General features: G+C 46.8%; 4 protein-coding genes and 2 long non-coding RNA genes across 15 annotated transcripts; 1 reads left to right on the forward strand and 5 right to left on the reverse strand.

The window, feature by feature from the left end:
• Nucleotides 1–5,790: 5,790 nt before the first annotated feature.
• LOC112899378 lies at nucleotides 5,791–8,050 on the reverse strand. Its single transcript, XR_003230041.1, has 3 exons — nucleotides 7,140–8,050; nucleotides 6,732–6,804; nucleotides 5,791–5,995 (listed from the first exon to the last, which is right to left on the reverse strand). It is a non-coding gene; the product is annotated as an uncharacterized LOC112899378 (long non-coding RNA).
• Nucleotides 8,051–9,602: 1,552 nt separating this feature from the next.
• LOC112894076 lies at nucleotides 9,603–14,317 on the reverse strand. Of its 7 annotated transcripts, XM_025961701.1 has the most exons (4): nucleotides 13,981–14,317; nucleotides 13,214–13,381; nucleotides 12,987–13,017; nucleotides 9,603–10,600 (listed from the first exon to the last, which is right to left on the reverse strand). In XM_025961701.1, exon 4 carries the CDS (start codon nucleotides 10,553–10,555, stop codon nucleotides 9,776–9,778), a length of 780 nt encoding a protein of 259 aa, XP_025817486.1. In that variant the 5' UTR covers nucleotides 10,556–10,600; nucleotides 12,987–13,017; nucleotides 13,214–13,381; nucleotides 13,981–14,317; the 3' UTR covers nucleotides 9,603–9,775. The 7 variants fall into 7 exon arrangements, with proteins under 7 accessions (XP_025817486.1, XP_025817465.1, XP_025817496.1 ...); XM_025961680.1 differs by lacking the exon at nucleotides 12,987–13,017 and having other exon boundaries at nucleotides 13,981–14,316; XM_025961711.1 differs by lacking the exons at nucleotides 12,987–13,017; nucleotides 13,214–13,381.
• A 5,355-nt stretch (nucleotides 14,318–19,672) lies between these two features.
• Nucleotides 19,673–22,910, reverse strand: LOC112901307 (pentatricopeptide repeat-containing protein At3g03580-like). The gene is made up of 3 exons (XM_025970193.1): nucleotides 20,931–22,910; nucleotides 20,680–20,845; nucleotides 19,673–19,713 (listed from the first exon to the last, which is right to left on the reverse strand). The coding sequence occupies exon 1, from the start codon at nucleotides 22,852–22,854 to the stop codon at nucleotides 21,046–21,048; it is 1,809 nt and encodes a 602-aa protein (XP_025825978.1). The 5' UTR covers nucleotides 22,855–22,910; the 3' UTR covers nucleotides 19,673–19,713; nucleotides 20,680–20,845; nucleotides 20,931–21,045.
• A 941-nt stretch (nucleotides 22,911–23,851) lies between these two features.
• Nucleotides 23,852–27,757, reverse strand: LOC112886937. The gene is made up of 6 exons (XM_025952981.1): nucleotides 27,369–27,757; nucleotides 27,088–27,238; nucleotides 26,470–26,730; nucleotides 25,525–25,606; nucleotides 24,719–24,912; nucleotides 23,852–24,344 (listed from the first exon to the last, which is right to left on the reverse strand). Exons 1-6 carry the CDS (start codon nucleotides 27,587–27,589, stop codon nucleotides 24,036–24,038), a joined length of 1,218 nt encoding a protein of 405 aa, XP_025808766.1. The 5' UTR covers nucleotides 27,590–27,757; the 3' UTR covers nucleotides 23,852–24,035.
• A 1,529-nt stretch (nucleotides 27,758–29,286) lies between these two features.
• LOC112886946 (UDP-N-acetylglucosamine transferase subunit ALG13 homolog) lies at nucleotides 29,287–33,175 on the reverse strand. Of its 4 annotated transcripts, none has more exons than XM_025953001.1 (4): nucleotides 33,013–33,175; nucleotides 31,909–32,073; nucleotides 31,217–31,313; nucleotides 29,287–29,913 (listed from the first exon to the last, which is right to left on the reverse strand). In XM_025953001.1, the coding sequence occupies exons 2-4, from the start codon at nucleotides 32,071–32,073 to the stop codon at nucleotides 29,657–29,659; spliced, it is 519 nt and encodes a 172-aa protein (XP_025808786.1). In that variant the 5' UTR covers nucleotides 33,013–33,175; the 3' UTR covers nucleotides 29,287–29,656. The 4 variants fall into 4 exon arrangements, with proteins under 4 accessions (XP_025808786.1, XP_025808800.1, XP_025808778.1 ...); XM_025953015.1 differs by having other exon boundaries at nucleotides 31,909–32,066; nucleotides 33,013–33,169; XM_025952993.1 differs by lacking the exon at nucleotides 33,013–33,175 and adding an exon at nucleotides 32,417–32,996.
• A 208-nt stretch (nucleotides 33,176–33,383) lies between these two features.
• On the forward strand, nucleotides 33,384–34,184 carry LOC112886971. The gene is made up of 2 exons (XR_003227467.1): nucleotides 33,384–33,677; nucleotides 33,878–34,184. It is a non-coding gene; the product is annotated as an uncharacterized LOC112886971 (long non-coding RNA).
• Nucleotides 34,185–66,489: the final 32,305 nt, after the last annotated feature.

Here is a 66,489-nt window from a genome sequence, read left to right on the forward strand (position 1 = left end):
AAACACCCTCATGTATCTCCTGCAGTATGTCGTAGCCGTCTTCTTTCATGACGCACTTCATAAGAACGCCTGAACGTGCGCCACGCCGGTAAAGCTTGCTGTCGACTTGGACGAACCCCTTACTTCTGCGCATGACACGAGCAACCTCTGCGCTCCTTACATCTGTCCCCGCCGGTAGCCTTCGATCCCGGATAAAATCGATATAAGCCTCTCTCCACTCCTCACCAAACATCATAACCTCCCGATCAGGTTGTTGAGGGCCCCATCGGTGGTTACCTGAGGTGAAGACTTGATGGATGGCCGTTTTAACTCCTGGACAAAGACTCCCGCTGGCACCTGTGCACGAGTAGACCCTAGATTGGATAGTATATCCGCACCAACATTATGCTCCCGTACCACATGATGAACCTCCAAGCCAGAAAACTTGTTTTCCAGCTTGCGCACTTCTTGTACATAAGCGTCCATCGTCTCCTTGTTGCAGTTCCAATCTTTGTTGACTTGCTGAACGACTAGAAGTGAATCACCATATACAAGAAGTCGCTTAATGCCTAGTGATATCGCCAAACGGAACCCGTGAAAGAGTGCTTCATACTCGGCTTCATTATTGGATACCTCCCAAAGGATCTCGAAGACATACTTCAATTGTTCATCTCTTGGAGAAATAAATAGAACCCCAGCACTGCCGCCATCGAGCTTAAGAGACCCATCAAAGTACATGGTTCAGTGTTCTGGCTTGTCGACTGGAGTTGGAATTTGATTCTCCCTCCATTCAGCCATAAAATCAACTAGAGCTTGGAACTTGATTGCAGTGCGTGGCTTGAAGTCGATAGACAAAGCCCCCAGTTCCACTGCCCACTTTGATATACACCCCGTGGCATCTTGATTATGGAGAATATCCGCCAACAGAAAATCCATAATCACAGTGATCTTGTACTCGTCAAAGTAATGGCGCAATTTTCTTGATGTAATCAGAATTGCATATAAAAGTTTCTGAACTACCGGGTATCTACCTTGGATTCGGAGAGTACCTCGCTGATGAAATATACAGGCCTCTGCACTCCAAATGCATGGCCTTCCTCGCCTCACTCGACTACAATAGCACTGCTGACGACATGAGTTGTTGCCGCAATGTAGAGTAGTAGATCTTCTCCCGGCAAAGGTGGTGTAAGGACCGGAGGGGACTGAAGGTGATGCTTCAGGTCTTGTAAAGCTCGCTCGGCCTCCTCCGTCCATTGGAACTTGTCTTGGCGCTTCAGGAGCTTGAAGAAGGGCAGTCCTCTCTCCCGAGCCGGGAGATGAACCTGTTCAGAGCTGCCATACAGCCTGTTAGCTTCTGCACATCTTTGAATGTGGCTGGAGCCCTCATATAAGTGATGGCCGAAATCTTCACAGGGTTGGCTTCAATTCCCCGGTTGCTGACGATGAACCCGAGCAATTTCCCTGATGGTACTCCGAAAATGCATTTAGTTGGGTTGAGCTTCCACCGAAACCTGCGTAGGCTGCTGAACGTCTCTTCCAAGTCTGCAATCAAGCCATCGGGATTCCTGGTCTTGATGACCACGTCATCCACGTAGGCTTCAACGTTTCAATGCAGCTGATCGGCAAAGCACATCTAAATAGCACGCTGATAGGTTGCTCCTGCATTTCTCAAACCAAAAGACATAGTTTTGTAGGCGTAAGTCCCGAACAGGATGATGAACGCGGTCTTGATTTGATCCTCCTCCTTGAGCGCAATCTAGTGATATCCTGAATAACAATCAAGGAAGCAAAGGAGGACACAGCCCGCCATCGAGTCGACGACTTGATCGATGCGCGGTAGCCCGAAGTGATCTTTTGGGCAATCCTTGTTGAGATCGGTATAGTCAACACACATTCTCCATTCATTATTCTTTTTTCTTACAAGGACGGGATTAGCTACCCACTCTGGATGAATCATTTCTTTAATAAAGCCAGCCGCGAGGAGTTTAGCTATTTCCCGTTTAATCGCCTCACGCTTGTCGTGAGCAAATCTTCGAAGGCTTTGCTTTTTAGGCACATCCTGTGGGTGTACATTCAGACTATGCTCGATCAGTTCTCTGGGCACCCCTGGCATATCCGCTGGTTTCCACGCAAATATGTCTCGGTTAGCCCGAAGGAAACTGACGAGCGCGATCCTATTTCTCATCTAAGCCCACGCCGATAACGGCGGTCTTAGATAAGTCACGCTCCTGGAGCTCGATCGACTTGAGGGCCACGTCACCAGTCGACTGGATGCTCGATTTGCTGGTCTTTCTTGAAGGGATCTCCAGCCCGACTTGGGAGAGCTGCTGCGCGGCCGCGAGTACTTCCCCTAAAGCATCTGGCACACGTGTAGTCGAAGCATATTGGATCGCCTCCTGGTTGCAATCATATGACTTCTACAAGTCACCTCGGAGAGTGAGTACCCCACTTTGTCCTGGCATCTTAAGAAGCAGACAAACATAATGCGGCACTGCCATGAATTTGGCGAGTGCCGGACGACCCAGTATAGCATGATAAGAAGATTCAAAGTTAGCAACTTCGAATTTAATAAACTCGGTGCGGTAGTTCTCCCTCGTGCTGAAAGTGACTGGAAGAACCACCATGCCAAGTGGGTGCGCCGCATTACCTGGGACAATGCCGTAGAAAGGAGAGTTGCTTGGAACCAGCATGTCCGTGAAGTTCAGACCCAATTTCCTCAAAGTGCTGGCGAAGATGAGGTTGAGACCACTCCCACCGTCGATGAGCACCTTGGTGAGCCTGACTTCTGCCACCACCGGGTCCAGAACCAGGGGAACTTATCGGACTCCGACAAGCTTGTCCACTGATCATCGCGGGAGAACGAGATGGGTACCTCTGACCAGCGGAGTGGTCGTGGTGTCGCCGGCTCGACGGACATGATCTCCCGGAGAAGCAGTTTTTATTCCCGCCTGGAACCGAAGTCTCCATCCCCCCGGAAGATGACGTTGACGGTCTTCGAAGCATCCTGAAACTTCGGGTTGCGTCCTTGGTCCCCTTGATCATCATCTTCGGGTTCTTTATCCACTGGCTTCTTATTCTTCTTGCCATCACCGGAATTACTGAAAGTCCTCCGGAGGTGGTAACAATCAATTGCCGTATGATTAGCACCTGGATGCCATGGGCATTTCTTCTGCAGGAGCTTCTCGAACTCCTCCTGCGTTGTCGACTTCTTGCCTCGCGAGGGACGATCCACAGCCGCGATGAGATAATCTGGCTTGCACTTTCAGGATGGACTCGGATAGTCACACTGGCTCTTGTCGTTGTGGTTGTCATGACGATGCCTCAGATTGCCATCTTGGCGCCTCGGGAACTGCTCCCGCATCTTCTCCTCCTGCTCGGACTAGTCGTGCATCATGTCACGCAGCCCCGCAATAGTCTTTGGCCTGTTCCGCCCTAAGTCTCTGTAGATGCCTGGATTGGTGATGCCGTTGTAGAAGCAGTCGATGATGTCCTCCTCCGAGATATTCGCGATGGTGGCTCGGACATCAAAGAAACAGCGTGTGTAGGATCATAGGAGCTCGTTACGTTCCTCTTTACACTGAGCAAGATCGTGACGAGTACCTGCACGAGCGATCGCCCCCTGGAAGTTGTCGATGAAGACCTTCTTGAGCCGCTTTCAGGAGTCGATGGAGTTGTTGCTGAGGCTCTCCAACCACGTGAGGGGCGCAGGATCCAAGGCCATCGGGAAGTAGACGACCTTGGTAATGTTGGAGCCTCCTGCGACTTCAATGGCGGTGGAGTAGCAACGTAGCCATTGCTGAGGAGCTTGCTTACCATCATATTTGGTGATGCCGATCGGCTTGAAGCCCTCAGGGTACTTGTAACTGCTGAACCATGCGGAGAAAGCTGGGAAACGGCCGCTGCAGTCAGTACCTTCTGTCTCGACTTCTTCGCATACTTTGCGCCTGGAATCGATCACGGACCGCGCATTGCGGCCTTCATTGATGTGCTGGCGCAGGTCTTCTGGAGGAGGCCGGTGATTGGTCTGTCGCGGGTTACCCCCTGGAGGTGGCTGCTGCCTCCCGCCAAGGGCCTGACTCCCGCGAGCGTTGTCGTTGTTGCTGCGCTGAGGTCGACGACGGCCGCCTGCCGTTAGACTGTGAGCCTGGCTTCGACTCTCGCCCACTCGCTCCTCCCTGACGGTAGACGCCGGGTTTTGCTGATCAAGCTGAATCCAGGCCCTCTGCGCGTAACGAAGTGCTTGACGCACGTTCGGATCATTACTGCGCTCGAGTATGGCCGTAACCCTGGCGATTTTGGCCACCGGAGTCATGAAGCCCCGCTCGCTTACGGCAGCGGATTCAGCGTCAAGCTCGCGATGCATGGACCGCATGCGCTCATTGACCCTCCTTCGGCGAGCTGCGCGAGCTCTGTTTCAGGTCCTCCGTGCCTCACGATCGGTGTCATTTTCGTCGCCGGTGTTGGCTGTGGCTTCGTCCTCGGAGACCGCATCAAATTCAACGATAGGCAAGTCACCATCGTCCTCGCCTTCTTCCGCCATCAGCACCTGGCGTGAGATGAGCTCCTCAGAGCTCTCGTCGACTAGTTCAGTCGACCCCTCCACCATGGTGGCTAACGGCCTGCCCTCCTGAAAAGGCAAAGGCTCGAGGTGGGCCACAAGTCGATCCTCAGCCTCAAGTAGATCAGAGGGTTTCATGCCCTTCCAATGCACGAAACGCCCCTCCGGGGTGGAGGTGATCATCATATCGCTGGCACCAAAACAACCCAAAGCCCCCCGACGTGCGGTGGCTTCAGGCCCTCCAAGTTGGAGCAGACAGTCCAAGTCCTTCTCTAATGCGGAGAGGGACTCGGACATGTCGTCCTCCTGGAGATCAGTGGCCAAATTGCGTAGACCGAGTCGTGATCGGCTACGCGAGTCCTTAGATTGGAACGAGTCCAACCCAAGGAAAGTTGATGTAGCGCCGGATGAAGTCACACCGGAAGCAGACTCTACCTCGATCCTTGCAGCGGATGCATGAATTGACAAGTCGTCGAGATCATCAACGAACTTGTCAAGGTTGCTGCGAGGACCTGCCGCGGGAGTTTTTGGCTTCATGTCGACGAGGAATCGACGGAAACTGGTGAACTGGAAAGATGCCATCGAGTTCACCGGTGGATCTTCGATGCGCTCCCCTACCTGGCGCGCCAGCTGTCGGTGTTTTACCGGCTGCCCACCGAAAGGTATACCCAAGATGGTAAGTTTAGGTGAGGAGACGCCGAGATCAGGAACTTGAAGGTGCAAGGAACATAAGATTTAAATAGGTTTAGGCCGCGAGGTGCGTAATACCCTACGTCCTGTATGGTGGCTTGTATTCCCTTGGGTGTAGAATGAGATGTTTTGAGAGGATCCCTGCCCCCCCCCCTTATATATCCGGGAGGTCAGGGTTACATGGATCTAATCAATACGAGCTAAGGAATCATACCCGGGTATAACTCGGATAGTTTCCTTCTGTATCGACTAGTTTTATCTCCTACTCAAACGAGTAGAAAACAACTTAAATAAGAGATAAGACGGGTTTTATCTCTTAACCTTGTTTAAACTACGTTATGTACACAGCCTCGTACCCCCGAGTCTGACAGAGGTATGATCCTCAGTAGTAGCATGCTTGTAGCTTCAATCTTCTGCACCAACCCTTGGGCTCCTAAATGTGAAAATAAATAAGAAAAACTTTGAAAACTTACTATCTCTCATCTCAAACATGGCAAACTGATGTTAAAAAAAAACCCTCTAGTCAGCTAACAAACAAAACTTGTAAGGATGTAACTACTAAATAAATGGTAAAAACTCATACAATCAATCACTCATATTTGGACATGGAAATATAAGAATCTAGTTGAGACAGTTTTAGATACTATCATAGCAAGTTCTGAAATTATCAGTTAATGGTAGTCTAGGATAACATTGTTTAGACAAGTCAAAGTTGAGTGCTGAAAAATATCTGGTATCTGTCCAGCCAAATGGTTGCTATTGAATGACCTGCAAATAAAATAATCTAGTTGAGACCGTTTGAGATAGTACCATAGCAAATTCTCAACTCACATACTCTTAGAAAATACTCGGAACGTCCAGATGCAGTAATAATCAAAATATGCGATAGCTTTAGCTTGCATTATTTTGCCATATACGGTTACAACCAAAATGATAGAGATCCCAATATTCAAGGAAGGAGATTAGACAAGGAAATAGACTAACATGTCAGGCGTATCTCCTGTACAACTAAATATGCTACTGACTTTAACTAAGGCAATGTGGATATAGAAAATTATTGGCCCTGCCCATACATATAAGTACATCTGTTCTTCCGCACTCAAATAAAGAAGTCGACAGTTACCACTTATAATGGGGAAAGGTTCAAAAATTTCTTCACATATCATCATCATAAACTAATAGGGAAGCAGGGTGATTTAGCCAAGGAAGAAATGCATCTCCAAGCACTGAAATGGCATAATAAACTCAGCAATATTTTCAGACAGCACCTAGAACTCAAGTTTGATGTCCTCAGAAACACTGTAGATTTTCAGGCTTGATGATCTACTCAAACGACAAACAATCAAACTAAGGAAGGGATTATCCTAAAGTAATGCAGGATGGCAACGCAATTCAGACCCAGATTGCTTATCTAAACTAATGAAGCATGGACATTGATTACCAAAAGGGTTATTAGATGTTGAGGGAAGCTCTGGAACACAGAAACAAGTACAGAGGAGCATACCATATACAGTGCAATTCTGCTTTAGTTTATTCAGAAAAATTGATTTGCTCTGCGTTCTCTGCCCCCGACACCTCTGAAGAAAACAAATGACTGATTAGTACCCTTTGAGGGCTAATGCCAACATCAAAAAACAGATGTACGATGAATTGGGTGCAGTCCTTATATATAGTTTTAGATCTTTCAGTGCAAAATAAAAAAATATTTTTCCATTCAGAAAATCAAAGTGACACAATCAGTTAACACATGGAGATTTCTGCTAGTGACAGCCACATTGTCCTAGACATATACCAGCAATGCTTAATTAGGAAAGCTGAACAATATATGATTTAGTTAAATAGTGTACTGAGATGTCCATCAAAATGCTTCTTGAGGTACAGAAACAAAACATTGGTTCTGGAGTGTGTGTACCTTGCTGAATTGATCTTCCCTCGAACAATGGTCCTGTGAGGCATTCCATCGAACTTCTGGTGAGCAGTGTGCTTAGCAGGTGCATTTCGTACCAAGGAACTATCACTGCATCTATCCACGAGATTGAAGCCATCTGTCGAATAGCTAATGGGCTTGCGCCCTCTTGAATGGGGCAGCACGCCTGCAACCCCTGGACCCATCTACATGAGGCCCTGGTCACCAAGCGGACTAACGGCAGGGCGTCTGGATGGAGGCGGCACGACGGCGGCACCGTGGCGACGCTGGGGTCGACGCCGCAGAGGCGGTGTGGTGCCGCGGTGGGTGGTGGGGCTGCAGCGGCGACGTGGCTATGGATCAACGCCGCAGCGGCGGCGTGGTGGGATGGTTGGACGACGCGACGGCGGCAGTGCGGGGCGACGGGGATGACGCGATGGCAAGTACGGCGAGCAGCTCGAGCAATCGGCCCCGATCTCAAGCGTCCCAGCACAGCAGTTTATGTGTGAGGGAGGGAGAGGAGAGGGAGGGGAACTCAGAGGTGTGCTCACCAATGGCGGAGAGGGCTGGATTTGGCCGGAAAATCCGGCCGGCTTCGGAGCTGCTCCATGGTGGCGGCTCTGCACCGGCGGGGAGGCTGCGAGGACTTGCCAAATGAAGTAGAGGGGAAGGTAGGGGATGTCGGCGGGGAGGCCACAGGCGGGAGGCGCCGCAGGGATGTCGGAGCAGGGCGAGGTCGCGAGCGTGCGGGAGGAGCCGGCGTCGTGCGTGGGGTGGCGGGGGAGGAGCTGGATTGCGAGCTCGCAACTGATTTTTCTTTCGCCGGTTGGGGTGGGACGGTGGGAGCGTGGGAGAGGCGGTGGCGGAAGGCAACGATGGGGAGGGGGGAGATCCGCCCGTGGCTCTGCCGGCAGAGCCATCGGGTGACACGTGGACACTAAGTGCTTTTTAGTAGTAGAGATTGTGATATTGGGTTGATCTTTTATTTTCTTTTTGACACTTCCATACATTCCATCATACTTTCGTTAACACTCACTCATGGTTTATCCCCTCTTTTCTTGACTAAAATGACCAAATCACATTCGAAATTCATGAAATTGTTGTACTAGTATAACAGATGGAGATAAAACCCATTTTGCATAAAAACACATACATACCATTTAAAATCTTAAAATTAAGATCCACCAAAATATACTACTTTTGAAGACTATCTAAATTTTTTGGGTACAATGATAATTTCCAAAATTTAAGGAAAAATACATAAAATTTCTATCATGGAATGAAAATAATTTGAAAAATTATCTTCCATCATAAGTTAGTAAGAGAATATTGAAGGTACTTCAATTTTTTGTTTTAAGAGAAAGAACTTTAAAAACTATATTTGTTAAAGAACTTCGAAATCCTTTTGTAACTTATGATGTAAACTAAGTTTATAAATTATGTCATCAGACTATAGAAATTTTGGGTATTTTTCCATAATTTTTTGAAAGTATTTTGTACCCTAAAAATTCAGATAATCCTCAAAAGTAGCCTATTTTAGTGAATTTTAATTTTAAGATTTTAAATTCTACATATGTAATCATGTATTATTATTGATATAAGAATAGACATTATTCTAGCATAACCTAGTTGATTGTACATGTGTAATTGGGTAGGGATGCAAGTAGTGACACTAATTGAGTAGGAAGGATGTCGTAGTTCTTGTTGAGTAGTTCTTGTTGAGTTCGTGGATTCGATTCTATTCCTTTTTAATCCAGTTAGTTGCGGTTTGATGTCCAAACATTGACTTGAAAAGAAAACGAAACTTACCCTCCTAATTGTGGGCTTATTCTCATATGGCGCGTATATCCCCGTTCCCCGAGCCCGAGGCACATGTAGGGGTGGTAATGGATTATGGCTCTAGTGCTATCTTCACAATCCAACTTGGCCCATATATATTTTAGCTCAAAATTGTGTAAGATCAGAGCCCGGCCTATCGTATGTTGTGGCATGCATCCCAATTCAGGAACTCTAGTGCTCTATGTGCAAAAGCTGCTGGAGGACCTGCAATTTTTTTCTTTTCCTTCCACTGCTAACTTTCGCTCAAGTCGTTGCTGATGCCCACTCATGTTATGCAGAAACCTTTTTTTTTGATAGGATGTCACGCAAAAACTTGGCAAACCAAACCTATGTTCACATTCCCGCTGCCCTGAACACAATCTCTAGGAAAACCATAAGCGGTATGCCCGTATGTCCTCAGCATTGACAATTGGTAGGTACAAGCCTACAGATTAGATCGTCTTATCTTACAAGCAAATCGTTGAACTCAATCCATCACATGCCTAAATGCTAACTTTGTACCCCTACATTTTAAATATAAGACGTTTCATCCTAATTAGTTCATAATGTCATATATTTCAAACGAGGGAGTACTTTGGAAGTTTGTGGCTGCCTAAGGAAGAGCCCCCCCAGGGGGGGGGGGGGGGGGGATGAAAAGAACATTAATTCAATCTAAACATGGAGATTTCAAGTACAAGCAATCAAAAGTTAGCCTAAGCCTTGGGCTAAAACCCCCTGTGAAACAAGCAATTAGCGCTGCTGTAGAGAGCAAACCACAAGATCGCAGTTGAATGGATCAAGGTGCGCTATGGACCTGACTAATCTTACTTGTTGGTTTGTTCTATTGACAAGTCACTCAAGCCCGCCACAAGTTCATCGATGTTTATCTGATCCAAGGGCTTAGCTACGTCATCCGGAGGAGAAGTTGGATACACAGTCTCTGGAGGGCTGCCATTCTCCTTGAGGAGCTTCTTCAGATCCTTGATGAGTTCAAGCTCACCATCATCATCATCGGAAAAAGACAGCTCCAGATCCCAAACCTTGAAGATAGAATCTGTCGACTCCGTCTGCTCAAGACCTTCGGGTGAAGCCAACTCATTGTCATCCTCAGGTTTCACTGTGTAACCATCCATTTGCTTTCCATGTTCATCTACACCTCTGATTACATCAGCAACTTCACAAGCTTGACTACTATCCTTGTCATCATCGATATTGTTCATCTGCTCCATGTGCACATCATCATGCCGAGGAACCTTTTCAGCATTGAGAGAGTGAGGCCTTTCCTCTGAGATTGCATGGATGCTTTTGTCATGCACAGCTTCAGAAGCATCAAAGGGACTATCCATTGGCTTCTCAAGGGCATCAAGCAAGGCATTCCTCATTGCTCCCCAGTCATCCTCTGACAATTCAGAAGTCTGCACAAAACATGAATCTGCCCAGGCAGCCTCCTCGGGTGAAGGTTCAACTGCCTTTGCATTTGATTTAATGGCTCCTAGAATAGCAGGCAGTATATCATCAGATTCAGAAGCTTCAAGTTGCTCTTCCGTTAGACTTGGTTCTGAAAGAAGAGCCAAGATGTCTCCATCTTCAGAAGTCATGGCCATGCACAGAATTTAGTAGCACCCTAATGAGGAAGTGGCCTGGAGTACCTGCAAATATGATCAAAAAGAGCAGGTAACTGGACTGTAAGACTAGAGAAGATATCACTTTTCAAGCTGAAGTTCTGTAAGACTAGAGAAGATATCACTTTTCAAGCTGAAGTTAAGGGAAGATAAGTAACCAGATAACAGAATAATTACGTAAGAGTAAAGTGCATCTAGGGTCCTCAAACTTTTCCCAGATTCCCATATAGGTCCATGAACTCTTAAGTGAGCATCTGGGTCCTCAAACTAAGTGGTACATCCCAAGTGAGAATCATTGGACCTAAAGTGAAATTAGAGTGAACCGCTTGAAAAGTTGAAGGACCCGGATACTCACTTTGATAGTTGAAGGACCCTGGATATATTTTTACTCGTAATAAAATGACAGTAAAATTACAAAGAACAAAAAGTAGCGAGGGAAGATGATAACATATTTGATAGTGCAAGACCGCCCCCCACAGTATTGTTTGGAAGAAGAAACCTCAGTCTTCAACCGACCGAGAAACCCATGGAACGCTGACAGTGCGGACCCTATAGCACCTGCCACCTGGTTCAGTGCCCTATCACTACCTCCAGGTAGGACTGCACCGTTCACACAGGCTGGGTGCCACCGTTACCATAGGCCGGCATCCTGCCACTATTTTATGGGTTGCCAACAAGGGAGGTTTTTTAACCAGCCCTGAAATTTGCTCCCACGGAGAGTCGAACCGAGGTATTAGAGGTGCTACTCAGGAGCCACAACCACTAAACTATGAACCCTTTTGCAATTAGTGAACTAAGTAGCATCCCTACAATTTTTTTCAGCATCCAACAGTCACAACTGCACAGTAATTTGATTATTTGAACAAGAAGTAAGCTGATCTAAGGCCCAGCCTGGCTCCTGTTGGGTGTTGGCCTTACAAACTTAGCATGACCTGGGCTGCAGACTAAAAGCATTGTAAAAATAAACTCTTTGAATTATACTTTATGTCATATTTGATGTCATCACTTATCAAAAGTATGCAAAATCTTCATTTCTTCATTTTCTTTATGAACACACTTTCAAGGGGACAAGAAAAATGCCAGAATACCTATGCTGCTTTGGTCACTCATCTGAAAAAAAGGTTATGCAACTCATGCCTAAATAAACCCCAGGAGGACAGCCTGCCACAAGTTTTATCCTATGGACCTCAACCAAACTGCTAAGAATCGTTTCAGGGCTATTTTACTATCCATACCATAAAAAAGTTTCTGCACTATCAGATGGATAAACCTGAAACAATGACCATGCCCTTCATGCTATTTCTTTTCTATACTTATCTCTATGTTTCTAAACTTTCTACCATTTAATTTCTGCTAAAAAAATGTAATTATTAGCAAAGACTGTATTAAGATAAAGGAATGTACTGGACAACTTCTATTTAATTAAATGAACAATGGATTGCATTTAAATCAAATCAAGTAACAAATCTGTAGTGCAATGAGCACCTTGGCATCTAGGCAAGTGAACCGGAGTGTAATATTCAAATTTTCTTTGAAGGAAGATGTTATAAAAAACATGGTTATATTTCTTCTTTAACTATGAAACATGGTGGTACTTCAATATCTTCGCAAATTAATCATGATAGTAAGAGTTTCCTTACACCATGGTCCCTGATGTTACCAAAGGATTTCTTTTAATACTATGAACTAATTGATGTTCCTGTGAGTTCCTTTCTTTATTTTCAACAAATAACAGAAATAACATGGATGAATATAATTAACAGCAACAGATAGCGAAACATTTTTTAATAAGCTAATAGATACAAGGCAGCAAACCCAGGTTCTAGAGAAAACAACAAATTGCAAAAAACAAACATTACAAGTTCCCATGAGCATCCACCTGCCACTTATATGCTATGTGATTGGGCAAATGTTTCTTACTTTTAGCCAGTGGAGTGTTTTGTCAGTACCACGATTAGGTAGCTACTCTAGTAAATATGCTCACTTGGATTCCAAAAGTTAAAGAAAAACATATTTGGAATTGATCGAGCATGATTTCACATCTCCTAACATAGTTTCAGTACTAACAAAACTCCGTTGACCTAAATCAGAAATCATCAAAATGCAGTTGCGCTAGTTTAGCTGGAACCTTCGCTAATCATGAAGTAGGGATACTACTAAGTTCATAAGTCATAAGTCATAACCAATGAATGTGGCCAGCAATGTGGTCAATAAATTTGATAGCAATTTGGCATCGAGGAAAATTCGTTTCTTGGTTGAATCCAGGGGGATGAAACAGCCCTGACAAATGTGCACTTGTCTGCCACTGCAAATAAGCCATTACTATTTCTAAATCTTTCTTTAAAAGTCAAAGAATGTCATGTGGTTCATCTGAGGAAGTAGGCTATGCTAAATCCCCTAGAGAAAAACATACCTGCCACAAGTTGGCCTGATACACCAGTTTTCCGCTAAAAGATTTCCATGAGGGCAAAAGAATTAGCATTTTAGATGAACATGACACAACAAAAGTGTTCTTCACCATTGGAACAAAATGAACATAACTAGGAGAAAATTGGACATCTAGCTCCTAAAAGATTGTATATTTTGGTGTATAGCGCCAAAGAATTTTCACTGACTTAAACAGCACTAAGAGTTCCCAACCTTCTCTAAAACTGCAGCAGAGTTATGCTTCAGCTGAACCCCAAAAATTCGAGAGAGAGAAAACAAGTCACCAATGCTAGCTCATCCATCCTCTGCCACGTGGCAAACAAATCTGCAGTAACCTGGGGGTGGGGTGGGGTGGGGTGGGGGGGTGGGGGCGGATAGATTCTGCAGTAAAACAATGTTAGTAGTCCAAGCAAGCTAGGGTGGACTCCTACCCCAACCAAAAAAAGGAGCCAACTAATCTACGAACAGATTGGATGTCTGCCCCACGCCGATGCAGAAAGGAAGGAAAGAGGGTATGCGAAATGTGGGGCTGTTAATGAGTGGCGGACCCAGGATTTGAACCTAGGGCGTGCCAGCAAAAAACTTCTAATATGCATTACTGTACAATCCAATTTATAATTAGGAAGCAATACTACAAAATAATTATAAAGGTCTCATAATATCTTAAATTCAACAAATATAAGCTTGATATTTGCATAAATTACAATATAAAAAGTTCAAACATAGACAAGGTCTTGCATAAATACAAGATTACAATACTAGTATAGGGCTGTCGCTTCCTCGTGGGAGCTATGTGTCTATGTCACCCTCGCTTACATTGGAAGAAATATCATCAGGCTCTGATTTCAGGCTAAGCTAACTGGCTAAGGAAATCCTTTTTTTTTTGGGAACACAAGCTAAGCAAAATCCTTAACCATTGAAATACTGAATAACATACCAATTTCAGGCTAAGCTAAGCAATTAACCAAATCTGTACTCACCAGATGCAGACTTGTAGCAGCAGAGTAGGGCGTAAGGGGCGGCTGCCGGCTGGCGATAGGAGGGCGCAGCTGCCGAGCCGCAGGGTCGCAGGGAGCCAGGGACAGCACAGGGCAGGGTCGGGATCGGGAGGCCCGGCGCCTTGGGCGCTGGCGCTCTGCCGGCCTGCCGCGCAGCGGTGCTGGAGGAGTGGCGGCGAGGCTCGATGGCGTCGGGTGGCTGGCGGCGGCGTGGACTCGTGGCACCGTCGCGCAAGATGAGGAGCGGCCGGGGTTGGGGTCGTCCTGGGGAGGCGCGTCGCAACTCGCAACTCGCAACTCGCGAGCTAGGCCTAGGGCGCCGGTTGCGCCGTGGTTTTAAATCGTCCGTAAAGGCGGTGGTTAGCGGGGTCGTAGCCGGTATTTAGCTTATAGCTGGCTTTACGAATTAAATATTATAGCGTCTATTTTTTTATAATCGGTTATTTAAAATCTTGGTTTGCGTAAATACTTAAAGTCGCGCGCGACTGCGAGTTAGCGCATGAGCGTGAATCACTGCAATCACTGCAGATGGGCCTCTAGCATTGTTCATCATCTTCCTTCTACAGCGGCGGCTGGAATTTGGGGAGGAGGGCTGCTGGGGCTTCCCGTGGCCGGCGATCTTAGAAGAGAGGGCGGGAGCGGTAGGAAGGCCTAGCGGGCGGTGGCGGGATGAGGGGCGGTGCAACGCGGCGAGGTGGTGGGAGCCGCCGACCGCCGACAGTAAGAAAGATAACCGGTAGGTCAGGCACCAGATAGGAGAATGCGAGAAAGTATCGATTTAGCGTGGGGAAAATTGGTCGGCGGTGGATCCGGTGGCGGAAGCTGCCGGAGACAGAGGAGGTGGCGGCGTGGAGGGCGAGCTGCAGATGGACCGCGGTGGGCCTTTCTGCGACGCTTCCCTGTAGTCACATGCGAATAGCGCCCCCGGTTCGGGCTGGTGCTAGTGTTCGGTTAGCAGGCCGTTGTTGCCTGTTGGGCCTTTTCTTCATTTTCGGCCGTGAAAAATCTAAATAGTAAAAGAATTTTGGCCCAAAATCCAGCATAGTCTGCGGAGGTTGAACCCGCTGAACAGGTTGTTGGACAAGCCTCAGAGAACACTCACCATTCTTGTGTTTATCAATTATCATAGCACTGAGGAAAGAAGATCGGCATAAAGGACATACATACAAGAGTAGCTCTTTTAGATGGAGTTCAACTATAAATATCATCTTCTTTTGGATGGGCTATGCTAACTCCAATATCATCTTTCTTCTAATATCTCAAGTTTGAATCATAGTTTGAAACAACCGTTACTACACCATGAGTCTAATAACATGTTGAGTTGCATATGCAGAGACATCATGTGATCATAGCGAAATGATCGGTATTCATTTGTTACATTGTAAAAGGCAGTTTAATAGGCCATCCATTCATTATACACAATCAGAAGCACTAGTTACCACAAAAGATCATGCACTCAGCAGCAAGGACAGAACAGTTACGTTCAATTATCAATTCTACACTACAGCACAAGATTGCATGCATTGGGGACACGTAAAAGACAGGTTAAAAATATTTTGGCAACCTACATTCCAATTGATGCTATGTATTTACATAGGGATAATTTAACATAAAAAAGGAAACTACAAAAAGTAGTTATCAAGCCCCTGGCTCATTTGTTCAACCCATGCTTGAAGCAACCGTCGACCTGAAAAGATGGAAAGTCCTGAGACAACTGTCAGAATATTTACCTCTACAACAGTGACTTGCTCTGGCGCAGCAGGTTTGCAGCTGCCGTGAGGTCGTACCAAAGTTGGACAAAGTAGTCGCACCTATAGCATTTCCGAGGAACTATTTGCAGGATGTACGAAAGCTGAAGCTTGGCGTTCGAGATGCATATGCCATTAATTAATATTTTCTCCGCATGCAGTCCAAGAACCCAAACTTTTTCTATACCATGGATGTTGGAGCACACTGCATGCTAAGAAATGTGTTGTGGGTTGATGCTAGAAGCCTAGAAGTCGATCTACATATGAATCCTTCTCAGATATTGTGACATTTGATACTACATACTTGACAAATAAATACCACATGCCTTTTGCTCCTTTTGTAAGTGTAAATCATCATGGGGAATCTGTTTTGTTAGGCTGTGGTTTGCTGTCAAATGAAGATAAGATACTTTTATTTGGTTGTTCAAGGGATGGCTATCTTGCATGTCAAGTAAAGCACCGAATTCCATAATTACTGATCAGTGCAAAGCAATGTAGAATGCTATTGAAGTAGTATTCCCTGATGCTAGACATAGATGGTGTTTATGGCACATCATGAAGAAGGTTCCTGAAAAGCTTGGTGGGTACACACAATATGATGATATTAGCATTACATTGTCGAATTTAGTCTATGACTCGTTAAGTAAAGATGATTTTGATAAGGGATGGAAGAATATGATCGCTCAGTTTGGTCTTCATGTTAACGAATGGCTTGGTGGATTATACGATAATAGACATTTGTGGGCTCCTGCTTATGTGAAAGATACTTTTTGGGCTGGCATGTCGACAACACAGAGGAGTGAGAGTGTGAATGCTTTCTTTGATGGCTATGTAAATTCTACCACTACACTAAAGCAGTTTGTGGAGCAATATGACAATGCATTAAGAGACAAGGTGGAGAAACAAAATAGGTCTGATTGTAAATCATTTCAGGAGGTGATTCCATGTATTACACATTATGAATTTGAGAAGCAATTCCAGGCAGCATATACAAATGCAAAGTTTAAAGATTTTCAGGATGAGTTGAGAGGCAAAATATATTGCTACCCACATTGGGTCAGAAATGAAGGATCAAATTGTACTTTTAAAGTCAGAGAAGACAAGAAGGTTGGAGAAAAAATGATTGTTTTAGAATTTATTGTTTTAATCAATGAAGAGGAAGGTGACATGAGGTGTGAATGTCGACGTTTTGAATTTCGAGGAATTTTGTGCAGGCATATCCTTTCTACACTTCCTCTTGTAGGTATTATAGAAGTCCCTCCCAAATATATTCTACAGCGATGGAGAAAGGATATCAAGCGTAAGCACACATTCATTAAGTGTTCCTATGATGATCAGCTTGATACACCAGTCATGAAGCGTTACGATAATTTGTGCAAGCGCTTTAGTGAAGTGGCAGAGAATGGGTCAGGATCGGATACATTATACAATTTGGTGATAGATGGTCTTAATGAGTTGAAGATAAAGATTTCTGCACATCAGGATAACTAGGAAATCCAAGAACAAGAGCAGCAACCAAACTCAAAGAATGAAGTTGCCGTTTCAGAACAAGGAGGAATTTTGTTGAGCCCAATAGCAGTAAAAAGGAGAGGCCGCCCTCCTATGTTGAGAAAACAATCTAAATTTGATCTAAAAAGAACGAGAGTGAAGAAGCAACAAAAATTAGGTACTGGAGGGCAAAGTCGAAGAGGAAGAAAGGTACTGGAGGGTTTAGAAGATGGTGCGAGTCAGAATATGCAGAGCTCACTACAAATGGAGGTAACGTTTTTAACAAAGTTTTATTCAGTCATACCAAATATACTTTAGTTCATTTTGCTTATATTACATCTTTATGCAGGACCTTCCATCACATCAACTTGCACAACCATCCGACATGACCTCTTATATGGACCTTCTGCGGGTGCTACTGAATTCTTTCCATTGCTTTCGTACTTATTAACAATCCAATACTAATTCATATAGTTGAACCTAAAATTCCTTTTACTTTTGTAGGGGAAAGGTGATGTCATGGACTTGCTGTTCCAGAACTTAGAATGAATGAAAGGACAATCATAAATTTTTTGAATATATTTTGCTGGCTTGAAGAAAATATTTACTTGTTAGTTTCTTAGGTGATCAAACACTTTGCTTCTAGCTACGGACATAACTGTACCTTTTTTGTACGGTATTTGATTTGGTTTTTATCTGAACAAGTGAGATAACAAATTATTGCTGAAGATAGTACTTCATTCACTAGAAAATAATCAAGTTAGATAGTACTTCATTCACTAGAAAATAATCAAGTTATTTGATCCTTATCTGGTTGGTACACAACGTGAATGAATAAAACATACTAGCAGATGTGAATGATCCTTATACTGAGCCTTGCCTTGACTATGACGATAGACCTGGGCCTGTGCTGTTTTTTATTGGGCCAGCCTACCGGACTTAGGTTTTCATTAGGTTCTGTGCGCTGTTTAACACCGTCAAACAACTCCGTCAGGTCGGACAGGGGTCGGCCGAATGAGTTGGACGTATAGCACGATTGATAGTTCCTGCACTCCTTTTCACCAAACTCAAGATTTTCATAACCTCCAGCTTGCACAACAAGAGAACCAAAACTTTTGTTTATACGAATCCCTGCCTGGTCATTTAACTCTAGTCTTCTCTTAGCATGAACATCAAGTTTCTTGTGGCATCGGAGAAATCTTGCTTTGTTTGGACTTACAGCATGATTGTGCTCAAGTATAACACTACTAATGCAAAACTTCTCACCTTGAAGATAAAAATTTACTTTAGCTGGACATTGCATCCTTATCGATGGGTTGGGTTTGAATGTGTTCTTTGAAGTATACTGAGCTTTGCCTTGTATACTGCAAGCAAGTGTGAAATATCTCACCATTCCATCTTCATTCCTTTTACATCCTCTTTTTATCACACCAAATCCTGTCTTTTTTGCATAGCTTTTGTAGAAACTGACAGCATCATCTTCACTATCAAATTGCATTCCCTTCGTTGGCTCTACCTGGACTTGTTTCTCTATTAACTGATTAGCTAAATCACTCTCAACCTCTTCAATAATAAAATCATCTTCATCTGATATTGCTGTGTCCTGCTGCACGTCATTATCTGAAGACAAATTAGGTTCCATTACCTACAAAAGGTGAGAAAAATATTCAGTTTTACAGTTTTATAATCAATTCATGTCAGTTAAAATAAAAAATAGAACTAGCTACAACATTATTGGAACCAAGCAGAACAAAATCACACACTAATTTGGCAGTAGAAAGATCAACAAAGTAACATGTGTTGTGCTGGTAGAAAGGTAATCAACAACAAAGCGCCGGAACCTATTTGCGTCGGTATGCAGCAGCCATGAGAAAACTGCTCACGTCGGTGTGTGCAGCTAGCATGAAAATCTTCGTGTGCAGCTACCATGAAAATCTTCTGATCACAAATTGATTTCAGGATTAAAGTACTCCCTAACCATAGGACGTGGGTTATGATTAACGATGCCGTGACAATCTTCTGATCAAGAACATGGAACGTGACTTTGAAAGTAACGTCACCAAATAATATGCTTGCTACTGCGTACGTACCTTGAATTTGAGGAGGAACCACGCCGGACAGATAAATCGTGAGTTGCGAATCGATCGAACAAGCGTTGTGTGCTGCCACAAGTGCTGATTAAGATTGATCTTAGGGTTAGAATACAATGCATCATGTCGTGTGCTGCCGCAAGGCCTAAGTTAGAATAACAAGTGTCGTGTGCTGCCGCAAGGCCTACAAGTTGTTTTCACGTGTTGTTTAACTTGGGCCTGATCGGCCCAACAAAGGCCCCAAGAAAGGCCATGATGATAGACGTACAAACGTCGGTTTGCAGCTGCCGTGAGGTCATACCAAAGTCGGACAAAGTAGTCGCACGTATAGCATTTCCGCTAAATTATGGGACAGTATATACCTGCAGTTCAAAGCTTCCCTGGAAATGCTGCGTGGGAACAATGAAAACATGAGTTTCATAACTGGAGTGAGCCAATAAGAACAAAATACTAAATAAGACATCTCAATATTTATCTAACATTCACAGGGAGTATCTTTCTGATTTTCCACCAATACAATTAATTGTTTCATTTTTTTTTGTAGTTACAACCACAATATTTTTCTGGTTTTACAGACCTTCATTGTACAGTTCTTGACCCAGTTAAAATATTACCTTCAGTCAGGTGCGATCCTACAAGTTCTTTTACAAAAGAAAGGGGCACGCTAGGATGGTTTTCTCCCATTTAAATACCATAATAATTGAGAAATTGTGTGATGAATTGTTTCCTTTCACAGACATAACTTTTTTCAATCCATATGAGAGAAAATAAAGCAAGAGTTTGGCAGCTAATGTATTCTCAATAAGTAACACAGAAGTTGATAACTAATCCTGTTTTGCTATAAATGCTGCACTGCTTAGTCCTTAATGCAACACTGGTTCTTGCTACAAGTTAACTCAAAACTATATATATTACTTAAACTGAGTTAACAGTGAGTCTAAGGGATTGCAGAAATCCCTAAAATGCGAAAAGATGGTTCAGAATGAAGATAATGATTCCACAAGGTACATTGCTGATAATCATCAAATGGAAAAAAGAAATATAATACTTTCATGCAACTCATGTTAGAGCATCTCCAAGAGCCTTTCTAAAATCTACTCTCTAAATCATCATTTAGAGTCATTTGAGTAAAAATCATTTTCTATATCTTTGTACTCTCCAACAGCTTTTCTATATCTTGCGCGTAGTCTAGAGAGCAATTCTCGCTCTCCATCTTTGGCTAACGAGAAATCCGGAATAGAGCAGATCTATATTTAGATATCCAATTGAAGAGGCTATTGGAGGGTATTTTTTTTACTAGAATCTCTATTCTTAAAGATATAAAGAGTCTCTTGGAGATGCTCTTAGGACCTTACCATATGCTGCAACTCTTGGTAGATATGGAAATTTCCTTCAGGATTACCCTCATTAAGCCTCAATCCGGGCCATCGTCTCTGATTGGGTGTTCTGTATTGTCTTTGCATTTGGTCTAGTTGCACCAAATCAATGGGTTGGACGCAAATTCCAAATTCCAGCACCATACTAAATTTCATTAGTTGCAACTTGTAAGTGCGTAATATCAGAAATACAGATTCAAATTGAGTCCATGAACAATCAATTCTCCCACCTTAATTGAGCCTGTCCCAAAAGTGCTTTTGTTAAACTTGAAAGAACACATGCCATCTGTTAGGATTTACAGAATGTGTATATGGGTTTTGTACAAATATAAATCAATTAGACTGTTAGGCACCCAGCTCAATGTAACTCCAACCAGGTTTCTTGACTAACCCTTGCTTGCTTATTAGCCTCCTATAATTTCTGGCCTTCTTCCACTCACCTAAGCAACTAAGCATATTAGAAATTAGGACACAGTGGCTAGAATCTTGGGGGTCCAGGTTCAGAAGTTCCAATGATACAATGTCTATGGATGAATCAACACCATGAGCTTTGTGTGCACCGATAAGAGGAGCCAAAACCTGGTTTCGCAACTGAACTGGCATTTCCTTAAAGAATTTCATAGCACCACTTAGATGACCAGCTTTAGAAAGCAAATCCATCATGCACATATAATGTTCGATAGATGGTTTGATACCATATTCCACCGTCATCCTGTGAAAGCAATTCAGACCTTCATCTACTAAACCAGAATGGCTGCATGCTGTTAGAACATGAGTAAAGACAATGGCGTCTGGTTGAATACCCTTGTTTTGCATCTCACTGAAAAGGGTAAGGGCCTCACTGCCTTTGCCGTTGCAAGCATAGCCATTAATCATGGCGCTCCAGATAGCTAAGTCCCTATTAGAAACACTGTCAAATATTTTTCTAGCATGCTGAATGCTCCCACACTTGCAGTGCATATCTATTAGTCCAGTAGAAACTTGCAGATCTGACTGCAGTCCAATTGCTATTACATGCTCCTCAACCTTATGGCCAAGATTAGGGGATCCCAAATTAGCGCATGCTGAAAGAACTGCCAATAAAGTTGCTCTGTTTGGTTCTACCCTTGCACACAACATGGCATCAAATGATTCCAGGGCCTTGTCCGGACAACCACATTTGACATATCCATTTAGCATTGATGTCCACAACACAGCGTTCTTGCAGTGAACTGAATCAAATACCTCTTTAGCAGCCAAAGGATCCCCACACCTGGTGTACAAATTTACCAATGATGCCGCCAGATCATCCTGGAACTGAAAACCACCCTTGATCACAAGAGCATGCACACCCTTAGCCACCAACACGTTTCCAAACAGTGTCGCAGCTGCGGTCAGATTGATAAGCACCACTGAATCCATACTCTGCTCTGTCACCCGCATGGCTCTGAACAGATCAAACACTTTTACACAGTCCTTTGCTTGCAAATAACCCGATGCCATTGCAGTCCAAGTAACCACAGACTTGTTCTCCACACGATCAAACAGTGACTGTGCAGTGTCCAGCTGGTTGCCACGTATGAGCATGGTAAGCACCGAGTTTAAGACAAGCAAATCCGCATCAAGCCCTGATTTGACGCTATACCCGTAGAGGCACGCGCCTATGTTCCTTGCGGACACCGAGTCCGCGCAGCCTGACAGAAGGCCGACGAGCGTGCTCCCACTGGGTCTGACTTCCGCGCGCCGCATGGCGTTGAACACCGCGATGGCCTCATCCATCTGAGAGCTCCTGCCGTACGCCGAGACCATACAGTTCCAGGCGACCAGCGTCCGGCTCGAGCGCGGCGTTTCGTCGAACAGGCGGCGCGCGTCGGGTAGGCGGCCGCACTTGGCGTACATGTCTATCAACGCGGTACGGACGAAGGCATCGCGGGAGACGGCGGTGCCCGCGAGGAAGGCGCGGGCGTGGATGGCGCGGCCGAGGCCGGGCAGGCGCAGCGCGGCGCAGGACTTGGCGAGGGAAGGGAAGGTGGAGGCGTCGCCGCGGATGTCCGTGGCGAGGAGGGAGCCCGCGTAGAGGCGGAGGCAGTCGGCATAGGAGCCCGATGCTGCGGCGAGCTGGATCAGGCGGTTCCAGTGGTTCAGGGCGGCGGCCGCCGGGGCGGTGTCGCTCATGCCGGGAGGATGGTGGAGGGGCGCGCATGCGTGAGCCGTGAGCCGTCTTGCGTATACAAATCTAATTGCACTTTGGAGTTTGGAGGGCATTGTATGTAGCTTTAAATCTCCATTTGAAATCAGGAACGAAAAAATTCAAAATATAGATAATTTTGATTGTCCTTTTATCAAATGTTTCTAATACATTTAGCATGCAGTCAGTAAAAAAAATAGATGATTAATCGTTACATTGCAATAAACAAACAACACCTTTGACTCTCGAACCGGTTCCTTTTTGCAAAGTTAGCCTTTATTAAAAGCAAAAAATTTATTTTACTACCTTCACCAATTCACTTTATCCGCTTAATCCCTAAATAAAATTTATACTCAATTTACTTCCCGAAACTATTTCAATGGATCCAATCTACCCCCTATTAAGATTTTTCTTTTTTATTTCTTCGCGTACGGGTGGAATTTTAACTTCAAATATTGCACCCCGACCTATAATATGATACCCTATACTAGAAAAATACATTATAAATTTTTTAGATTAAGTTTCATACAGAATTGTATCTATATGATCAATTTCATATTAAATCTACCTAGCCTATGAAAATAACTATGAAAAATTTTAATTATCTTTTAACATAAGACATCATGTTCTCTGTCCATTCATAAAATTTAAACTTAAAACTAAATTTATAAATGAAGAAAGAAAAAAAAGAGAAATATCATTTGGAGGTAGATTGAACCGATTGAAGTTGTTCGAGGGAGTAAAATGAGCTTAAATTTTGCTCAGGAGTTAAGCGGACAAAGTAGATCGGTGGAGGAAGTGAAATGAACTTTTATTGCTTGATCTCTTAATGATTTTTCACTGTCTATATTTTGAATACTTTGCTCTCTGACAAATTGGTGAATTTAACTATGTACACATCATAGCACGGAATTCAGTGATTTGAAATTAAAGGGTAAAACGATACATAGTATGCTCCAGGAAAATATATTTATGTCAACTCGATGAAACAACAAAATTTACTGTGTGCATATATGTAGTTATTTCAAAACGATTATTTACATAATTCATGCTGGAAAAACTCTTTACAATCAGTATCCATTCAAACTGAGTGCATTCAATTTTTTTTTCTAATTCGAAAGGTTATACTAATAATAGGTCATCTCCACGACTTAAAACTATACTGCAGCTACCGCCTGGATCTAGTGACATCTCTTTTCCCCCTTGACGTCGATGAACCTGATTCTCTCTCTTGCTTGAAGGCCTTCTTCAGGAACAATGCCATCGCAAGCTGAGCCCCAAGGTTGGATCGGCCTCGAGATAGGCAAACAATGCTTCCAACCAGCAGAAGTCCACTTGCAATCATTTGCCGAGAAGACTTCTTGCCTGGTAGCTTGCGTGATGTCCTGGCAGTCTGGGTTGAAGGAACAGCCGTTCCTGCTGTAGTCTGGGAAGCTGGAAGACTTGCATCCATGGCAGTCTCTAAGTCTTGGGGAAACTGATAAGCAAAGAAGCTTAGCTTTGTCAGAGCATGAACAATTCCAGTCATGGAAAATAAGAGTAGTCTACTCAAATTATGTGGTTGCTTAATTCAAACATTTTTCAAAATAAAATATGCTTCATTGTTTTACCTAGGCTTTCAAGCATTAGGCAATACCAAAAAAATATTCAAATCTCAAAAAACATTAGCATTTCCTGCACTAATACTTATTGTTTGGTCGCAGACATGCTCCAGACACAAAAACTACATTCCCTAACAGGCTTCATTAGAAGGCTAACACGAGTGGCCTTCGTTGCATCATAAGAAAACATAGAAAACTACAAATTTTGATATACTGAAAAGCTAAACTGAAAACTAGTGTGAGGGCTCACCTTCTTAATAAGCTTTTGCATGGTCAGGATTGATACCGACGGACTGAGATGCTGAGGATACTGACGTAGAGCATTGTTCATTTTACATATGTAGCTCCAGATGCCCTTGGAAAAGGCTAGCTTTGCCATCTCTATGTTCATTCCATTATCCTCATGATGCAGCACTGTGATTTGACATGCATCCCTGCCAGGGACTGTAATATAAATAGAAAAGAATGTCAACATATATGTCCCAAAGATTTAATCCTTCATACTCTGTTATGATTACATTTCATCCAATAAATTAAAGCAAAACTGGAGTGCCCTTCCATTTGGTTCCAAGTTTCAATGTTCAACGAAGTGGCACAAGATATAGGCAATACATCACGGTCACATAAAAAAGTAACTGAAATGGATTGGGAACAGTGTACTCTAACAACAACAAAAAAAAAAGAATGTCTCATCAAGTTTGACTGCAATACCTAAGTCTTTCTTCAACACAATTTTCTTCTAAATTTCGGCTAGGATAGAACCTGCTCAGTACAAAACTTAATTTCAGTGAAGGCCACCGTGACTTGCACCTACTAAAGGCTTGTGCGAGAAAGCATATTAACTGCACTTAATCTCGAAGTTAATTAAAAAGAACTGGGGAACAGAAGAGACTAGTATTTTGATTCATAACACAAACCATGTGATGGCAAGCAACTAGTACATGATGAGTCTGCATGGAATTTTCAGTCTTTCCTTAAAAGGATTCATCTCCCAGGATGAAACAAAAACAGGATCAGTTAAATAAAGATGCTTACAGAAAGTCAAACATCACTTACTTTTCCTAATACACCATCCTGATCTTAGAAGACGCACTCTAACGAACTTTTTCTGTCGTGCCGCAAGAGGATGTTCACATTCCTGTCAGGATTAACAATTTACACATGGCAGATCAGGGAACATTTTCAAGAAAAGACGCCAAGTTAGTAGAGAGTGCAAAGAAATCCAGCTGTCAGCAATGCAGGGGTGGAGCCAGAGCCCGTGCCGGGCATGCTGCAGCTCGGGCCTAGCCCAGCTCGTTCCATGTACTCCCTCCATTCCCTTTTGACAGATTTATTTCACCTTGCCACAGTGATTAAGGACAAGGACCTTGCTATCATCTAATTAATCACGACTCCTCGGTCTTGATGTCATCATATGCATGCACCAATCTTTTTTTGGAGGAGTTACTCTCACAGGAACCAAAACGGCTGTCATGGCATTCCCAAGATGGCAACTCAAATAGGACTACTAAAAGAGAAAATTTTAATTTTTGAAATAGGTCTATCAAAAGAGAATGGAGGGAGTAGATTTGTAGTATTTAGGTCTAAAAACAATAGCTTTTAGCTCAATTTTAATTAGCCCAGTACTTTATCCACTGGTCAGCCCCAGGTGGAAGGCATTTCTGGCTCCGCCCCTGCAGCAATGCCATGTACAACACATATCGGGTCACTCAGACATGAACGAAGCACGCCAGACTGCCAGCTTAGCTCATTTCTAGTGATGTCATGTTCCTAATGAAGGAAAAAAGCTTGATCAAGAAAAAAGTGGACGTGCATTGGTTGAAACATTTTTAGCATAGGATGTAAATCAGCTGACACTGGAATTCCAGATAAGCTATGGACGTTCTAGATTGCATTACAATACAACAGTTATGGCTTCATCAATTTCATTCTATATCAGCTCAAACACTAATGCATCTGAAGTTAAATGTAGGAAGTACGGGTGGAGGCTAAGCGACTAACCTTGATAAAACAATAGAAAGATTTGTCATTTGCTTCCCAGACTCGCCATGCCAATATGTACTCTCTTGGTGTCAGAAGTGGAAACTTCTTAATCGTTCTCCCTACCTCCACCCCACTGTTCTCATCATACTGCAGCTGCTCATGCTTTGTGACAGTGTTATCCCACTCCATTCTGTATTCATTATCCATGTAGAAGTCCCTCAACTGCTCTGTTGAGCACCTCTCATATGTTGTAATACTTAGATATTTAGGAGGACCAGCCTGCAAGAACAAAAGTATCATCAGAAATGAAACACATTACGCATGGCTGCATGAACTATTTTGTCACTGAAATTTATAGTGGTAAAATGATAGAAACAAGGCGAATAGAAATATTGTAAGAGCACAACAACATCAATCATTTAATCATAGAATCCAGAAACAAACTGAGACTCCACGCAAATTGAAGCAGACTACATATGATTCGTGATTACATATGAAACATTTTGAACTCTCAGTAGTTACAAAGAATAAACATCCTAAGGGGCAATTTTCACGCCTCAATTCACAAGCGAAAACAATTCCATCCCAGTGTATGAGTTGCCACAGCAAGGCGAGAGGGAGATGCACTAGCAATACCGTGGGCTTGTCGCACCAGGCTCTGTAGGAGACGACGTCGTTCCCCTTGGAGATCACATGCTCCCAGCCCTCCGTCTCCGGCTCGCGCGCGCCCACGCCGAGGCTTCCCACCAGCTGCCTCAGATCGTCCTCCGTCACGAGCCCCTCCAGCCTACCATCACCCAGGGGTAAACAGGACACAATCAGCCCAGCCAGCCCCCACCACCGATGACCGATCAGAGCAGACTTCACACGCATCCTTCGATCAGAAAAAGGGACCGCGCAGAGTACGGGGGACCAACCCGGAGGCGGAGGCGGGCGCGGGCGCCGCGGCGGCGGCCTCGGTGCGGGCGATTCGATCGACTCCGCCGCGGCGGCGGAGGCGGCGGCGGATGAGGAGGACGGCAAGGTGGGACATGATGATGACGAGGAGCGCGGCGGCCGTGGCCCACCCGCCCCCGCGGGCGGCGGCGACGGGCCGCCAGAGGTCGGCGCCTCCGAGCAGCGGCGGCGGCGGCGCCATGTCGCCTCTCGCTGCCACCGTCGACCCGGTCCGCGTCTCGCTGCGCAGCGCTCGCTTCGCTGCTCCCTCCCCTCCCTCTACACGGGCCGCCACCCGGGTTCGTTGGGGCCTTGTTGCTTTGTGCCTTCCGTGATGGGGGAGGAGAAACCCAGAAAAAGGTGGGGGAGGAGCTGAGGGAGAGATCGGCGAAAATTAGGAAAAGAAATGGAGAGGTGGGGGTGGGGGCACCCGCGCGCGCCGTGCTGGCAGCCTGGCCTGTTGGGGGATAATGTTCCCAATTTTTCGAGGGGCAGTGATGGGTTTATTTTTCTAGGGTTCCGTGTGATGGGCCAGATTCAATTTGGCGCGAGTTCAAACTAGGAGTGGACGTCGCCAAATTCTGTTGTGATGGAGGAACGGTTGTCGATTCTGTTCATTTCCGAAACGTCTGTTTCACACAGGTTCAGACTTGCAATGGACGCATGGATGCTCAATCCTTCGCCCAAGAAACCTGTGATAGATGAATCTACAGAAAGGAACAAAAGGAAAGAAAACGACAGTGTGTCACTTGTTTGTGAGGCGACTGTTGTTTTGCTCACTTCGAAATGATTTTGTATAATTAAGAAGAATTAAAATAAACCGAAAAATACTTGTCATAACAAACGAGGGACGGAGGGAATAAAAAAATATTGAATTGACTTGTCATAACAAATTGAATTTACTTGCCATAACAAATGCTATGTGCAAACACCTGTGTGAAATTGCAGACAATAAAAAATAACTCTGAAAAAGAGAAGAATACAAAGGTTACTATTGGAAGCGAGCATGCCATTTTTTCCTCTTCCAACACTTTCAGCATTGTTTATCCACAGAAGGAATCCACATTTTGCATTCTAGTGTAATGGCCCATATTACTTTTGGTGAGTGAAAGTGAGTCAAACATGTAAGTGGACATGAAGAATTTTTGTTGTGGTGGAGAGGGGACTGAATGTTTACTTTCAGAGCGTTCCTTTTCACAAATGTCCACACCTCCAATGGACTTGTTTGATCTCAACATCCTTGTGGGGTAATAAACACTACACTGAGATTGCACATTTATCACTGAAACTTTTGCTCACTGAAATTGTAAAGAGTGAAAACAGATGATAAATGATAAGGAAAACAGAAAAAGTATAGTGACAAAAAAGGTTACTGTGTGATGCAACCTGTATTTTTGCTCTTCCAAAATATTTCTTCTTGAAATTACAATAGAACCAAAATTTTAACAACAATTGATATTTTTATGAATACGTGGAGATGAGGCAAAATACATGTGGTAATTTTTAGAAAAAGTAATTAGTCTGGTCTGAGTAATTCAATGATGTAGAATAGAGCTGAAAATTAGACGTCAACTACAGTTCAAAACGGTAAAATAGATTTTTCCCTTTAGGAAAGTCATAATGTTACCACTGAGACATGAGTAGTTGCTGACTTTAGTTCTTTATCCGTTTCTACCTTCCAAAACACTAGGTGTAACCATGGAGGTTCCTGATACTATACTGCCTAGTGTTAATAGTGCAAGTTCTCAGCCACTGTCTGATCTAAACACCAACAATAGTCTGGAGTCCACTTCAGGTTTCTGCACACAGTAGAGTTTTCTCACTCCACTCAAACGAGACGCACTTTATTTTAAATAGTCCGGCATTGGAAAACATAATGCTTTCGCTGGACATCAGAAATTCATAATGTTCTCGCTGAGAATCAATATCCCATCGCCAAACAGGTCAACTTTTACAAATTGTTCGCGTAAGAATATAATTATTTTCAATTCTTACTGGACTTCACAAGCAAGAAAGTTTTTGCTATCTAGCACCACAGGAATGCTTAATGCTGACATGGATTGAGAGAACTGAAAATCAGTGCAGTTAATCACTGGAGAAACAAAATTACGTGACAATAAACCTTGTGTCCCTAATTATGCCCAATGACAAGAAAGATCACCTTGCTATTATTGTACAACAATATGAAATCATCAGAGCGCCATGTGAGTCAATCAGTCAATCCATTTTGTTTGAACAGATAAGGGGGGTTACTGCCTATCTTCACTTGTCAGTCAACTGGAAATCCAAGAAATTTGTTGATCACGGTGACAACTGGTTCGGCATCCCCTGGCACATAAGGAACGAGTGTCCCTAGGTCCATTGCTTGGATGGTCTCTCCCAGTGTTTGTGGGTGTGCACAGAAGAGGTGCTTCCTTTCAGCCAATTCTTCTGCAAGCTCACTCTGGTGATTGTCCATCAAATCTTCATTTACAACAACGATTAGAGGTTTGCCAAGTCGTAGCGTCTCGAATATGCTTCCTGAACCTGCCAGAGTCAAATCTTGAGAGATCAAACAATAAATAACTTACAAACAAGATATTCCAACATGCAAAATCAGTCAGTAAATCATAAGATTTGGCTTGTGAGAACCTTCTTGCTCAAGAAATTCAATGATGCACAACCACTCACGTTGCAGGAGGGCAGCTATGCTGATCCCTTTTAGCATGGAACACTTAAAACTGATAATACCAGGAACTTATTGTACATTGCTGCAGAGTACTTGTGCAAATTATTCAACGACATGCAAATGAAAAAAAAATCTATAATAACAAAGATGAGTGCATTACGCGATGGTAAAAAGTGAAGACAAATTATAGTTGCACCTAACAAAGGTGCTTTCATGGTTTCTTGTATGGAATTAAGTTACTTTACAAAGCGACCTTTTTATATAAGAAAATTCTAGTAAGAAAGCACTCTCCTTATAAGCTTAATATGAGACCCTATCTTCCCCTGCTTGGATGGAAATTGGATGGGAATGACTTGACTCCCCTACCTCTCTACCTTTTCTCCAACCAGCTAGCTGCGCGAGCGGCAGTGGGCAGTGAGCAAGGTCGGAAGGGGCTCCATGCTGGAGAGATTCAGAAGGCCAGGGCGGCAATGGGTTTTTACAAGCGAGCTGACAAAGTGCTGCTGGTCGCAGGAGGTGGCCGGGGCTGTGTGGCAAGCAGTGCCAGTGCCAGGAGGATAAGAAGCCACGAGGGAGGTGGGGCTTTGGGTGGTGGTCGACGGGGATCAGAGGAATGAAAAATATGATGACCATGGCAGTAAGATGCTACTCTAGTTGTACCTGGACAGGCTCTCACAATTAGCTTAATAAGAGAGCGCAATCCATGTAGTCTCCTCCTTTTAGAAATGCTAACTTGCTAAGGCCTCTACGGTAACCCAGTAATCCTTCATGATCATAGGGTCATGATTCTTAACACTAGTGGTTGTAGTCCTTAATTGTTTACTGATTTTCTTCCATCTATAAAGGATAGAAGGTTCCCAAATCTCAATCACTTCATCAGACAATAGGAAATGGAACATGGTGAAAAGAGATCAGGTCCAAAAACGACTGGTACATAATATTGGAAGATTTATAGTAGTTCATTATTCTAAAATACAAATTGAGGAAGTGAAGAAACATGTTGTTTACTTTTATATATTTTTAGGTCTACAGCTGAAAAATATTGGAAAATTTAACATCTCAAGTTGGCAGTTTCAAGCTTAACCTAAAAATGGTATAACATGCCATGGAAAAATATTCCATTATCTTTGCATTTTTCACCATAAGGAAACACTATATTACCTGCATGGCTGATAACTAGGGAAGCTGTTCTCATATTGTCAGCAATGCTTGGTGAAAACATGAAATGATCAACTTGAAGGGTTGCATCTCCTGACACCTGTATTCCGGAACAGATAAATAGTTTAATTGTGTTTTATAGCTAGAAGCCAATTCATGAAATACCCCAATCAAAATGTTGACTACAATTTTCTTTTGGGGGAAACATAATTAAAAAAATGCATGCTGTGCTAAAATGAATCACAAAAGGAAAAGCAAAAATTAGGTCAAAGCAAGCAACCGCTGAATCAAGTTGGATGCATGACGAAGAAACAACATCATGAACAACACAGTGGAACAACTATAGGTTTGTTTTCTCAAACATAAAGTTAGAATTTCCGCTTAGATAACATCAGTTCACACAGCCACACTGTTTTCTTAAAAGACATTTGATTTAGAAACAATCTGTCATAAAACATCAGAATCATTATTTGCATCAAACACTTCGCATGAGATCAATTTGCACAAAATTAAGTTCATCCCGTAACTTGTGGGGTGTTTCCAGTTCGCTTTTTCACTTAGTGTAACTTAATAAATCATCAGTTATGTAATATTCATCACGAATGAAGATTCCTAAAAGAGTAGAATCGTCATGCATGCACACTAGAGAGGAACTATATTTTGAAAATTTACTACAGAAGTATAAGCCAACCAACCTTAGCTGGAACATATGTCCCTCGGCCCATTTGAATAAGAAGATCGGTATAGCCTTTTTGCAACAAAGCCTTTTTCACTTCTGGAGAATCTACCGCCATGACAAGAGAATCAAAACATGTGGTCCCCACAGTGACAAACACTGTTCGTCGCTCTCTATCTGCCATCTATCCCAAAACAAGCAGTAAGCTGTGTGTGAGTATTTTTTTTTTATGCGGGAAAACGCCTAAAGAAAATGGAAATTAGGTAATGGTGCAATGTTAGTTACACTATAGAAAGAAGATAAAAGTGATATAAGAACAAACCAAGCTGTTTGTTCCAACTACTAGTGTTTTCTGGTAGTTAGGGCCATGGTAGCAAATCTTAATGCAGCAAACCAGCCAAAGCCAGTTCCTCAGTGAGGTTCAAAACATATGTGAGCTGGCCTATTTCAATTTTGAATCAGAGATTTAAATAAGCCTCATAACCATAAGAACTACATAAACTCCCACATGAATAGTTGTTAGGCACCAGTTTGGGATACCGAGGGGTGGACTCCAACATCCTGCAAGTTTCCTTCTCCTCTTCATTTTTTTGAAGAAACAACAATGCTCCAGTTTTATCCAAGATTGTCCAAGTTTGGGGGATTTAAATGGATTGTTTTGCACCAGATTTGCTTCCATGGAAGACATCTATCAATGACTGCAAACATACCATAGCTAAGTACAAAATTCAAGCAAATATGCCCATTTGATAAAACTAGTTAGCAGGTACATCTGTCTTTGCTCGGGTATGTGAAAACTGCGTAGCAGATTTTGTAGATGGCAGTCCTGCTAACAGAACCTACTAATCCCTAATCATTTTGATATATAAACTAGTAATTCCTGTAAACTAGCGCAGCATGGATGCCATCAGGACTTGCAGTGACCTGAGATCTTGTGCGCGGCAGGGGCGGACCCAGCATAGGACATGGGTGTACACATGTACACCCGATAATTCTTGCAAACGAAATTGAAGTTAGTAGGTAGTATATTGTAACTGGATTCACATCCGAATACAAATAGTTTGGTTAGGGTTTGGGGTGCTCCGTCTCGCACAGCAGCAGGAAAGAGAAGGGGCGGGCATGCCTGGAGGATGCGCTCGTCGCTGGCAAAGGGCTGGGCGAAGACAGGACAAATGGCGCCGCCGCTCGCCGAGTCGTCGCCGCCAGGGAAGGAAGAGCAAGGGAGGAGAGAATCCGAGAGAAGGGAAAGGTTTAAGAAACGGAGGAGATGAACCTGAGGCCCTGAGCGGCTGAGCCCTTGAGCGGGAGGGCTATCAATGAGCCACCCTCGAGCGAGCTGGCCACGGGCCCTACTAAGGGAAAAAAATTTACTACAGCCCGGATGTAAAACACATCCGCCGCTGCAGTCCAGAGAAACACGACGTGCGGACCCACGTAATAGGCATCGGCTCCCAGCTCATAGGCTCACCCATGGCTTCCTATCGATAGGCTCGAGTGCTCCTGGCCCCGGCTCGATTTCATCTTTGTGCAGAGCGCCTCGCACCTTCTGTTAGGTAGCGCCGCATCTCCTGCCTTCAGCCCGCCGGCGGCGCCTATCCTTTCCCATGGCTGCCCGCATCATGTCTCCCCGATTAGCTTGCCGGAGCGGCCTCTTCCCCGAACCCGTTGACTTGGGGATCTTCTCAGGCCATCCCCTTGAAGCAACATTGCTGCTACTCTAGGATTTTATCAGGCCGTTCCCAGTTCGTCCAGGATGTGACTCTGAGATTGCTGCTCTGGAAGGAGAAGGTCAAGGTCTCTTGGACCATTGTTGTTTTGCAGGCATCATGAATCCATTTAGTTTTGTGATTTTTCTGATTATTTGACAGTGCCCTTACAATTAGTTTGAACACGATGTTTTGCTTGGGTTGTCTAGATAATTTTTTTAGTTGTCATTAGCAGATCGTGGAATTGTTGAAACTAATGTCATGATTCTCTCATTGTTTCAGACACAAGTACTGAAACCGCTGGAGATAGAACCACTTAGTGTTGTGTTTTTCTTGAACCTGATGCATTTTCAGTATTTATTCAGCGATTCTTGAAGACAAGGCGTGTGGAAAGCCCAATTGGTTGCACTAGCGGCAAATATCCTCTGTCATTGTAGTATAGATGCCTCTCCAATTATCCTTAGCAATCAGTTTATGATGTAAATGCAGAGAGATTTTGTGTATTGGGAGGATTGAAATATTGATAGGTGATATGTGATGTATTAAACAGTGATATCATTCTAAAATAAATATGAATTTTTGACATTTATCCAGGATGTTCCTCAATATCATTGCAACACAAGTACGTGTTATATTGTATTTTTCAAACTATCTGAACTACAACTCAATCAGAAATAATGCAAGAATGCAACAGCAGTCCAAATCTAGCAGCTTACAATGGTTGCTTTCTACTACAAATAACTAAACTGCACTATCCATCAAATCTAGTATCATTTGCTAGTTCGCTAAAATGTAATTGCCGTGCAGCTGAAGCCTCTTGATCAAGACCAAACAATAGACTTGTATATCCTCCGTCCATGAAATTAGGCACATTTGTGGAAATGCTTGGGTCCACTAAATTAACAACATAATTATCTCTTGTGTTCATCATTTCTTCTCCTACAATATAGCCAATATATTGCAACTATTAAAAAATAAGATAAGATGATAATAGTAAATGAACCAAACGTTGTGTAATGGATATAATGAGTACCTTTCTTCTGAGAACCTTTATTTTTTTTCTTGACTTCTTTTCAACTACATTCTTTGCTCGTTTACTTTTTGCGCCTTTCACTACTTGTGGAACTCTAAATGATATTGCGCTATTTACTCTATCCAAACAGCAGTCATTTGAATCAACAGGAGGATCATTTTCTGGCATCTTGCTTAAAGAATCATCTGCTTCCAGTTCCAACTTTTGTAATGCTTTCTCTAAATCATCAAGAAGTGGTTTTGACACTGAACACTTTAATGCAAGGGATGTTGCCATTCGAGATAGACGTGCGGCATGTGCTTTCATATTTTCTTTCTCAGTTGGTTCTTTATGAACATATAAATCTCTTTTTGCATATTTTGCCCATCTATTCAATATATATTGCGATGGTAAAATGAAAACATCATTCATATTGAATACTTTGAAGGCATGCTTGCACAATATACCTATAAGAAATGGAAGCCAAAGATCAACAATTTGTACTAAAACAAAAAAATGTAATTTCAAATGTGTATGCATACCTGTGGATTCAAACTTTCTACTTGAACATGTAAGGGTCTTATTAGCAGTGTTAAAACAAACTGTTGCACCATAATTTGAATGCATATGCATAACCACGAATGTTGATATTGGCCCCTCAGTATGTAACAACTTACAGGAAAATGAAAATTGACCCTTGAATTCTTCCTCAAACTCTGAATACATCCTCCTTGTATACGACTCAGCAGCGGTCTTCAACAAAGAAAAATTTGGGATGTAATTAACCGGATCTTTTGTACGTGATTTAAAATGTTCATACAACTCATTTTCACGAAGAGAAGCAGATACCTTCTCACATTCTACAATGAGTTTAGAGAGACCGAGTTTTCTATGAAATCTTTTTTTGAAGATATTGTTCATACCTTCACTCCTCTGAGTTGTTGTCATGTCAGCTATAAAAGAATCACGATAAACAACAGCCCACTTTTCCCTCAAATAATATAGATTTAGCATCCACGAGTTGTCCTCAAGCTTATAATCACTCAACAATTTATTCCACTTCTTTTGGAAACACTCCTCTATCTATCTTCATGGACACAACTTTTGAAAGCAGGTAGGAACTCTTTAGGGTGCTCATGAATCACATGACTGAGATGTTTTGCAGCATTAAGATAAATGTGCCACAAGCAAAGACGATGACTTGTATTTGGTAATACAAAAGCAATTGCTGCTGCCATAGCTGCATCTTGATCTGTGAAAATTGTGCTTGGATGTTTGCTTGACATTGCTATCAAAAAGGTTTGAAAGAGCCAAACAAATGAGAGAATTGTTTCATTCAGTAACAGTGCAACTCCAAAAATTATTGTCTTTTTGTGGTGGTTGGTTCCAAGAAGTGGAGCAAAAGGCATTTCAAACTTATTTGTCTGAAACGTGGTATCGAATGACACAGCATCACTAAAGCATTTGTAATGCATTATAGATTGACCATCAGCCCCAAAAAAATTAGTTATCCGACCATTTTCCTTATCTATTTCAATGGCATAAAAAAATCCTGGATCCTCTGCCTGCTTTTTCTTCAAGTATTCCAAAAGTGTTTACGCATCATTGTGTTCTAAATATTTCTTCCGCTCACGACCGATCTCATTATCACAATCCACCTTTAAGAATGGAACACCAGTGGGACCATAAAATTGCTTCATGAATTCAAACACCTGCGCTGGCTTCATCCTGGCTTCCCGTATTTGACTGATAAGTTGTCTATCTGCTTCTATAACTTGTCGTTGGGACCTTAGCATGCGCTTCTTGTTTGGACTAGCTAGAATATGGTTGTGTTCAAGTTCAACCTTTTGAACTGTCCACATCCCCTCTCTACTAACACTAAACTAAATGCGAGCATTGCAACCTATCCTTGTTGTGGCTTGTGATGAATCAGTTTCTCCGTGTCCTTGTTTGCTGCAAACAATCTGCTTGGAATATACAGTTTTATCGGCTCGATGCTTTGTATCATGCTTTCTTATACTAAACCCAACCTGACCGGCATATGTGTTATACATGTCATAGGCATTCTTTTCGGAGTCAAAACACATCCCAACTACAGGAACAATCACAGATGGTCCAACATCATCTACCACCTATTGTAAAATACGTTCAGAATAGAAGTCACAAGGTCACAATACAAAAAGAATTAATATGCATAATTCAATTACCTCCATAGCTTCAGGAATTGAATTGTCATTGCCTTGAGTGTTTGCACCAATTGTGTGTACTGTCTGCTCTTCCTGAACGACAAGCATTATTTTTTTTGCACACATCATGAATGATCAAACTACATGTGAGTATCAAATGCGATATCAAAGAAATAATTTATTCTACCTGCGTGATCTGCTGTTCCTCGCCTCCATGATCCCCAAAAATAGTAGAGTCCCCATCAAGAAAAGGGGGCACAAGCTTATTTGCCATGTCTTCATGTCCATCCATGTCTTTGTACCCTTTCCCTGGTGAGTAGCGAGTAGCGGCGTCAGAGGTATGATCTGATCATCATGAGAGGAGGATGGTAACAAAGGCTCACCAGAAAAGAGTACGATAGTCTACGGCGGCGGCGGCGGTTCGTACCTACAATCTGATCGCCGTGAGAGGAGGATGAGGAGGACGGTAACAAAGGCTCAGTACGGCCCCATCGTCCGCGGCGGCGGCGGCAGCAGTTCGTACCTTTTTTTCTCTTCCGTGACTTCCGATCAGTTTTGTGTCTTTCCTTCCTTTACATGTGCCCGCCTGCAGGAATAGATTCAGCCGAATGGCTCGGCTCTGATTGGTAATCAAACCGCTGAAAGGAATTGAGCCTATACCTGATTCATGGGTCCGCATGTCGTGTTTCTCTGGAGCTGCAGCGGATGTGTTTTACATCCGGGCTGTAGTAAATTTTTTTCCCTGCTAAGTGCTAATCGGCGAGCGCTCGCCAGGAGGGTCACGCGCGCTCGATTTCGGACAGCATAGATTATCCGAAAGTTTCTTTCTCCATAATTTACTATTTTTAGAAAGTTATAAGTATAATTTCTTCATTCAAGGTAATGACTGCTGTAACTATTACTATTACAACTTTTCAGCACATCTTTTACTATTACAATTTTATGCATAACTTTTCCAATCTACTTCTTATAGGATAATTTGTTTTAACACAACTTTCATGACACATACAAATTTTATGCATAACTTTTTTTCAATTTGCTTACTAATGGATAATTTTAAGCATAACGTCCATAAAAATATTGTTCGGAAAACTTTTCACACAACTTTAATGAATAAGTTTACTATAAAGCTTGTAAAAGGTATACAACTTCTCGAGATAACTTTTTTCATAATTTCTACGAAATATTTATGAACATAACATCTCGGTAAATAACATAAAGAAGGTAAAAGAGACTAAAAAAACAAAAGAAAAGAAAATACGGAAAAGGCTTATAGAAAGAAAATGATTGATGCGGGAGCACATCACATGGATATGCGTTGATAACCGTATATTAGTCGATGAGAGTTCGAATACACATAGGAGTACGTGGTTGAGATCCTTACGTGTGCAATTGATATATAGGTATACGGACTCTAATCAGCCAGTGTAGGCTCTTATCTCCACAACAAACATGCCTACGAAGCGAACTATAGCGCACAGGCGGAATTGGATTCGCGGCCTGGCACCTAAAGCTGGGGGATCCCGAGCTGATCCGAGCGCGAGATGTTTAACTTTTATGGATATCACGACACAATGACTTTAAGAAACAGTATTGATGATAGATAAGGAGACATAGGCTAGTCTCAGTAAAAATTTTATGAGCGTTAAATATTATGCCACATTAGCAAATTTGCTGGCATGGCAGGATCATTATAAGGAGATAGAAGAGAGAGTTTTCTTGGATATGAGAGATGTTTCATCCCTATAACACTCATCCGATTCAGTTATCAAGTTTATAGTCTTTGTAATACTCCCTCCATTTTTATTCACATGTCGTATTAAGTTTGTACTAAGTTAAATTTAGATAACTTTGACCAAGTCTATAAAAAAATATAGCAATAATTATACTACCCAACATATGCACTGTCAACATATATTTTATTATGGACTCAATAAAACAAATTTGGTGGTGTAAATGTTATTATTTTTTTCTATAAATTTGGTCAAAGTTAGTCAAGTTTGACTTAGAACATGTAAATAAAAACAAAGAGAGTAGTACAATAAAAATATGTATCGAGATCGGCCTAAAAGACGCATTTAATTTTGGTAAATAAATGGAAAGAGAAGTATATCTGGACATTTTGTTTTATTCTATTTTCTTTGGATAGTCCTATTTTGATTTATTCTCCTTTGATAGTCCTATTTGAGTTGATATCTTAGGAATTGTATGAATGGCTGTTCTTAGAAAGATTAGTATGCATATATGATAACATAAAAAATGAGAAGTCGTGACTAATGAGATGATAAGCAAGGTTTTTCTTCTTAATCATTGTACTAGATAAAATAGAACTATTAAAAGAGAGTAGAGTGAGTATTATTTTGTACCTATTTTGGCTTGTGCAGCACAATAGCTCGCTAGCTAACCTCCAGCTATGTTATTTTAACTTTAGATGGGAAAATTTAATTAATAGAGGTAGCAAGGTGCATGCACATGCCATGCTAGTCAAATATAAATGCTCAGCAAGTCAGTAGGTGTAAATTGTCAGGTCATCAGACCACAATATCGCGACGAGCAGGTATGCTGATATGGTAGGTGTCAGTGTTTTACCGCCACGTCCACCGAGAGATAGCCCGAGGTGGTGAGTTTGTAGGTAGGGTGTCGCCGAGATCAGGAACTCGAAGGTGCAAAGGAACGCAAGGTTTTAGACAGGTTCAGGCCGCTGAGAGCGTAATACCCTACATCCTGTGTGTTTGTATTGCCTTTGATGATGATTGCTCCCGAGGGGATCCCTGTCCGCCCTTATATAGTCTGGGGGGACAGGTTTATATGGAATTCCTAGTCGGGTACAAGCCCAGGAGTCCTACCCAAGTACTTCTCGGGTAGTCTTCCATCGTGTCCGACTAGTTTCACTACTGTACGAGTAATCCTACTGCATTACGAGTAGTTAAAACAGATGTAGGGCTGGGCCATGTCCCATCCCGTATCCCAGGAGAAATGTGCCACGTGAACAGTCCCGTGTGCTCGGATCTGACAAGCCCCCGAGCTCTCCGTAGCCGAGTACTGCAAGCGTCCGAGTACTTCTGAAGGCTTCTTCGAGTTCTCCTGAACTTCATCTTGAAGGTGTCCTCGAGTACTTCCTTGGCTGCATCGAGGCTGTGAGGTGTCTATACCCTGAGTAGTTGTCCAGTCTTCTTTATATGGGGTGCGATTAAATTCGCATTCCATATGGAGTAGCCCCCAAGTCTTAGGTTGACTCATAGAATCAGGCTGAGGGTCAATTTAATCTTGAGTCTTCTGTCCTTATCTTTCAGCAGATTTGAAAAAATAAGTCGCTGATGACAGGTGTCCTGCAGCCTCAAAGCCTTGAATCCAAATCCCCAAGGTTTGGAATAAAGGTTCAAAGAATCGTGGCATGCAATAAATGATGGCAAAAATTTGATGTGAACATGGGGAAATTGGTGTAGTAAATTTGAAAACCTCTTTTTTCGGGATGAGTTCCCTGAAAAAATGGTGAAACAAATAACATCTCCAACAAACACCAAAAATTAGCTCTCAAACCAATCTTTTGTGCTCTGAACCAATGACTAAATAAGACCTCTAGGTAACAAATTGAACAAACCTCTTATTTCAGGATAAAATCCCTGAAATAATGTTTAGCAAACATATACCCAAGACAAATCTTAAAAAGCCTCTTGGATCCGGCATTATCGAGGAATTGTCCAGCATCCAGCATGTAAGCATGAGAGCTGCCCCATGAGTCACGTTGAGTGCCTTGTCACATCAAGCCCCCGAGCCAGGAGCCAGATGATAGTCATAAAGTAGTCATTGCAGAATGTGGTGCTAGCCCCCGAGTTCAGACATTGAACAAGTAGCCACTAGTGCTTGAGCGGTCGATGAAGCCATCTAGTCGGAATCGATCCAGACTAGGGTTGTAGTCAAAACAAGTAGTCGAAGTAGTCGCACATATGTAGAGGTAGACGTAAACTAGTAAACTTCTTGTCATGGGAGCAAGGCCCCTTCAATAACATAATGTACCAGTCAAAAACAAATATGTTACTGGAAATAAGGGAGCAAGGCCCCTTCAGCAAACTTGCACGTGATACCACTCATAAACCAGTAAAACAGAGTTGTACTGGAAGTATTAGCACAAAAGCCCTTCAGTAACGCCAAAGACTAGTCGTACACTAGTAATTAGATACTGAAAGTATGGGAGCGAGGCTCCTTCAGTAAACTTGCGCGTAGTACCAGTCGTAAACCGATAAAACATACTGGTAGTATCAACATCTAGGCACCAATAGAAGATGTCCCCAGTTGATCAAGGATGAAATCGACGTAGGTGTTTAATATTCCATGAGTTTGGTACCTCTTGGCCATCCGGGTATTGTAAGCGATAAGTTCTAGGGCCTGTAACCTTGTGCATAATGAAAGGTCCTTCCCATCATGAGTTAAGCTTGTGTAGTCCAGTATCATCGTGGATTCGTCGAAAAACCATATCTCCAACGTTGAAAGAGCATCGTTGAACATTCTTGTCGTGGTAACGATGAACTCCAAATCTGTGATGATGGTGTTGGGGAAGACAAAATGGTGTAAGATGAAAGTAACCACTTGATGTGCAGAGAGCGTTGCGATTGGTTTGTACTCGATCCACTTTGTAAACTTGTTAATGGCAACCAACACGTGTGTGAAACCTCCTAGCGCAGTTGTGAAGGGCCCTATCATGTCCAGGCCCTAGCATGTAAATGGCCATAAAGGTGGTATGGTGATAAGATTATGAGCCGGAACATGAGGCTGTTTGCCAAAGAATTGGCAGTTGGTGCACCGGCGAACGAGTGCTTTGGCATCTGCCAAAGCAGTCGGCTAGTAGAAATCAGATTGAAACGCCTTGCCGACTAGTGTGCAAAAAGCAGCGTGGTTCCCGCACACGCCTTCGTGGATCTCCTAGAGTATCTCTTTACCATCCTCCTTGCTGACACACTTCATGAGTATGCCTGATGATGATCCACGCTTGTATAGGTTGCCCCCGACTAGAACATACCCTTTGCTACACCGTAGGATGTGAGTAGCTTCAGCACCTTTTGGGTCGATGCCGAGGGTTAGTTTGTGCACCTGGATGTAGTCGATGAAGGCCATCCTCCAGTCAACCTTGATCATCAAGACCTCTCGGTTGGGTTCGTTGGGACCCTGAGCGATGGAACTTGTGTTCGGTGCCCTGATGGAAGGGTGATGCAACTCGTGAACAAAAACTCCAGGTGGGACGTTAGCTCGATTAGAACCCAGTTTGGAGAGCACGTCCCCGCCCACATTGTTGTCATGAACCACATGAAGCGTCCCCCCATCAGGGAAGACTTAAAAGTGATGCTTTATCAGTCCCAGGAGGCTGATAACACTTTTATTACATCAGATGGTACATCACCGTACAACTCTACGCGGTAATGGGCAGTGAAGCGCCACTATCGCGAGGACTACAACTAAAACCCACACTACTACACTAGCTACGAAAAGAGGGTCATCAGAGTCTTGCGCCATGCGGAACTCCAGCGGTGGCCTTAACCACAGGCAAGACTGGGTGCAGGACAAAACCCTACTCGACATCTTCGGGGAGGTAGTCTGGACCCTCTGCTGTAAAAAGTAAGAGTAGGGTGAGTACAAACGTACTCAGCAAGTCCAATCACACCCACGGGGGGGGGGGGGGGAGTATAACAGAAATCAATGCACAGGACAGTCCAAGGATAAGGTTAGGGTTCATTTGCGGAAAACTCAGTTATATGCAAAGGTTCGTTTAAAAACATTTTTCAAAACAAGTTTTTAAGTACCAAGGAGCACATGGTGTTGATCCACACAGGATCCAAGTTTTAAGCTGCTACCGGACTCCCCGTCCGTCGTAGCACACGGCACAACTGCCGGACACTTTCCAAACAACCCACGCTAGTCCAACCATTCCCAGAGAGAAACACTAGTTATGTGACCACACCGTAACTTGACCAATACCGTGGGCACGGCTATTCGAATAGATTTCAACTCTGCAGAGGTGTGCAACTTTACCCACAGGTGGGGTACCACAGCACGATCACCTTAGTGTCGGTGCAGATCCCAACAAAGCCAATACCCACCTTAGCTAGACCTGACTAGCCACCACGGGATCCATCAAGGGGTCATTCGACCTATCTCCGAGGTTTAACCGGGGCATAAGTCACACAGGGCTTATCCCTTCTCCTTGATCACCCGTTGCTCTCAGCTCTCGTGATGGCTATCAGACTAACTAGTGGGGTTTATGCTAAGCCGTTGCCCATACAACGGTCAAGTGGTTTGCACGACAGGAAGCTAGGTGAGATGACACATCAACTCGGTCCTTAGGGGCGACAAGATAGATATCTCCCGTCCTTGCTCAACCACACAGGTACGAGCACACCAACGGCAATTCACACAGTAAAGCCATCCATCCTGTCTAACTTATTTTTCAAAACCACATTTCACCTCTTCCCACACACACACATTTTTATTTATAAAACAGGTGGTCAAGGAATAGTCATCACAAAACAAGGGGTGGTTATCACAAAGCAAGGGTGGCTATCCTACCATGTTTTCTCAAGCAAAACCATGCATTTTTATAAAACAGGCCAACGGGTTGCGTTTATAAAAAACTAGGACAGAAACATGCATCAAAGGGCGGGATTGAACTTGCCATCATCAAATCCTTGCGGGAGGTCCTGATCGAAGCACTGTCCCTCGGGTTCGGGGTCGCAGAACTGGTCCTCGTTCGCTTGATCACAGTCGGGACCTTCCTCGTTCACTTCGTGTCCTACGATGCAAATAAACAGGCACACAATCAAGCGAAAGAACTAAAGGCTTCTATCGTTGAGCTTGAATCGGAAATAATTTAGTTATGGAGATAGGGGGTAATATTTTTGGGTGGTTTCTTAATGGCATGGTTAGAACTATACTAGAAAGGGCGTGGTAAAGTTTCGGGTCGATCGGAGGTTGTTTGGCGCATAAAATGACGAGTTAGATAGGGTTCGGGGGTTAAACAGGGGTCCAGGGGCTTATTCGTAACTATCCAGGGGGAGTAAGGACCTATTTGCGAACCCTAGAAATACTCAGGGTATGCTAAAGGGTGTCGGGTATATTTAGGTTTATGTAATGGAGGGGTTCGGTTTGAAATAATAGAAAGAGCAGGGTTTCTTTTGCAAAAGGAAGTAAATAGGGGGGAAGGTCCTCATTTGGAAATGAGAACAAGGCAGGGGGGTTATCGGGCATATTTGCCCTGTTCTTCCTCCTCCCCCCCGTGACCGAAGCAGAGGAAGGGGGGAAGGGGCGGCGGCGGCGGCCACTTCGGCCGGCCAGGGCCCAAGGGCGGCCCGGGGCAGGGGGATGAGGGAGAGGGGGACAAAGGGATTCCATCCCCGGCCTCACCTTGGGCCGAGATGGAGCAAGGGGGCGTGCCCACGGCGGGCAGCGGGCGGCGATAGAGCTGCGGGCGGCGGCAGCGCTGCGAGCTTGGGGAGGGGGCGCGCGGTGGCGAGGGCGGTGGTGGCGGTCGGGGGCTGCGCGAAGGCCCTACTTATAGGCCGGGGAAGGCGGTGGAGGGGGTGACCGTGATGGTGGCCGGTGCGGAGCGCCATTAATGGCACTTCGGCCGTTTGTTTGCGTCGTGACGCGGCGTGTGGCGAGGGCGTAGGCGTCGAGGCGTCGTCGAGCACATGTGCGAGCACAGGGCGATGGCGCGAGCGGCGAGGGCGGGATGCGGCAGTGGCGGGCGGCACGGCCACGCACAGGGGAGGGCGCGCGCGTGCGCGCACGGCGCGGCGAGGCGCGGGCCAGGGGCGGGGTGCGAGCGACGGGCGGCACGGCGCGGCGCACGGCCACGTGGGGCGCGTGCGCGTGCATCGCGGCACGGCCGGGGCAGGGCTCGCGCGCGGCGGGGGCAGGGCCGGCGCGCGGCCAGGGGTGAGGGTGCGAGCGGCGCTCGGGCGCGCGCGCGTGCGCGACGCAGGTGGGGTCGGCCAGGAGCAGGCGCGCGCGCGTGCGCGAGGGAAGGGAGGCGGCGTGGCTCGGAAGCCGGAGGCCGGGTGGTGCTCGGGAGCAGGGGAAGGGGGAAGGAGAAGGGAGGGGAAGGGAGGAGGAGGGAAAAGGAAAAGGAAAAGGGAGGGAAAGAAATGGAAAAAGAAAAGGGGAGGAAAAGAAAAGAGAAGGAAAATGGGGAAAAAGAAAGGGAAAAGAAGAAACAAAGGGAAAAGAGAGGAAAGGAGAAAAAGGGGGTGACGCGCGCCGGCGACATTCGCGGCGGCGACCGCGGCTGGTCGGCCACGCGCGCGACATTCGCACGCTGCGCGAGGAGAAAAGGGGGAGGTGACAGCGGTCGGATTCAGGTGTCGGTTCGGGGTTCCGGGGAATTAGTGCTTCGACAAGAAGGTTTCTGAAAAAGATATTTTTAGCGTATGATTTCTTTGGTAAATTTTTTCGGGATGTCACACCACATGGTGAATTTCCAGCCCCGAGAACTTTTTCTCGAGCTTGCGTATTTCCATGACGTAGGCATCCATGGTGTCCTTGTTGATGTCCCACTCCTTGTTGACTTGTTGAACCACCAGTAAGGAGTCGCCATAGACGAGTAGTCACTTAATGCCCAGGAAGATTGCTAGGCGTAGGCCGTGCAACAATGCCTCATACTCGGTCTCATTGTTGGAGACCTCAAAAGTATTTGAAACACGTACTTGAGCTATTCTTGTCTCGGGCTGATGAAGAGTACTCCCGCAAAAGTAGTTGATTCTTGTCACCGAACTTGAGTGAACCGTCAAAGTACATGACCCAATGCTCCGGCTAGTTTGTTGGGGTTTCCACTTGGTTTTCTTGCCACTCCGCCATGAAATCGACTAGTGCCTACGATTTGATGGCTGTCCGAGGCTTGAAGTTGAGTGTAAGGGCTCCCAGCTCCACTGCCTACTTGGAGATGTGCCCGGTAGCATCCCGATTGTGGAGGATATCCGCCAATGGGAAGTTGGAGACCACTAGGATATTGTATGAATCGAAGTAGTGGCGAAGCTTCCTGGAAGTGATGAGTATACCGGAAAGTATTTTCTAAATCGTCGGGTAATGAACCTTAGATTCAGAGAGGACTTCACTGATGAAGTAAACTAGTCACTGCACCCTAAAGGCATGGCCTTCGTCCTGTCGTTCCACCACGATTGTTGTACTGACGACATGAGTAGTCGCGGCATTGTAGAGTAGCAGGTTCTCACCTGGTTGGGGAGCCGTCAGGATGGGTGGCAACTGCAAGTGGTGTTTGAGATCTTGTAATGCCTGGTTTGCCTCCTTGGCCCACTTGAACTTGTCGTGGTGCTTGAGCAACTTGAAGAAGTGTAGTCCCCTTTCTCCAAGTTGGGAGATGAATCGGTTCAGAGCTGCCATGCAACCAGTGAGCTTCTAGACGTCCTTGATCGTCTTTGGAGCATCCATGGCTGTAATGGCGTTAATCTTCTCTGGATTTGCTTCGATCCCGTGGTGACTGACAATTAACCCGAGTAGTTTGCCTTGAGGCACGCCAAAGACGCACTTTGTCAGGTTGAGCTTCCATCAAAACCGTCGCAAGCTGTTGAAAGTCTCCTCGAGGTCAATAATGAACTCGTCGTGGGATCTGGTCTTGATGACCACATCATCCATGTAAGCTTCAATGTTGCAGTGTAGTTGGTCCGCAAGGCACAGTTGGATGGCCCGTTGATAGGTGGCTCTTGCGTTCTTCAACTCGAAAGACATTGTAGTATAAGCATATGCTCCAAAGGAGGTGATGAACGCCATTTTGATCTGGTTTTCCTTGTTGAGAGCTATCTGATGATAGCCCGAGTAGCAGTCGAGGAAGGAAAGCAAGACGCAGCTAGTCGTGGAGTGGATGACTTGGTCGATGTGTGGGAGCGTGAAGGGGTCATTCGGGCAGTGTTTGTTGAGATTAGTATAATCAACACACATCCTCCATTCATTATTATTCTTTTTCAGTACAAGTACAGGGTTGGCTAACCACTCGGGGTGGTATACCTCTTTAATAAAACTAGCCGCGAGTAGTTTTGCTAACTCTTTCTTGATGGCCTCCCTCTTGTCGGGGGTGAAATGACATAGTCGTTACTTTTTTGGAGTGGCTTTAGGGTCAACTTTTAGGCAATGCTCAGTCAACTCTTGGGCACCCTTGGCATATCTGCTGGTTTCCACGCGAATATGTCTCGATTAGCCCTAAGGAAGTTGAGGAGCGCGCTTTCATATTTTTCGCCTAAGCCGCCCCCGATCAAAGCGGTCTTGGACAGGTCGCCTTCTTGCAGCTGGAGGGTCTTGAAGCCGATGTCGCTGGGGTTGGGCTTTACCCTCGACTGGCTTGGCCACTGGTTGGAGATCTCCATCTCTGTGTTAGTCAGCGTTAGCGCGGCCGTGAGTACTTCTGTAGACAGCTCTAGCACGCATGAAGTTATGGTGTACTCAATCACCTCCTGGTTGCAGTCATACAACTTCTTCAAGTCGCCACGGAGTGTGAGTACACCTGTCTTGCCTGGCATCTTGAGTAGCAGGTAGACGTAGTGGGGCATAGCCATGAATTTGGCTAGCACCGGCCTGCCAAGAATGGCATGGTATGACGAGTCAAAATCCTGACCCGAAGGTGACTGGCAGGACCACTGACCCAAGTGGTGTAGCCATGTTGCTTGGGACGATGCCGTAGAAGGGAGCTTTGATGGGAGTGAGCATCTTGGAGATGTCCAGTCCCATCTTCTTGAGAGTACTCATGAAGAGCAGGTTGAGGCCGCTTCCGCCGTTGATGAGTACTCGGTTGAGCTGTGAGCCTGCCACAACAGGGTCTAGGACGAGCGGGAATTTTCCCGACTCGGAGAAGCTGGTCCATTGATCGTCCCTGGAGAAGGAGATCAGGACCTCGCTGTATCTCAAAGTCCTTATCATGGCTGGCTCCACAGAGAGTATTTCACGCAGGGTTAGCTTCTGCGCGCGCTTGGAGGGGAATCCATCATCTCCGCCGAAGATGATGTTGATGACATTCTTCAGATCCTGGAAGTCTTGAGCCCCCGACTTGTCACCTCCTTCTTCATCATCCTCCTTGTCCTTTCGCTTTCCTGCTTGGGGGAGGGGTGGCGCATTAGTGATTTTTGGATGGTGACGCACTCGAAGAGTGTATCCAGAGACTTTGGGTGTATCAGGCATTGTTTATGCATGACTTGCTTGTAGTCTGAGTGGTTGTTCCTCGACTTCTTGCCACGCGGGTTATGCTCGACAGCCACGACTTCATGGTCTGGCTTGCACTTTCGGGTGTTCCCCGAGTGTTTCACTGGCTTTTGTTGAAGTGGCCGTTGCCATTGCCTTGCTTGTCATGATTGCGCTTAGGGAAGCGGTCATTTTCCTCATCCTCCTGGTCAGCCCACCGTGCCATCATGTCACGCAGCTCCACGGCAGTAGTCGGCGTGGTACGTGTTCTTCGAGAAGAGGTCGTGTTGGAAACAGCGGATGGCGTCCTCATCGGTGATGTTGGCGATGGTGGTGCGCATCTCGAAGAAAACACCGTGTGTAGGACCTTAGGGTCTCGTTCATCTCCTGCTTCACCTAGGACAAGTCGTGGTGAGTGCCCACCCTGATCATGGATCCCTGGAAGTTATCGATGAAGGCCCGCTTGAGGTCCTCCCATGAATCGATAGAGTTTGGTTGAGGCTCTCAAGCCACGTGAGGGGCGCAGACTCCAAAGCCACCGGGAAGTAGAGAGCTTTTGTAGAGTTGGATCTCCCTGAAACTTCAATGGCGACGGAGTAGCATCAAATCCACTAGCGCGGGTCCTGCTTACCCTCATACTTGGGGATTCCGACTGGTTTGAAGTCCTTGGGTAGGACTTGTCGGTGATGCTGGTGGTGAAGGCGGGTAAGCGGTTGCTGTCGTCATTGTCGTGGTACCTGCCGGTACGGTCCCTCCTCCTTGCTTCAATAACAAGCTGCGCGTCGCGGCCCTCATTGATTTTTTGCCTGAGGTCGACCGTGGGAGCATGATGGAGGTTGGCCTCAACTTGATCTTGGCCATGGTGCCTTGCCCCATGCTGGTTGCAAGGGGGTTGTTGTACTTCTTGTTCGTTGTTGCCACGCGTGGATGAGTGACCCTCATTGCGCTGGTGGTTGTCGTTCCTCCAACTCCCGTGGCCTCCACCAGGGGTGCAACTGACCAGTGCGGTATCACCATGGTGCTCAGACCTTGAGAGCTGATTCCGAGTGGAGGATGTCGGTGTTTTACCGCCTGCCCACCGAGGGGTATACCCGAGGTGGTAAGTTTTAGGTAGGGTGACGCCGAGATCAGGTTCTCGAAGGTGCAAGCAACACAAGGTTTAGATAGGTTCAGGCCGCAATGTGCGTAATACCCCACGTTCTGTATGGTGGTTTGTATTGCCTTGAGTGTTGATTGATGTTTTGAGGGGGTCCCTGCCCGCCCTTATATATCCGGGAGGACAGGGTTACATGAATCCTAGTCCGACACTAGCCTAGGAACCGTACTCGAGTACAACTCGAGTAGCTTCCTTCTGTATCGGCCAGTCCTACTTCGCATGCGAGTAGAGTACAACATATACAAGGTATAGGACATGTCCTATCCCCTAATCCTATATGAACTACGTTATGTATGCAGTCCCGCAGTGCCGGGTCTGACAAGCTCCCGATCTCTTCGTAGCTAAGTACTGCAGGCTCCTCGAGTACTTCTGAAGTAATCTTCAGCTTGTTTTTGAGCTCTATTTTGAAGTTCTTCTTCGAGTACTTCCTTGGCTGCATCGAAGCTATGAGGTGCTCATGCTCCGAATTACTTTTTTGGTATGGTGTGCGATGAAAAATCGCACTCCATATGGAGTAGCCACTGAGCCTTAGGTTGAATCAAAGAATCAGGCTGAGGGTCACAATAGTCTTGAATCTTCCTTACTTACTTTTTGAATATATTCAAAAACTAAGTAGTCGATGTGACGTATCCCGCAGCCCCTGAGCCTTGAATCCAAATCTCTTAGGTTTGGAAAAAAGGATCCAATGGTCGTGGCATGTAGTAGAAAAAAATATTCCCTTGGGAAATAATTGGCTGTCGAGTTGCTTGCATTATGCTTTGTCGAGTTGCTTGTCTTAGTCTCCCCCCTTATGTAGGATGTGGCCAAACGCTCCCAAAAAAAATTGGAGAAGCTAAAAGCAGTCGAGAGTGGCCTCCAGGAACTCCAAGCGAAGGATCAACGCATATTAGAAGAACATCGAAAGAACTTGTATCTTCAGAGAGAGCTCGATAAGCTGAAGCAGGAGCGGACACGAGAAACATGGCTTCTCAAGAACGATCTCTGCAATCTGGAGAAGTCCAACTCCGAGCTCCAAGAACAGCTTAAGGGGCAGAAAAAGGCGCACCAAGGCAGGTCCTTTCCTCGCTCGAGTACTTTCTCTTAGCAGTTTGTCTTGAGTTCTGAAAACTGTCTTCACTGCAACGCTTAGGAAACTCTTAACATATAAAGAAGAGTTGCTTGCTGACATGAAGAATATGCTGTATCACCGTACAGATGACGTCGAGAGGCTGCAGAAGGTGATCGCCGATACCGAACAACAGTTCCTCGACTGCCTTCAGCAGATCAAGACGCTTGGCGAAGAAAAGGAGCAGCGCCAGAAAGAGCTGGAGGACCTAAGGGGGCCGCCCAACAGCTTGTCGACATGGTGGATCCACAGAAAGGCAATGAAGCAGGCGAGCGATCCCTACTGGAGCGACTCCTCGGATCACCGCAGAAAGTCCTCAGCTTCATCGTCGAAGCCCCCACCACATGTCTCAGTCACACCTTAGGTCTTGTAAAATCCTTTTGTCCTAAGGCTCGACTAGAGGTACTCGCACAGGGTGCAGCTGCAGACTGCTCAGTAGAACAGTTCAGCGAGTACCTTCTAGAGGCCAGGCCTGTAACTGAAAAAATAGTAGAAAGTGTAATAAAGGATTGAGATATTGTAAAAATAAGTACTCTTCTCCTTGTAATATATCTGTCAGTGACATCTATACTCATCATTGCCTTATGATTTCTGGATTACCATCCATGTTCGTAGGCTAAGTAGTAGACACTACCCCGGGTGCAGCGACCCTCGGAGTAGTCGAAATAGCTCCTCAGGTGAGCCCGTCCAACAAGTTAGATAGAATCCGTTCGAGCGGATCTAACCTGTTAGGAAAAAAATGTGATCATCATCGCAACGACTGTCATGCTCATGGCAAGAAGTTGAAACCACCTCGAGTGCAGCGACTCTGGGAGTAGTCGATATAGCTCCTCATGTGAGCCCGTCCAACAAGTTAGATAGAATCCGATCGAGCGGATCTAACCTGTTAGGAAAAAAACGCGATCATCATCGCAACGACTGTCATGCTCATGGCAAGAAGTCGGTTCTTATAAAACATGAATGTGGCTACAGCCTCCATATTTTAACAAAAGTTTACATTCTGGATTCTGTGGCACATAGCCTCCAAATTGAATCAGAAGAAAACTGCCTAGGCGCTCGGAGAACAGCTATCCCTGCACGTCTTCTTATGCGTAAAACTTGCGCAGGTTCTGAACGTTCCAAGAATTTGTGACGTCTTGGCCCTCGGGGTCTTGTAATCTGCTTGATGACGAATGGTCCTTCCCACCTTGAATTGAGCTTGTGTAAGCTGGACTCATCTTGAATGCGGTGTAGGACCAAATCGCCTATACTGAACGACCGTTCTCTAACGTTGCGGTCGTGATATCGGCGGATCCCCTGTAGGTATCGTGCTGACGTTGTGTAAGCCAAGAGCAGTGCAGCGAGCCTCTTCGATAGAGTCAAGCTCTAGCTGCCTTGCTTCGTCTGCCTCACCTTCATTGTACATTTCAACCCTTGGGGATTCCCACATGATGTTAGCCGGCAAGATAGCTTCAGAGCCGTAGACAAGAAAGAACGGAGTTTGCCCTATGGCTTTGGACGGCTGAGTCCTAAGGCCCCAGACGACATGTGGCAACTCGTGTATCCAATTTCCTCCTTTCTTGCTGTTTTCATCATAGAGTCTTTTCTTGAGGCCCTCGATTATCATGCCGTTCGCCCTCTCGACTTGACCATTGGCCATTGGGTGTGCAACGGAGACATATTTGACTTTGATGCACGCATTTTCACAGAACTCCCAGAACTGGTTTGCTATGAAATTTGATCCCAGGTCTGTGGTGATGGTGTTCAGGAAACCGAAGCGATGCAGAATGTTGAAGATGAAATCAACGACTCTGTCTAGCGTGAGCTTGGTTATCGGCTTGTACTCGATCCACTTGGTAAACTTATCGATTGCTACCAATACGTGGGTGAAACCACCTGGCGCTGTTGTAAATGGCCCAATCATATCAAGGCTCCAACAAGCAAACGACCAGGATGGTGGCATGGTGATAAGATTGTGAGCTGGGACATGAGATTGCTTGCCGAAGAATCGGCAGTTTTGGCATCTCCGCACGAGGTCCTCAGCATCAGACACTGCGGTGGGCCACTAGAAACCAGCTCTCTATGCTTTCCCCACTAGCGTTCTTGAAGCTGCGTGGTTGCCGCATACGCCCTCATGTATCTCCAGCAGTATGACGTAGCAGTCTTCTCCCGTGACGCATTTCATGAGTAGACCTAATCATGCACCACGCTGGTAGAGTTTATTGTCGACTAGGACAAAACCTTTGCTTCTGCACATGACACGAGCTGCCGCTGCGCTTCTTGCATTCATCCCCACTGTAGTCTTTGGTCCCGGATGAAGTCAATATAAGTTTCTCTCCAGTCCTCTCCAAGCATCATAACCTCCCGATCGGGCTTTTGAGAGCCGGTATCAGTGGTTATCTGAGGTGAGGAATTGATGGATGGCTGCTTCAACTCCTGGATGAAAACTCCTGCTGGAACTTGTGCACGGGTGGATCCTAGCTTGGATAGTATGTCTGCGCCAACATTATGTTCCCGTATCACGTGATGAACCTCCAGGCCGGAAAATTTATTTTCCAGCTTGTGAACTTCTTGTACGTAGGCATCCATTTTCTTCTTGTTGCAGTCCCACTCTTTGTTGACTTGTTGAACAACCAGAAGTGAATTGCCATATACAAGTAGTCGCTTGATGCCGAGCGATATCGCCAAACGTAGCCCGTGAGGCAAGGTTTCATACTCGGCTTCATTATTGGATACCTCCCATAGGATCTGGAGGAACCTCAGTGTTCGCCTCTTGGAGAGATAAGTAGGACTCCAGCACCGTCGCCATCGAGCTTAAGAGACCCATCGAAGTACATGGTCCAGTGCTCTGGCTTGTCGACTGGAGTTGGAATTTGGTTCTCTCTCCACTTGGCCATAAAATCAACTAGAGCTTGAGACTTAATTGCAGTGCGTGGCTTGAAGTCGATTGACAGAGCCTCCAGTTCCACTGCCCACTTTGATATACGCCCCGTGGCATCCTGATTGTGTAGAATATCCGCCAACGGAAAATCTGTAATCACAGTGATCTTATACTCGTCGAAGTAATGGCGCAGCTTTCTTGATGTGATCAGTATTGCATATAAAAGTTTCTGAACTGCCGGGTATCGCACCTTAGATTCAGAGAGTACCTCGCTGACGAAGTACACGGGCCTCTGCACTCCAAACGCATGGCCTTCCTTGCTGCACTCGACTACAATGGCACTGCTGACAACATGAGTTGTCGCCGCAATATAGAGTAGTAGATCTTCTCCTAGCAGTGGTGCTATAAGGGCCGGAGGTAACTGTAAGTGTTGTTTCAGATCCTGCAGGGCCTGCTCGGCCTCCTCGGTCCACTGGAACTTGTCTTGGCATTTCAGGAGTTTGAAGAAGGGTAGTCCTCTCTCCCCGAGTCGGGAGATGAACCTGTTCAGGGCTGCCATACATCCTGTTAGCTTCTGCACATCCTTGATTGTGGCCGGAGCCTCCATGTCAGCGATGGCCGTGATCTTCACAGGATTGGCTTCAATTCCTCGGTTGCTGACGATGAACCCGAGCAATTATCCTGATGGTACTCCAAAAATGCAATTTGTTGGGTTGAGCTTCCATCAAAACTTGCGTAAGCTGCTGAACGTCTCTTCCAAGTCTGCAATCAGGTCATCGGGATTCTTGGTCTTGATGACCACATCATCCACGTAGGCCTCATCATTCCGATGCAGCTGCTCAGCGAAGCACATCTAAATTGCGCGTTGATAGGTTGCTCCTGCATTTTTCAACCCGAAAGACATAGTTTTGTAGGCATATGTCCCGAACGGGGTGATAAACACGGTTTTTATTTGATCTTCCTCCTTGAGCGTGATCTGGTGGTACCCTGAATAGCAGTCAAGGAAGCAGAGGAGTACACAACCCGCCGTCGAGTCGACAACTTGATCAATGTGCGGTAACCCGAAGTGATCCTTCGGGCAATGCTTGTTGAGATCGGTGTAGTCAACGCACATTCTCCATTCATTGTTCTTTTTCTTTACAAGGACGGGATTAGCTACCCACGCTAGATGGATTACTTCTTTAATGAAGCCAGCCGCGAGGAGTTTAGCTAGTTCCCTTTTGATTGCCTCACATTTGTCTTGAGCAAACCTTCGAAGGCCTTGCTTTTTGGGCACAGCCTGTGTGTGTACATTTAGACTATGCTCGATCAGTTCCCTAGGCACTCTTGGCATATCCGCTGGTTTCTATGCGAATATATCTCGGTTAGCCTGAAGGAAACTGACGAGTGCAAGTTCCTATTTCACATCTAAGCCTGCACCGATTACAGCGATCTTAGATGGGTCGCCCTCCTGGAGCTAGATCATCTTGAGGGCCATGTCGTCGGTCGACTGGATGCTCGACTTGCTGGCCTTTCTCGTAGGGATTTCTAGCCCGGCCTGGGAGAGTTTTTGGTCTATTCTGTCGGTGTTTAACCGGCTGCCCACCGAGGGATATACCCAAGGTGGTAAGTTTTGGGTGAGGGAACGCCGAGATCAGGAACTCGAAGGTGCAAAGAACACAAGACTTTAGACAGGTTCGGGCCGCACGGAGCGTAACACCCTACGTCCTGTATGGTGGTTTGTATTCTCTTTGGTGTAGAATGACCTAATGATCTTCTGTTTTTAGGGGGGTCTCTGACCTCCCTTATATATCTGAGAGGCCAGAGTTACAAAGATGCTAACCAACCCCCACCGAGGGATCACACCAGAACTGATCTCGTGTAGATCCTCTCCGTGTTGGTTATCCCTATCTCCTATTTAAACGGGACAAACAAGAGATAAACAGAATGAATAAGAGATAAGACGAGCTTAATCTCTTAGACTACATAACATGCCCAGCCCGGTGGCCCCGGGTCTGACAAGCCCCCGAGCTCTTCGTAGCTAAGTACTGCAGGCTTATCGAGTACTTTCGAAGCAGTCTTCGACTTCTTTCTGACGATTCGTCTTGAAGTCCTTCTTCGAGTACTTGTTTGGCTGCATCGAAGCTAGGAGGTGCTCATGCCCCGAATTTTATTTCTGATATGGCGTGCAATTGCAAAATCACACTCCATATGGAGTAGCCCCCGAGCCTTAGGTTGAATCGGAGGATCAGGCTGAGGGTCCCACTTGTCTGTAGTCTTCCTTACCCTTCAAAGAAATTTGAAAAATAAGTAGTCGATGCCACGTACCCCGCAGCCCCCGAGCCTTGAATCCAAATCCCACAAAGTTGGAGATAAGGGTCCAAAAATCGTGGCATACAGGCTAAACAATGACACGTTACGGGGAGATCGAAGCGATGGTACAAATGATGTAATTAGACCAAAGATTCGAAAAACCCCTTTTTTCGGGCTAATTAGCCCTGAAAAAATGATTAATCAAAGGTGCAATCTAATCAGATCACCAAATGACCCCTCATCTTCGGAATATTCCACGAAACGACTCTTGAACTTCAGAACAGTATCTTTCCCCCACTCCGCTGGTTATTTAACCCCGCGATAACTGTAGGAAAAAACCACGCTTTCAATCTGCATTCCATCAAGAGCCACCAAATTCCCCAGTCCAAACCAAGCGCCGCCGCCTTCCCCCAAGAAAAACTCCCACCCCGACCTCCCCGCCCCTCTCCCCGCAGCCCCCGAGCATCTCGTGGCCGGCGCATCGGAGATGACGTCCAAGAAGTCAGAGATCGAGGGAATGAAGAAGGATGCGGAACCACAACCGCGGAGTGGACACACAGTAAGTGCTCCCTCAACAATCTGAAAAAACTTGTTTCTGAGGGGTTGCTGCAAGAGAAAAATCTCGTCAACTGGCGCCCCTCTTTCCGTGAACCTTTCCCCATGGAGAATGTCGACGAAATCGTCACATTCTACCATTTTGCCGAACGGGGATTGGCCCTCCCCACTTGTTCTTTCTTCCGCGGCCTTCTTTACTACTACGGGCTTGAGCTCCATCACCTCAACCCGAATTCCATCTGCCACATCTCCATTTTCATCCACTTTTGTGAAGCATTTCTCGGAATTGAACCCCACTGGGATCTATTCCGCTTCCTCTTCCGCGTGAAACCCCAGCCAACCACGAAAAAACTCGCCGTGGTAGGGGGCGCCGGCATCCAACTGCGGCAGCAGGCCGGCGAAAAATACCTTGCATATAGATTCCCCTCCAACCTTCCTGGGTGGAAAAACCTCTGGTTTTACATCGAGAACCATGCTCCCCCCCTGCCGACGAAGTCGAGCAAACCGCCCGTGGTGAGGGGGGAATGGAACCTTGAACCCTCCGGCATGGAAATGATTCAAGTCAAGGAGCTGCTGGAGGCCATCGATGCACTGAAGAAGGGGGGGGGGTGACCGGCGCCTCCGTCATGTTCTCCTTTTACAAGCGCCGCGTCCAGCCCATCCAACAGAGGTGTTGCCTGGGCTTCGAGTACCCCGGCCCTGCTGATCCTTCTCGCATGTGCACAGAGGAGGTGCCAGATGAAGTCGCGCTCCAGCGGGTTCAGCGGGTGCTGCTGGACGTGAACACCATGCCGTACGTACCCACCTTGTACTCCGCGCAACATCCGCCCCCGCCGGTAAGTGCTCGACTTCTTTTGCTGAAGAAATCGACTACTGCGCCGGTGCTGAACTGAAGGACTTTCCGCAGGGACATTCGAAACTATACTGCAGCTACCCGCCGCAGCCGGACCTCCCCCGAGCGTATCACCTCCTTCCTTCTGCAGTCACGGCGGCCAAGAAGGCTCGCCTTGCTGCGACCCAAAGCCGCAATGAGGCCGCCAAACGCGTGGACTTGCCAGCGGGGGAAGAAGCCGAGGGAGGTCCGCGTCCTGTTGCCGCCGTTGCCACCAAGGCGGCACGCCATACTGCGGTTCAAGGCAGCAGCGAGTCCACGGAGTGCGTGGGTTCGCAGGCGAGCGGAGGGACCGTGGGGGAGCCGCGCGGGAACAACTCCTCCGATCAGAGCGTGGAGTTGGCCAGCGCTCTGCCACCGGTGCCGAAGGGCCAGCGCCAGGTGCGCAAGCGCAAGGCTCAAGAAGTCGAGTCCTCCAGGTACGGAATTGCTGTTTTGGTCGGTTCCAAAGTTTCCATGGTGCTGAGTACTGACAGCACCCCCTTGCAGTCTTCCTGCTCTGCCATCCAGATCTGAACCCGAAAGGGTGGAGACAGGCTCCTCTGACGCCGCGGCAGTGACAATTGCCGTGGCGGGAACCCCTCCGTCGGCCGGCCAGGCCTCGCCATCAGCGACGAGCGTTCCTCGGCGGGCCTGGCGGGTGAAGAAGGCTGCCAAGAAGAAGTCGACACTGTAAGTTTTACTTCAATCACTTGAAGATCTTGACCGTGCCCGCGTGGATAACCATGTTGTCGATGTCACCAGGGCTGCAAGTGCGGTGCAACTCCAACTGGAGCCGAGCAGGGCTGCGGCGCCTGCCTCAGCTGCAGCAGCCCCCAAGCCCTTGGCGCCTGGGGGGCCTGTACCCGCAAAGGTGGCCCCTGAAGCAGATGTGGGGCTCCCCGACTTGCCGCCTCCCGAGTCCCGACGAGAGGGAGCCGGACCCGGTGGCGATGAACAAGTCGTGGCCCCAGAAGCAGATGCGGGGCTCCCCGACTTGCCGCCTCCCGAGTCCCGACAAGAGGGAGCCGGGCCCAGTGGCGAGGAACAAGTCGTGGCCCCTGGTGCCGCTCCCACCGGTGGCGCAGGTACGTGCTTACCCGCCCGCAGCTTGATGCCAGGGTCCGGGCATAATGTGGTGACCACTTCGCATGCTCGCAGGTGTCCGGCCGCCGCCGTCCGGAGAAGCCGCCGGGCCCTCGGGGAGTCCTCGTGAGGTGCTGAGGGCCGGGCTAGGGCACCAGGACATCATCACCACCGACCTGGTGGATGATCTTCTGCTGATGGCCGAAAATGTGAAGACTTTCAAGAGCACCTTCAAGGAGTTATACGACTTCTCCATGGTAATACTCGGGTAATGGTCTGGGTGCGCGCGTTGATGAGTTGTTTAGGACTCATTCTCCTCCTTTGGCACAGCATGTGATCACCAAATCCCAGAAGAAGTTGGATAAACTCCGCGCGGTTGTGAGTGATGCGCGGGAGTTAGGTGCCCTGCACAAGCGCATCTCCGAGGAGAAGACGAAGAATTGCTATATGCAGCGTGAGCTTGATATACTGAAGAAAGAAAGGACTGAGAGACCTGGCTGCTCAAGAATGACCTAAAAAACATGGAGAAGGCCAACTCCGAGCTCCAGCAACAGCTCAAGGAGCAACAAGCAGAGTACCAGGAGCAGCTCAAGGCAGAGAAAAAGGCGCACCAAGGTAAGCTATCGCTTTCCTCGAGTACTTTTTCCTTAGTGAGTCTCCTTAGATGCTGAAGTACCCTTGCCGCAGAGCTTAGGAAAATAACGAAATACAAAGAGGAGCTGCTTACTGACGTGAAGAATATGCTGTATCGTCGTACAGATGAAGTCGAAAAGCTGCAGAAGGTGATCGGCGACACTGAGCGTCAGTTCGTCGACTGCCTTCAGCAAGTCAAGGCGCTGGGCGAGAAGGACGAGCAGATGCGCAAGGAGCTGGAGGACCTCCGGGGGGCCGCCCAGGAGCTGGTGGACATGGTGGATCCCCCAGAAGAAGGCGAGGCAGGCCCGCGGCCCCTGCTGGAGCGACTCCGTGAAGCCCCGAAGAAAATGCTCAAGTTCCTATCCGAAGCTCCAGTCGCGTGCGTGAGCAACGCCCTCGCATATGTAAAGTCCTTCGTGCCGAATGCGCAGCTAGGCATTTTTGCGTAGGGGATGGCGGCGGACTGCTCGGACGAGCGTTTTGAAGAGTACCTGCGAGAAGCCCAACCTGTAGCAGAACAAATTGTACACAGTGTGCTGCAGGATTAGGGTATGAGAAACAAGTAATCATTCTCTTGTATATATGGTTATTTTGATGTCTCTACTTGTGTGTGTGTGTGCCTATGCTGGGCGGGTATCCAGGCTTACAAGGCGCAAGTAGTAGACACTACCCCGGGGCGCAACGACCCTGAAGGTAGCCATAGCTCCGTGTAGGAACTCGTCTAACAAGGTATCCACAACCCGATCTTGTAGGTCTAGACTCGTTAGGAAAGAACGCGAGCATCGTCGCGGGGCTGCCGTGCGTAGGGCAAAAGGTTAGGACTAGCTCGAGTGCGGCAACTCTGAGTGTAGTCGAAAATCGCTCCTGCTTGTGAGCGTGCTCCGTAAGCTGAGTGAGACCCGGGCGGACGGATCGAGCCTGTTAGGAGCAGGTGCGGTCGTTGCCGCGTTTTGGCCATTCTTCTGGCAAAAACATGACTGTTCTGAGTGCAGCCACTCAGGATGTAGTCGAGGTGGCTCTTTATGCGAGCCTTTCCAACGCGCTGTTTTTTAGCCAGTCGAGCGGATCAACTGAGTTGGACAAAGTGCGACATCGGTCGCGTGCGACCACCTAAGGTCGCGGCGGAACTCGATATATCGAGGAGTTTTAGCCAAAGCGGATGGTTCGACAAAAAATAAAGTCGATAAGTTGTGAATGTAGTCATAACTTTATTCACGACGAGTAGCCAGCTTACGCGAGAGTTTCGCCCGTGGCCGTGGCTGTCGTGCGCCGGAGAGGGAATGTGCGACCCGAATATTGTGGCTCGTAGCCTCCAATATGAATTGGGGAAAGGAGATCTTCCAAGCCCCCGGGGAATTCGGATATCACCGGGCATTTGCTTATGGGTAGAACTTGCGCAGGTGTTGGACGTTCCAGGAATTTGGGACGTCCTGGCCTTCGGGGCACTGTAGTCGATACGACCCTAGCCGTGTGACCTGCTTGACGACGAACGGGCCCTCCCACCTTGAGTTGAGCTTGTGTAGGCCAGATTCGTCCTGGATACGACGCAAGACCAATTCGCCAACACTGAATGACCGCTCCTTGACGTTGCGATCATGGTATCGGCGGATCCCCTGCAGGTACCGGGCTGACTGGACAAGAGCAGTGCAACGAGCTTCTTCCACAGAATCGAGCTCTAACTGCCGCGCCTCGTCCGCCTCGCCTTCATTGTACATTTCGACCCTTGGGGACTTCCATATGATATCGGCTGGTAAAATGGCTTCGGATCCATATACAAGGAAGAAGGGTGTTTGGCCTGTGGCTTTGGACGGCTGAGTCCGAAGCCCCCAGACTACATGCGGCAGCTCGTGTACCCATTTGCCTCCCTTCTTGCTGTTTTCATCATATAGTCGCTTTTTGAGACCGTCGATTATCAAGCCGTTCGCCCGCTCGACTTGTCCATTGGCTCGCGGGTGTGCGACTGAGACATATTTAACTTCGATGCAAGCATTCTCGCAGAACTCCCAGAACTGGCTCGCCGTGAAGTTTGATCCCAAGTCCATGATAATGGAGTTGGGGAAGCCGAAACGATGCAGAATATCTGAGATGAAGTCAACGACCCGATCTGGTGTGAGCTTGGCTATCGGCTTGTACTCGATCCACTTGGTAAACTTGTCGATAGCCACCAGAACATGGGTGAAACCGCCTGGTGCTGTCGTGAAAGGCCCAATCATGTCAAGACTCCAACAGGCGAAAGGCCAGGACGGCGGTATGGTGATGAGGCTGTGAGCTGGAACATGCGTCTGTTTGCCGAAGAATTGACAGTTTTGGCACCTGCGCACGAGATCCTCCGCGTCGGTCACCGCGGTGGGCCACCAGAAGCCGGCTCGGTAGGCTTTCCCCACCAGCGTTCTTGAAGCCGCATGATTACCGCAGACGCCGTCGTGGATCTCCCGCAGTATGGCGTAACCATCTTCCTTGGTGACGCACTTCATGTGAACCCCTGACCGGGCGCCTCGCCGATAGAGCTTGTCGTTGACCAGGACGAAACCCTTGCTTCGTCGCAAGATGCGAGCTGCGTGAGCGCTCCTGGCGTCGACTCCCGCTGGCAACCGTTGATCTCGTATGAAGTCGATAAAAGCCCCTCGCCAGTCTTCCTCCAGCACCATAACCTCTCGATCGGGTTGTTGGGGACCCGCGTCGATGGCTACTTGCGGAGAAGGCTTGATCGATGGCTGGTTGAGCTCCTGGACGAAGACTCCCGGCGGGACCTGGGCGCGCGTGGACCCCAGTTTAGACAGGATGTCCGCGCCGACGTTGTGCTCCCGCAATACATGATGAACTTCCAGGCCGGAGAACTTGCTTTCCAACTTGCGCACTTCCTGCACGTAAGCGTCCATTGTTTCCTTGTTGCAATCCCATTCCTTGTTGACCTGCTGAACAACAAGAAGAGAGTCGCCATATACAAGTAGTCGCTTGATCCCTAGTGATATCGCCAAACGAAGCCCGTGAAGCAAAGCTTCGTACTCGGCTTCATTGTTGGATACCGCCCACAGGATCTGAAGGACGTACTTCAACTGCTCACCTCGTGGGGAAATAAGCAGAACCCCAGCGCCACCGCCGTCGAGCTTGAGGGACCCGTCGAAATACATGGTCCAATGCTCTGGCTTGTCCACTGGAGTTGGGACCTGATTCTCTCTCCACTCAGCCATGAAGTCGACTAGAGCCTGTGATTTGATTGCAGTGCGTGGCTTAAAGTCTATTGACAAAGCCCCCAGTTCCACTGCCCACTTGGATATACGTCCCGTGGCATCTTGATTATGCAGGATATCCGCCAGCGGAAAGTCCGTGATCACAGTGATATTGTACTCGTCGAAGTAATGGCGCAGCTTTCTGGATGTGATCAAGATAGCGTACAAAAGCTTTTGAACAGCGGGATATCGTACCTTGGATTCGGAGAGGACCTCGCTGACGAAGTAGACAGGCCTCTGCACTCCAAACGCATGGCCTTCTTCGCCTCGCTCGACTACAATAGCACTGCTGACGACATGAGTTGTTGCCGCAATGTAAAGTAGTAGATCCTCCCCTGGCAACGGTGCTGTGAGGATTGGAGGTGACTGCAGATGATGTTTCAGATCTTGTAAAGCTCGCTCGGCCTCCTCCGTCCATTGAAACTTATCCTGTCGTTTCAGGAGCTTGAAGAAGGGTAGTCCTCTCTCCCCGAGCCGGGAGATGAACCTGTTCAGAGCCGCCATGCAACCTGTTAACTTTTGCACATCCTTGACTGTGGCCGGAGCCTCCATATCAGTGATGGCCGTGATCTTCACAGGGTTGGCTTCAATGCCTCGGTTGCTGACGATGAACCCGAGCAATTTCCCTGAAGGTACGCCGAAGACGCATTTGGTGGGATTGAGTTTCCACCGGAATCTGCGCAGACTGCTGAATGTCTCCTCCAAATCCGCGATCAAGTTATCGGACTCCCTGGTCTTGATGACCACGTCATCCACATAAGCCTCGACATTTCGATGCAGCTGATCCGCGAAACACATCTGGATTGCCCGCTGATATGTCGCACCTGCATTTTTCAACCCGAAGGACATTGTTTTGTAGGCGTAGGTTCCGTACGGGGTGATGAATGCAGTCTTGATTTGGTCCTCCTCTTTGAGCGCAATCTGATGATACCCTGAGTAACAATCAAGAAAACAAAGAAGGACACACCCGGCCGTCGAATCGACGACTTGGTCAATGCGCGGCAGCCCAAAATGATCTTTTGGGCAATGCTTGTTGAGATCGGTGTAGTCGACACACATTCTCCATTCATTATTCTTTTTCTTTACAAGGACGGGATTCGCTACCCACTCTGGATGGATTACTTCTTTAATGAATCCAGCCGCGAGAAGTTTAGCGATCTCCCGTTTAATGGCCTCACGCTTGTCGTGGGCAAACCTCCGCAGGTGTTGCTTCTTAGGCGTAGCCTTCGGGTGTACATTCAAGGCGTGCTCGATCAACTCCCTGGGCACCCCTGGCATATCCACTGGTTTCCACGCGAATATGTCTCGGTTAGCCCGAAGAAAGCTGACGAGCGCGAGTTCCTATTTGTCACCCAAGCCCGCACCAATGATGGCGGTCTTGGATGAATCTCCCTCCTGGAGCTGGATCGTCTTGAGGGCCACATCGTCAGTCGACTGGATGCTCGACTTGTTAGCCTTCTTGGATGGAATCTCCAGCCCGGTCTGGGAGAGCTGCTGCGCGGCCGCGAGTACTTCTCCCGAAGCATCTGGCACGCGAGTAGTCGAGACGTACTGGATCGCCTCCTGATTGCAATCGTACGACTTCTTCAGGTCACCACGGAGGGTGAGTACTCCACCGAGTCCTGGCATCTTAAGAAGCAGATAGACATAATGCGGCACTGCCATGAACTTGGCAAGTGCCGGACGACCCAGTATTGCATGGTAAGAGGAGTCGAAGGTAGCCACCTCGAACTTGATAAACTCGGTACGATAGTTCTCCCTCGTGCCAAAGGTAACTGGGAGGACCACCGTACCGAGCGGATGCGCCGCGTTACCTAGGACAATGCCGTAGAAGGGGGATTTGCTGGGAACCAGCATGTCCTTAAAATCCAGGCCCATTTTCTTCAGAGTGCTGACGAAGATGAGATTGAGCCCGCTCCCTCCATCGATCAAGACCTTGGTAAGCTTGACCTCCGCCACACAGGATCCAGAACCAGGGGAAACTTGCCGGGCCCGGAAAAACTCGTCCACTGGTCATCACGAGAGAACGAGATGGGGACCTCCGACCAACGGAGTGGTCGTGGTACCGCCGGCTCGATGGACATGATCTCCCGGAGGAGCAGCTTCTGATCCCGCCTGGAACAGAAATCCTCGTCCCCCCCGAAGATGACGTTGACCACCTTCGATGCATCCTAAAACTTCGGATTGCGCCCGTGATCCTCCTGATCATCGTCCTCGGGTTCTTTGTCAACAGGCTTCTTGTTTTCCTGCCGCCACCGGAATTGCTGAACGTCCTCCGAAGGTGATAGTAGTCGATGGCAGCGTGGTTGGCGCCTGGATGCCACGGGCACTTCTTTTGTAGGAGCTTCTCGAACTCCTCCTGAGTTGTCGACTTCTTGCCCCGCGAAGGACGATCGATAGCCACGATGACATCATCTGGCTTTCATTTCCGGGGTGGCCCGGAAAAGTCCCGCTGGCCTTTGTCGCTGCGGTTGTCGTTTGGGCGCCGCAGATTGCTATCATGGCGCCGCGGGAACCGCTCCCGCATCTTCTCCTCCTGCTCGGACCAATCGTGCATCATATCACGAAGGCCCACAACGGTTTTCGGCCTGTTCCGCCCGAAATCTCTGTATATGCTCGGGTCGGTGATGCCGTTGTAAAAGCAGTCGATGATGTCCTTTTCCGAGATGTTCGCGATGGTGGCGCGGACATCGAAGAAGCGACGCGTGTAGGACCGTAGAAGCTCGTTATGTTCCTGCTTGCACTGGGCAAGATCGTGTTGAGTACCTGCACGGGTAATTGCTCCCTGGAAATTATCGATGAAAGACCTTCTTAAGTCGTTCCCAGGAGTCGATGGAGTTGCTGCCGAGGCTCTCCAGCCAAGTGAGCGCGCAGGGTCCAAAGCCATCGGGAAGTAGACGACTTTGGTGATATTTGAGCCCCCCGCGACGTCAATGGCCGTGGAGTAGCAACGAAGCCACTGCTGGGGAGCCTGCTTGCCGTCGTACTTGGTGATGCCGATGGCTTGAAGCCCTCCGGGTACTTGTAGCTGCTGAAACGAGCAGAGAAAGCAGGAAATCGATCGCTACAATCAGTACCTTCAGCTTCGACTTCTTCGCGAGTCTTGCGCCTGGAGGAGATCACGGTGCGCGTCGCGACCGTCATTGATGTGCTGGCGCAGGTCCTCCGGAGGAGGTCGTCGACTGGCCTGTCGCGGACGACCCCCTTGCGGTGGCTGTTGCCTCCCGCCAGGGGCCTGGCTCGCGCGTGCGTTGTCGTTGCTGATCTGATTTTGAGGACGACCACCAGTCGTTCGACTGCGAGCCTGGCTCCGGCTCTCGTCCACGCGCTCTTCCCGGATGATGGACGCCGGATTATGCTGATCCAACTGGATCCAAGCCCTCTGCGCAAAGAGGAGTGCTTGACGTACCTCCGGGTCGTGGCTGCGCTCGAGAATGGCCGTGACCCTGGCAATGTTGGCCACCGGGGTCCTGAAGCCCCGCTCGCTTACGGCAGCAAACTCGGGGTCGAGCTCGCGATGCATAGATCGCCTTCGCTCGTTAGCTCTCCTTCGCCGGATCGTTCGGGCCCTGTTCCTGGCCCTCCGCGCCTCACGATCGGCGTCGTTCTCGTTACCGGCGTTGGCCGTGATCTCATCGTCGGATATCACATCCAAGTTGTCGATGAGGAGATTCCCACCGTCCTCGCCTTCTTCGGCCATCAGCACCTGGCGGGAGGAAAGCTCATGAGAACTTTCGTCGACTAGCTCCGTCGACTCCTCCGCCGCGGTGGCCAACGGCCTGACCTCCTGGAAAGGCAATGGCTCGAGGTGAGCCACGAGCGACTCTCTGCCTCGAGTAGATTGGAGAGCTTCATGCCCTTCCAATGCACGATGTGTCCCTTTGGCGAGGAAGCGATCACCAAATCACCGGGGCCAAAACAACCCGAAGCCCCCCGACACGCGGTGGCTTCGGGGTTTCCGTCCCGGAGCAGCAGATCCAGATCCTTCTCTAACATGAAGAGGGATCTGAGCGCATTGGCCTCCTGAAGATCAGTGGCCGATTCGCGCAAGCCGGGTTTGAGTCCGACCCAGCGAATCCCTGAATTGGAACGAGTCCAAACCAGGGAAGTTGTCGCGACACCAGAAGAAGTCGAGCTTGGAATAGATTCCATCTCGACCTGTGCGCGGAAGCGTGGAGCGGCAGATTGTCGAGCTCGTCGACGAACTTGACGAGGCCGCTGCGAGGATCCGCAGCGACGGTTCTTGGCGTCATGTCGACGAGGAATCGCCGAAAGTCGCCCGCACCATCTGCGACGCAAACCCACGAGCCAAAACAAACGTCGTACCCTGAGAGGGTACTGACCTGATGAAACTGAAAGATGCCATCGAGCTCGCCGCGGATCTTCGACGCGCTCCCCTACCTGGCGCGCCAGCTGTCGGTGTTTAACCGGCTGCCCACCGAGGGATATACCAAGGTGGTAAGTTTTGGGTGAGGGAACGCCGAGATCAGGAACTCGAAGGTGCAAAGAACACAAGACTTTAGACAGGTTCGGGCCGCACGGAGCGTAACACCCTACGTCCTGTATGGTGGTTTGTATTCTCTTTGGTGTAGAATGACCTAATGATCTTCTTTTTAGGGGGTCTCTGACCTCCCTTATATATCTGAGAGGCCAGAGTTACAAAGATGCTAACCAACCCCCACCGAGGGATCACACCAGAACTGATCTCGTGTAGATCCTCTCCGTGTTGGTTA

This window comes from Panicum hallii, chromosome 1 (genome assembly GCF_002211085.1).
Source record: "Panicum hallii strain FIL2 chromosome 1, PHallii_v3.1, whole genome shotgun sequence".
NCBI classification, from domain to species: domain Eukaryota; kingdom Viridiplantae; phylum Streptophyta; class Magnoliopsida; order Poales; family Poaceae; genus Panicum; species Panicum hallii.

What these genes read in the sequence shown, in the direction of transcription:
- LOC112894076 (XM_025961711.1), bottom strand. Translation starts at nt 10,555, where the DNA reads ATGGCCATGACTTCTGAAGATGGAGACATCTTGGCTCTTCTTTCAGAA.
- LOC112886946 (XM_025952993.1), bottom strand. Translation starts at nt 32,449, where the DNA reads ATGTTGGAGTCCACCCCTCGGTATCCCAAACTG. An exon ending in GGACATATGTTCCAGCTAAG is followed by an intron (nt 31,314 to 31,908) that starts GTTGGTTGGCTT and finishes TCCGGAATACAG; the next exon opens with GTGTCAGGAGATGCAACCCT. An exon ending in CCTAGTTATCAGCCATGCAG is followed by an intron (nt 29,914 to 31,216) that starts GTAATATAGTGT and finishes TGACTCTGGCAG; the next exon opens with GTTCAGGAAGCATATTCGAG.
- LOC112901307 (XM_025970193.1), bottom strand. Translation starts at nt 22,854, where the DNA reads ATGAGCGACACCGCCCCGGCGGCCGCCGCCCTGAACCACTGGAACCGC.
- LOC112886937 (XM_025952981.1), bottom strand. Translation starts at nt 27,589, where the DNA reads ATGGCGCCGCCGCCGCCGCTGCTCGGAGGCGCCGACCTCTGGCGGCCC. An exon ending in GCGCCCGCCTCCGCCTCCGG is followed by an intron (nt 27,239 to 27,368) that starts GTTGGTCCCCCG and finishes GGGTGATGGTAG; the next exon opens with GCTGGAGGGGCTCGTGACGG. An exon ending in TGCAAAAGCTTATTAAGAAG is followed by an intron (nt 24,345 to 24,718) that starts GTGAGCCCTCAC and finishes TTTGCTTATCAG; the next exon opens with TTTCCCCAAGACTTAGAGAC.